We start from the raw sequence: 53074 nt of genomic DNA on the forward strand, positions 1-53074 counted from the left end.
CCTCTTGGCATGTTTCTCCTTCATCCTCCATTCATGCCTCTTCAAATTCTACAGCACTGCTGGTCACAGCTGACCTCCAGCTGGAGCACTCAAGGGCCAGGGCTTCCCAGTTCTCAGTGTCAATGCCACAGTTTCTAAGGTTGGCTTTGAACCCATCTTTAAATCTCTTTTCCTGTCCACCAACATTATGCTTCCTTTTCTTGAGTTGGGAGTAGATAGTCTGTACATAGTCCACGTCTCTCAGGCATATAGCAGGGTTGTGAGGACAATAGCTTCCGGTGGAGATGGTGACGGGAAAGCCTCGTTGAGAGGGAGCTCTCAGGGAGGACCTGTGTTGTGGTGGCGAGGTTGAGCTTTGGCTCCCCACCTTCTGCCGGATTGAAGGCGAAGGTGATCGCAAATCTCCTAGGCAACTCGAAGACCCCAAGAGGCCGCCTTCCCTCAAGAAGGGGAGTCCGAGTGGGTCCGAGCGCTGCCAAAAGGGGAGCGAGTTGCTCTGCAAGGATCGGGCTCGAAGAGCCCGTTTAACCGCTTCCACTCCATTTCACTTCAATAAATTAATAAGAAAAATGTTTCCTTTTCTTGAGTTGGGAGTAGATAGCCTGTACATAGTCAACGTCTCTCAGGCATATAGCAGGGTTGTGAGGACAATAGCTTTATAAACAAGCACCTTGGTCTCCCTACAGATGTCCTGGTCCTCAAACATTCTGTGCTTCATTCGGAAAAATGCTGCACTCACAGAGCTTAGGCGGTGTTGTATTTCAGTATCAATGTTGACTTTTGTGGAGAAGTGGCTGTCCAGGTAGCGGAAATGGTCAACATTTTCTAATGTTACACCATTAAGCTGTATTTCTGGCATTGGAGAGGCTGGTGACTGCTGGAAGAGCACGTTGGTTTTCTCAATGTTCAATGACAGGCCAAGCTTCTGGTATGCTTTTGCAAAAGTGTTTAGAGTGGCTTGTAGGTCTTCTTCTAAATGTGCACAATATGCGTTGTCATCAGCATATTGGAGTTCTATAACAGATGTTGTTGTAACCTTGGTTTTTAAATATATATATTTAAAAAGCACTCCCGATTCTATGACACACTCTATTTTCAGAGATATATTGAGAAAAAAGTGTCTTAGAACTGAAGAAGTGCCGTATTTCAATGAGTACGCACACGCTACTGCTTGCATGTGCACATTTCCCATCCCTGCCTCCATCCAGCGTTAAAGAAGAGCCTGGGAGACAACTGGCCATGAAAATGACTTTATTTTTACAATCCCTTTTTCCTTTGTACATGATATGAAGCAGCCAAATCCTACCCAACCCCAGGGAAAGGGGAGAAAAGCAGCAGCATGTGGGACAGAGGAGTGAAGGCAGATACAACGCTAGGCTTTTCTTTCTCCTCAAAGTGTTAAAGGGGGGCTTTGTGGATATATTCACAGGACCCCTTTTTCTAGGAAATACTGAAGAAGGGTGGATAAATGAACAAAAAGATTTCCCTTCTCACATGCACATGTGCACCCCCCCCCCAACATGAACAGTCAGAAAAGCATCACATGCAGGGCCCACAGTCCCCATCCGCACATGAATTTAGTGTTCACTGCACTAAAAGATGGCTCTGCAGGCTACGGCGTGCTGGGAGAGGGTTGCCTTCCTCTAAATATGGGAGCCCAAGAGCAACGCAAGCAGGCAGGATGCGGCAGGGCAGGGTCACCGATGTGCCCAGAAGCCAGTCTTCTTCTTGACCACCCTGGGCAAGGGAAGCGGAGAGGAGATGCCCTCCAGCGCTTCAGGCCTCCTGCTGCTCCTGGAGAGATAGGGAAGAGAACCATATGCAATCAGAAAGATGGGAGATTTAAATGCAAGGGGAACTGTGCAGGTTGCAAGGCTGTGGGCCCATCTCCACTGACCATTTAATGCAGTTTGCAGCTACCTTCAAATTGCAGCAGCTACAGAATGAATGGCCACAAAAGCATGCCCCAATGCAGGCATGGGCGAACTTCAGCCTTCCTGGTGTTTTGAACTTCAACTCCCACAATTCTTAACAGCCGGTAGGAATTGTCAGGATTAATTTAGTTATGTATGTGTTTTAAATGTGCTTCTATGTATTGCCAAGATGGATGCCGCTGTGAATTAGAAATGCTGTGCAGAATGTTTATGCTATGAGGCTGTGATTAAGTGAACTTGAGAGAAGTAAGATAAGGTTTGCTCTTGCTGGGAACAGAAGGGAGTAACCAGTCTCAGCAAGAAAAGATAAGCAGATGTGAAGAGGCTTTCGGTTTTGACTAGTTCCTGAATTGTAGCTCGCTATAGTAAGACGTGTCTGTTGAATGTGCTTAGTAAACTTAGTTTCTTTTTTTTTCTTTTATTAAATACATTTTCTCTTTACTTGTACATAAAATCAAGGGGTAGGGTGGTGATGGCCAACCTATACATAGCCGTTCAAAGGGGGAAAGGGTAGGGTGGGGGGAGGGAGGGGGAAGTGGGGAGGTAAACTTAGTTTCTTTTGTAACTCAAAGCCTGCAGCGTCCTTATTTTACAACTCAGTGTCTGCTGATCTAGCATTCCTTTTGCTGGGCATCATCTGACTCTGACAGGAATTTTGGCATCTCGTTCAGATGCATACTTAAAGATTTTGGATTATTGATTAAGAATGATGCCCTGTGTTCTCAACACAGAGAAACTACATCCTATCTATAACTGAACTTTAATAAGAAATGTGCCTGTATACTGAATTAATACAATATGAGTAAACAAGGTAGGTGAAGTAAAGATAAAGGTTTTCCCCTGTCATTAAGTCCAGTCATGTCCAACTCTGGGGGTTGGTGCTCATCTCCATTTCTAAGTCGAAGAGCCGGCATTGTCCGTAGACACCTCCAAGGTCATGTAGACTGGAACGTACTTAGTCCTAACCTTTTTTTATACTGGTTTTAAACCACTTCATTGGATGTGTTGCAATAGCAGATTCCCAGATTAGTTTAGTGTTTACACCTTATTTTATTTTTCTTGTTATTTAATATTTAATGTTTATTTTACTTAAGTGATATTTGTCTTTACTGTTCTAATGTAGCACAAATCCTATGTAAAATCATACTATGTATTTTTGACATTAATATTGAAATCTGAAGTATATACAGAAAATCTTTATTTTCTGTATATATTTACATTATATTTACATGACTGCATGGAGTGTCATTACCTTCCTGCCGGAGCAGTACCTATTGATCTACTCATATTTGCATGTTTTCAAACTGCTAGGTTGGCAGAAGCTGGGGAAGCTCATGCTGCTCCTCGAATTCGAACCTGTGACCTTTCAATCAACAAGCTCAGTGGTTTAACCCACTGCGCCACTGGGGGCTACAACAAGATATGTTCCTTTTTTAAAGAAGACTTTGTTTTTTGTTCTCTGAGTGCATATTTTCAAAACTAAAAGGTTTCAAGGGAAGATATATGTTTTGGGCAATTGCAATTTCAACTTCAAAGAAACATTTTTAAACTGTTAGCTCAGTATATGTATTTTTATGCCGTGGCATGTCTTTGTCCCTGGCAGTTCAAATACATGGTTTATCAGTTTAACAGCTGAGTTACCTGTGTGCCATTACATGAATGCTTGTGAACATCACTTGTTCAAAAGGCTGACTTCCAACAATGTCATGCCTTTCCTTGTTTAGTGGCTTTCAAAAAGTGATCTCCAGATGTTCATGGAGACTCACATTTGCCAAAAGGATATGACATCGTTTTTCTTTTCAAAAAGGTTGTGAATGCCGTTTTTCCAAAACTAACCACCGCCCCAAAACCTTTCAAGTCAAAGAATTTCTGTAGTGCAAAAGAACCACGAAAGCAACAGCCCTGGAGTTTCCCTATGTGCCAGCAGAGAGCAGCACTGCCCTTCTTTCAACCACAAGCATAGTTTGTTTTCTCTGTAAATATGAACATATAGTCGACATTCATAAATTACATGATGCACACATGATGCACACTGTGAGGCCTTCTCTCACAAACTAAGGCCTACCTCACAGTGTGAGGCCTTCTCTCACAGACTAATGCCTACCTCATACTGTGAGGCCTTCTCACAGACTAAGGCCTACCTCACACTGTGAGGCCTTTCTCCCACTGAGGTTTACCTCAGACTCACTGCTACTAAGCTACAGGCACACCTACTTATATAGAACTGCAGGTTTTGCTGCGTCATTGCATCCATTTAATCCTTTCAGTGCTTGGCTCACATTTTTGTAATAAAAATACCTACCATATATACTTGAGTATAAGCCATATTTTTCAGCCCTTTTTAAAGGCTGAGGAACCCACCCCCCCCCCCCTTGGCTTATACTCCAGTCAAAGTTATTTATTATTTTATTAGGTTATTATTATTATTATATTTATTATTTTACTCTATTTACTCTTACTATTATTACATTTACATTATTTTACTGTATTGTTATTATTTTATTACATTTATTATTTTAATCCTTTATTTATTTATTAATTATTTATTTATATATTTATATTCCGCCCTTCTCAGACTCAGAGCAGATTACAATGCAAGTATACATGGCAAATATTCAATGCCAATTAGACATACAACATATATAGATATACACAGAGGTGATTTAACATTCCAGCTATTACGGCTTCGTGCTCAATTCCGTCCACAGGAGGAATTGCCCTTCACCGTCTATTTGAGTCCTTTGAAAGAGTACTTCCTCATTCTTCTGCATGCCGCTGGAAGGTTTTATGGTGTCGTAAATTGGTTAAATTAGCCTCCCCACATAAAGCGGTACCTAAACTTTCAACTTGACAGATGCAACTTTCTTTCAGGCTGCAAAGGTCGACAGCAAGTTAGACTAATGGCTGGAAGTTTACTCCAATCCAGACTGGCTTTGAACTCATGACCTCTCGGTCAGTAGTGATTTAATGCAGCTAGCTATCAGCTAGTTGCATCACAGCCTGGTCTGGTATTATTATTACACTTATTGTTCTACTCTATTATTGTTATTATTACATTATTTTACTCCATTATTGTTATTATTACATTTATTATTTATGCTCTTTATTATTATTGAAAGGATATGTAGGCACATTTACATTGAAGAAGGATAGCATAATGGTTTAATCAGAGTTGGACGGTCTTATCTTAAATGAGTTTTATGTAAATATACAAAAACATTTAACCTACCGATGTCTCAATTTAATAGAATTTTATTGCTCTCTAATTTTATTTTGGAATTTACTGTAGCTGCTGCATTTCCCATCCTTGGCTTATATTCGAGTCAATACATTTTCCCAATTTTTGTGGTAAAATTAGGTGCCTTGGCTTACATTCGGGTCGGCTTATACTCAAGTATATAGGGCAGTTAATTTGAATGGACAAGCATATGAGGAATGGCTGTGAAACACAGAAAGAGAGGGAGAGAACCAGTTCTCTGAGCTGCAACAGATTTGCACAAATGTCCAAAGGGAGACAATAGCATCCAGGAGGAAGAGAGGAGGGCTGGCCAACAAGTGAGGTAATCTAGTTAGCATAAAGGGGTAGAAAAGAAGGAGTCATGCAAAGAGATGTGTCTGGTAATGTCACCATCATGATGGGAAGGTGACATCTTCGAGACGCTCACCTTCTGGATGTCAGCAATCTCTCCCTCAACGGGAACAGTAGCAAAGGTCCCTGTCGCAGCTCCTAGGAAGACAAGATGAATGTCAGAGTCAAGGAAGAATGGCCCATGAAGTGGAGGCCCAATAGTCCAGTCAAACTGCCTGCCAAACCTCTTGTCTCTTACCATTGTCATCTTGATTGTCTGGTTCCTTCTGCATGGAGTGTTTATTCAGATTGTCTACTTCTGGCTCCTTGCTCATCTCCGCCGCTGGGGCTCCGGGTGCAGGAGGTGTCTCTTTTTCCAACACCCCTGCAGTGGACTGTTGGGATCCTGATCCAGATGGAGAATCAGTGGAAGCTGGCCCTAAAGGAAGAGTAGGACAGCAGTAATACTTGAAGTCAGTCTTTACAAGAAGAATGGTCAGAGACATAAAGGACTGTCATAGGGAGAGCAACCAAATTTGGGGGAAACACTCTCATTATTATGTTTATTTATGTTGGAGCATGTAAGAAATCAGTTAATGTGTGTGTGTGTTAATGTGTGGAGCCCCCGATGACGCAGTGGGTTAAACCCCTGTGCCGGCAGGACTGAAGACTGACAGGTCACAGGTTCGAATCTGGGGAGAGGTGGATGAGCTCCCTCTATCAGCTCCAGCTCCTCATGTGGGGACACGAGAGAAGCCTCCCACAAGGATGATAAAAACATCAAATCATCCGGGCGTCCTTGCAGACGGCCAATTCTCTCACACCAGAAGCGACTTGCAGTTTCTCAAGTCGCTCCTGACATGACAAAAAAAACCCTGTAAAATAAGATGCAAGAAGCTGATTGGTCAGGCTATGTCCAGGGACCTGGCTGAGCCTGGGACCTTTGGTTACAGTTACATTTTTCAGGCTTTAGCTATGCAGATGCTTGCACAAAGAAGCAGAGAGAGACAGAGTTTGGAGTGTGCTCTTGCTTCATGACCTGCTGAAGGAGATTATCCACATGGACAAAGAAAGACCATATAAAAATCTCTCATAAAAGGAAATTATGTGAGTTGATACAACTGATCACGTGATTGTAAATATGTTATTCTAAATTACTAAGAGTAAATACTTGTTCTTTACTGTTCATCTGCGTGGCATGTTTTCTTTCTCTGGCAAGACAGTGTGTGGGCTGATCAAATGTGAACTACGCATGATTGTCATTTCATCACAATTTATATCCCGCTTTTTCTCTCCACAAGAGAGATTCAAAGCAGAGAAAGGCCCCTCCTACACTGCCATATGAAATCCAGATTATATGGTTTGAACCGGATTATATGAGTTTACCATATAATCCACTTCAAGGCAAGTAATCTGGATTTTGCATAGCAGTGTAGAAGGGGCCTAAGACACAAACAGAAGCCAAGACAAATGTTATAGCCTTGAAGGGATGTGAATCCACAAATAAACTGCCCCAATTTGGATCCACCAGCACACACAACCTTCCCAGGTGTCATTCTCAGGGGAAGTGATAAGAACCAAGGAAGAGATAGATAGATACCATCCAATGTTAGAAGACAACAAGATGTTTGGGCTGTGTGGGCTGGGCTGTAGCACAGCTGGTTAATCGCCAGCATCAATAAATCACTGCTGACCAGAAGGTGGCAAGTTCAAAGTCCGAGTTGGATTGAGCATCCGACTGTTAAGTCTAGCTTACTGTCCACCTAAGCAGTTCAAAACCAGCTGAGCTGTGAGTAGAGAAATGCTTAAAGCTGTGAGTAAAGAAATGCTACTGCTTAAAGTGGGATGGTATTTTATGACACGATAAAAATGTTGGCAATCAAAGGACAAGGAAGAAATACTATCAAAATAACTTGGGGTCATAGTGGATGAAGTGACCGCACCCCCTGTGGCCGGAAGTGAGCATAACCTCCAGGCGCCGAAGTTGGAAATGCCAAGAATACATCTATCTGTCTTGTATGTCCAAAAATAGCACTGAATGTTTGCCATGCATGTGTGCATTGTGATCCACCCTGAGTCCCCTTCGGGGTGAGTAGGGTGGAATATAAATACTGTAAATAAATAAATAATAAAATTTAAGTTTGGTGCCTACTCCAAATTTGAACTCAGAGCCCGCAGACACACCCACCCAGCATACTCTGCCCTCCCCTTTGCACTTTACCAGCACTGGCGGAAGGATCCTCTCCGGACGGAGCCAGAGGACTCTTGGTGAGGTTCGCCCGGGGTGAGCTCAGCTCCATCTCTTCGCCCCAGTCAGAAACAGGGTGATACCCCTCTGCCGGTGAAAATGGTGTCAAGGGCTTTCCTTCTGAGTTTGGAGTCTCCTCCTCTTCCGGAGGTGGAGGCATGGCTAGGGACAGTTGCCCATTCTTCCCAGGAGGTTGAGAAGAGCTGGTGGAAGGAGGCAGCGACGATGGCTGCTGTTCCTCTTTCTCCTCCTCTTCAGCATCCAAGCCCTGGCTGTTGTTGCTCCCGGCTTCACCCTCCTCTTCCTCCTCCTCTTCCTCCCCACCACTGACATCTTCCCACTGATCTTCCTCTTCCCCTTCCACCATTTCCTCTTCCAGAACTACCTGGGGAGAGGCAGGTTTCTCCACCTGCAGGATAAATCCAAAAATAAACAAGGGTAACAGAGAAAAGAACTGCCACCACGGCTTGACTTCTTCAGCTCAGAATGGCACGTACATCATCTTAAAAGCTAGGTATGTTTAGACTGCAGAAGAGAAGGTTGGGAGAAGACATGATAGCCATGTATAAATATGTGAAAGGCTGTCACAAGGAAGATGGAGCAGGCTTGTTTTCTACTCCCCCGGAAACTAGGACTGAGCAATCGGTTCAAATGACAGGAAAGGAGATTCCACCTGAACATTAGAAAGAACTTCCTGACTGAAAGAGCTGTTCAACTGTGGAACTCTCTGCCTCTGAGTGTGGTGGAAGCTCCTTCCTTGGAGGCATTTAAACAGAGGCTGGATGGCCATCTGTCAGGGGTGACTTTATTGTGCCTTCCCTGCATAACAGGGGGTTGGACTGGATGGCCCATGTAGTCTCTTCCAGCTCTATGATTCTATGTGGATGGCCTTTGTGGTCTCTATCAACTCTATGACTATGATTCTATAACCAAGAATCCCACAGACAGTCTGAAATTCTCGCAAAGTAATTATGGATAATCTCAGACTTTTGTAAGTCCCTCACCTTCTGCACAGTGTCAACGGCTGACTTTTCCTCCATCTGCTCTGGTGGCGTGGCTTGGTCCGGCTCTTCCTTCTCCCAGCGATTGTCATGCATGCTGCACGAAAAATAAAAGGTAAAGGTTTCCCCTTGACATTAAGTCTAGTCATGTCCAACTCTGGGCGAGTGGTGCTTAACTCCATTTCTAAGCCAAAGAACCGGCATTGTCCGTAGATGCCTCCAAGGTGGTCGGCATGACTGCATGGATTGACATTACCTTCTCACTGGAGTGGTACCTATTGATCTACTTGCATTTGCATGTTTTCGAACTGCTAGGTTGGCATAAGCTGGGGCTAACAGCGGGAGCCAGCATGACTGCATGGAGTGACGTTACCTTCTCACTGGAGTGGTACCTATTGATCTACTTGCATTTGCATGTTTTCAAACTGCTAGGTTGGCATAAGCTGGGGCTAACAGCGGGAGCTCACCCCGCTCCCTGGAGTCGAACCACTGACCTTTCGGTCAACAAGTTCAGCAGCTCAGTGGTTTGGTCCACAAGTTCAGTAGCTCAGTGCACAAGGGAAAGCCCAAACTGCCTCAGCAAGGACTATCCAACCTTAGAAGCAAGCAAGGAAGTGGGCCAGCCCATAGCCTCTTCCCCAAACAAGAGCTAAAATAAATTTAAAAAACAGTGCCCAATGCAGATCTAGAGCTAGTGCTATAATAAATTAATAATAAAACTTTATTTATATTCCGTCATCATCTCCCCGAAGGGAGCACATCTCGGAAGTACAACACACATAAAATACACAAGTACATAAACATATAAAAAGTACTGCCTACCAAGATCTGTCAGGGCCTCACCTGTAGGGTTTGGAGGGACCACTGCCCCGTGGGCGCCCACGGCCCCTTCCTCTGCCTCTCCTGCGCCGATCTGGTTGCTGCTCAGACAGGAACTCCCCAAATGTAGGCAGTTTTGGGGGTCTCTTGGACTCACCTAGAAGAGACAATGGGAAGGGGTTGGAGCCAGGGCTGTCAGACACTGCCTATAATCACATTTTGGCTTGCAAGCTCTTAGGGACCCCACTGAAGACGAACCAAATTCCGCATCAAGGTTCCTCAAAAGCCGTTGGGTGTCACCCTCAATTCAAGAACATAATCCACCATCTTGATGTCTACAAATCAATGTCTCATCCTCCATCCTTGCTCCTAATTCAAAGGAGTTGTTGTGATTTAGCCAGCTGATGACGATGAGGGGACTGTTATTCCATGGACTAGGAGAGTGGATGGGTTTTCCAGTGCGGGAAATGAGAGGAGTTTAGATCCTGTGTGCAAGAATGGGCTTAAAAGTGAAACTGCCTCTGAGTCCAGCAGTCAGGGAAATGCTTTTCGCCTAGTCGTCTCATAGCAACTCCAGATAAGGAGTTGGATGGGGAAGCAAGTTCGTTTGAAAACACATCTGCGGTCAGCAGAAATCTCAGGTTTCATTTTAAGGAAGAATCAAGCAAATTAAGAAAGTTTCAGAGACTCCGTGAGAAACAGCAACATGAGAAATCTCACAGGCAAGACAGTCAAAGTCACAGGCATGACTTCATGTCTTGTGGATCTCATATCATTGAAAATTCAGATCAGGCAACGCTGCAAAATAGTGAGGATCTCGAATCTTGTTTCCAGTTCATGTTTTAAGTCTCATTTCCTGGAAGTTTGGATTCATGCCTTGCTTTTGGATTCATGTTCATGTTTTGATTCTAGTTTTCCTGGATTTATGCTCAAGTTTGATTCTGGTTTTCCTGGACCTTATGTTACGGAACAGATTTGGATGGTTTGGATTCTTACCTTTGGAGTGTTTTTTCCCATTGCTAGTTTGATTTGACTTAGTAATTGTTGATTATTTTTCTCATTAACTATTGGATGTTTCCTTTTAATATGTACTTTTCTCAATAAATTGTTTTTGTACTACTTTTGCATTCCCTGCTGGTGTTGAGTGCAAGGTGAATCCTGGCATGAGTGCAACAGGAGTATTGTATCCTCTTACCATCCATATTGCAATAGAGACAAGTTGCCCTCTAAGAGGTGAGGGGACAGAGGGGTCCTTACCATGCTTACCACCTCCAGAGCCTCCAGAACCTCCAGAGCCTCCAGAGCTTCCAGGCTTGCTGCCCTCTTTAAACCTGGGAAGGGTGAAAGGAACAAAAATGAGGATATTGCAGAAAACCTCTTCCAGCAGCTCCTCTTCTTGCAAGATTTCAATAGATCAACTTCCATGATCAGTATACATACACACATACCTCTCCTACACTCCTCTAAATACACAAACTAAGTAAATACTTAAATCCCTCAGTAGACATGCATACATACCTCACCTACACTCTTCCAAATAAACAAACTCAGTAAATACTTAAAGCCATGACAGTACTGTGTGCAGCAATTCTTAGATCACTCTTTCTACCTCATTAAATGTGTTGCCCAAACTAGAAACTCTACAAAACTGGGCTTCTATTACTGATCAACCTTTTTGTTGTAGTTCAGCCCATGGTTGTGGCTGATACCGATGTAAATGTGAAAGTGGATCATGGGAACTCTGGGCCTGCGAGCCAACATGAGATTTTAAGTCCTGAAAATGATCAGTTCGTGTGTCCAGCAGTTAGTGAATGTCATATTCCAGAGAGGTGTTGAGATGTGCAGAAGAGTTGTTCTCTAGGGAAACGAGTTCAGAGGCTGAAATCTCAGGTGGAGAGAATGAGTTGCAAGATAATGAGATAGATTTTGTGCTGCCTAACAGAATCTCTGAAGGTTATGGTGCTTGTTAGAGAAGAGACCCGTGTCAGGAAATCATGGGAGAAGGCATGATGTCATGTGTGTATTAGAGAGGCCGGGGGGATTTTCCAGCCAGTCTCATCAACTTTGGTAATTGAAGCAACAGCTCTTGCCAAGTCCTAGTCAAGCCTTCTGAGGGAATTCTAGTCCCATGTCTTTGTAGTTTACATTCTTGATAAATCTGAATGTATCTAGTTTCCCTTCTTTTTTAGCTGTTTCAAAACTACTATTCTGGCTGTTATCTAGTAAACCCCATCAAATTAATGATTTGAGTTATTTGGTTTCCAGGCTCTATAACTATGTTCTAGCAGAACTTTCTCTTGATAAGGATCCTCTGAAGATGTCAGCCACAGATGCAGGTGAAACATCAGAAGAAGATGCTCCTAGAACATGGCCATACAGCCTGGAAACCACACAACGCTCCAATGATCCCAACTGTGATAGCTGTCAACAATACACTGAATTAATGATTAAATGGTGAACAAAACACATAGACAAACTTAACTAAAAATAGGGTTGAGCTACTTGTGTGCAATTGCACATGCACAAATCTATTCTGCATCTAAGAGAGCTGGTGGATCCTCCAGGGTTTTGGTCTGATTCATTAAGCAGTAGAAGCCTACCACTTCAGATAACTGCTTAATGCAGTGGTTCTCAACCTGTGGGTCCCCAGGTGTTTTGGCCTATAACTCCAGAAATCCCAGCCAGTTTACCAGTTGTCAGGATTTCTGAGAGTTGAAGGCCAAAACATCTGGGGACCCACAGGTTGAGAACCAATGGCTTAATGGAATGGACTAAAGCCTGGAGGGGATTCACCGTCCCACCGGCATGGGAACCACCACTTGCGCCACTGCTCGTATAACCCATGAACAGAGGTCTTCTGAGGTATCTACCTACAACACAATCACCTGATGCCACATCTCCCACATGCATATACTATGTTCCTGGCACTTACGCTGCATCTATCTTCTCTGCATCCCATTCTCGGCGCCACTCGCCCGTAGGTTGGCGATGTCGTGCCAAGCGCTCCTGGTCAATCTGTTCTCGCTCTTGCTTCCAGCGGATATATTCTGCACGCTCACGGCCCGTCATGGAGAGCGTCATATCCATAGATGCTGCAGGTGGTGGCCCTCCTCTGCGTCTGGAGCCGCCGCGACCCTAGTGGGAAAGAGAGGGTAGACCCAAAGGTGGGTATCTGTCAGCTTCAGTGGAAAGTGCAGACTCAAGAACCACAAGAGATGCATATGTGAGCATGCAAGGATACACCATAGCAGGTCCCTTTGGTGCAACCCAGAGCTATTTACTTCATGCTGCACAATTCAAGCACTATGGTCAGCATTCTGTTTGGAAGTTATTATTTATTTATTTATTTATTTATTTATTTAGAGTACTTCTACCACGCCCTTCTCAACCCCCTAGGGTTATAATTTACACCAGGGGTCCTCAAACTTTTTAAACAGAGGGCCAGGTCACAGTCCCTCAAACTGTTGGTGGGCCAGATTATAGTTCGGAAAAAACATCAATGAATTCCTATGCACACTGCACATAGCATATTTGTAGTGCAAAAACATTTAAAAACAATACAATAATTAAAATTAGGAACAATTTTAACAAATATAAATTTATTAGTATTTCAATGGAAAGTGTGGCCCTGCTTTTGGTTGATGAGATAGGATTGTTGTTATTATTGTGTGCTTTGAAGTAGTTTCATACTTAGGTTGACCCTGAGCAAGGGCTGGGTTAATGACCTTGGAGGGCCACATCCGGCCCCCGGGCCTTAGTTTGAGGACCCCTGATTTACACCATTGTAAATTATAAAATGTTGAAATGGTACTTTATAAAAGGGAGCAGATATATAACATCACTGAAACATACACAAGAAGAGCCAGAAATGTGACAACCAATGCGCAATATATCCCAATACACAATGAGAACCCTTATAAAGTAAACTGGATTGGGGTGAATTTTCCAGGCTGTATGGCCATGTTCTAGAAGCATTCTCTCCTGACATTTCACCCACATCTATGGCAGGCATCCTCAGAGGTTGTGAGGTCTGTTGGAAACTAGGCAAGTGAGGCTTATATATCTGTGGAATGTCCAGGGTGGGAGAAAGAACTCTTGTCTGCTTGACGTAAGTGTGAATGTTGCAACTGGCTACCTTGATTAGGATTGAAAAGCCTTGCAGTTTCAAAGCCTAGCTGCTTCCTGCCTGGGGAGAATTCTTTGTTGGGATGTATTAGCTGGCCTGTATTGTTTCTTGTCTTGAATTCCCTTGTTTTCTGAGTTTTGTTCTTTAATTACTGTCCTGATTTTAGAGTACTTAAATACTAGTAGCCAGATTTTGTTCATTTTCATGTTTTCCTCCTTTCTGTTGAAATTGTCCACATGCTTGTGGATTTCACTGGCTTCTCTGTAGTCTGACATGGTAATTGTTTGAGTAGTCCAGCATTTCTGTGTTCAATAATAATAATAATAATAATAATAATAATAATAATAATAATTGTAAACTGTGAGCAATGTAATTCCACCATTGCAAAGTTACACATCCCAGCTTCTGATGCAGAACTCTGTGATCCCATTTTAATTGCTATGGAATCTTGGGCTTTTGTAGCTTCCTAAGATGTTTACAATTCTCTCCGGACAGCTATAGGGCTTCCCTGAACTACAAATCCCAAGATTACATAGGAAGAAGCTCCAGCAGCTAAAGAGCTAGAATTGTATGATGCGAAAGAGAGAACAAATGCCTTCCCATATCAGCTGAAGTTTCCTATACTCATATACACATCACACAAATATATATACGTACAGGAGAGGGCCACTCCTTGCCCTGCTCTATGCCGGTCTTGACCTTGTCAAAATCGGGGCCTCCCCAATTGCGGATGTGGCGGCGGCTCCCTTCCCGTCTGTCTGTCTCAGCAAAGGAGCCACTGCGTCGTGGATCATCTAGGAAGTTGCGGACCGGATTCTTCTCTTGCGCCCCATCCTGCTGAGAAGGGAAGTCAATGATCACAGTCATACTCAGAGAAGGGCAGAAGGAGCAGGGAACTCGGGTATGGGGCACGGCAGGGCATAAGATGCTCCGGTACTCACGCGCTGGCTACGCTCATACTCTGCGATCTTCTCCATCTCTTCATTCATCTTCTCAATGTTCTGCCTCCGGCGCTCCTCCCACTCCTGAATGGAAGAGAGAGGGAAGGTACTTGTGTGTCCTGATTTGCCCCCCAAGAACAGCCTTAATACCACATTGAAAGTAAATGAAAAATGTTTTACTTCAGCCAAACATAAGAGAACAGCACATGCAGTTGTATAATGCAAAAAGAAAGCAAAAAAAGTCTTAATGCAGACACAATACTCAAGTCTCTGATAAAGTCCAAAATAAAACAGCAGTTTCACATCAGACAACGGGCAATGACCAATAAATTCTTAGAAGCAGTTTCTCAAATGCAGACTCGAAGCAAGTACATATGGGAGTGAAGGCACAAGCATCAGAGTCGTTTGTTACCAATGAAAGCTGACTACTCCTGGTTTTGATTTATAGCCCCGAATTCCCCACACAGGAGGTGCTAGGGCAGTTCCCAATTACTTCGGTGTTTCTGGCAGCTATTCCAGCTGAACGGTGTCTTTGCCCTGTTTCCTATCACTTTTCCAGAAACGTGGGCACTTGGAAGACCTCATCTTCTGATTCTAATTTCCCCTCTAACTCTTGAACACTTTGCTGCTCCCCTTCCTCTTCTGAAGATGAGGAATCCCTAATATTGTGATTGGTTGGTTGGTTGGTTGATTGATTGATTCCCAGGATGGGTGGCTGCAGTGGGTCCAGGGCTCAATTTTTAACTCCAAAGATCCTTCAAGTGCCATGCAGACTGCCAAATGTAAACAGAGGTAGACTCCCAGTTGTTAAAAAATAAGGGTGAGGATTGTTTCTTCAAGATTTGTTTTTTTGAGGTTCAATAGTACATGAGCAAAAGATGTGGAGAACATACATCTCATCTCAGTAATGAAACAAGGCTATCCCGGGTTAATATTTAGATGGGAAACCACCAAGGAAAGCCAGGTTCTATAGGCGATATTTCAGAGGAAGGAACGGGCAATCTCCCTGAATATTCCTTGCCTAAGAAAACCCTATGGAAGTATTGGGGTTTGCTATAGGTTGCTATAAGTACCGTATATACTCGAGTATAAGCTGACCCAAATATAATCCAAGGCACCTAATTTTACCACAAAGAACTGGGAAAGAATATTGCCTCGAGTATAAGTCAAGGGTGGGAAATGCAGCAGCTACTAGTAAATTTCAAAATAAAAATAAATACCAATAAAATTACATGAATTGAAGGCATCAGGAGGTTCAATGTTTTTGAATATTTACATAAAACTGTAATTCAAGATAAGACTGTCCAACTTTGATTAAGCCATCATTCTAACCTGCCTCAATGTAAATGTGCGAAGGTATCCTTCAAATAATAATAGAGTAAAAAATACATGTAATAACAATAATAAATAGAGAAAAATAATAAATGTAATAATAATAGAGTAAAATAATAAATGTAAAAAAAATAATTGCTAATATCAATATTCAAGAGGATGACTATGTGATGCCTTTTTATGTGTATATACAACAAAGGAACTCAACTGTAAATAATATGATTAGATGTATTGTCGAAGGCTTTCATGGCTTTCATGGCCTCACTACCTCTGAGGATGCTTGCCATAGATGCAGGCGAAACATCAGGAGAAATGCCTCTAGAACATGGCCCTATAGCCCGAAAAAAAACCCACAAGAACCTAATATGATTAGAAACATTATATATATATATACACACACACACATGCACACACACACACACATATATCATATATATACAAGGAGTCCCCAAATTATGAACAAGATTCTGTAGGTTTGTTCTTAAGTTGAATTTGTATATAAATTGGAAAAGTTGCATTTTTAAGTGTAACTCCGGCCTATATATATAGATAAGCTTTGGATAGCACAGGGAAGGGTTAATAATACCCCTGTGGTATTTCTTTTGCTGTCTGTGCCTCTGTTCAAAAGATCTCACCTCACTTTTTGTCCCTATGATCATTGTATTTTGAACAAGGAATGGTGAGAAAGCTTCAGTGGAAACACCTTTTCTCTATGATAATAACTCTTCCAGGAGTGAATTTCCCTTCCGAGGGAGAGATTTTTCTCACTTCCTGTTGTCTCACTCCCGTTCTTAACTAGGAGTCATTTGTAAGTCAGATGTTTGTGACTTGGGGACTGCCTGGATATATAAATATAAAGAATACTTTTTTTAAAGGACCACCTTTAGTTCATCAGTCAAGCCTTTGCAACCATGGGCTCCTCACCTTGGATCTTCTGTCCGGCCCAGCATCTCCCGCGGGACCCCCATGTCCCCCCCGGGGCCTCCGTCCACGTCCGCCGCCTCCTCCTCGACCTCGTTTGCCGCCCCCCGGCCCAGCTGTGCCCCCCTCTTCCCATTCTGGTTGTTCGGGGGGATATTCCCCTCGCGGGGAGCGGTTGCCCGAATAGAGCACCCCACGGAGGGAACCCTGGCCATGGGGGCTGCTGCGGGGAGGCTTGGCGGAGGCAGGGTGCTTCCTCTCATTGCTGACCACACGCTTGTCCTGCAAGAAGGACGGGGAAAGAAAAGGTGACAGGTTTTTAGATTAACCTTCCAAATGATAAGGCATCATCTCATTTTTTTTTCAGAGCCTTTTGTCAATATTGTCCATATCCGACGGAGGAAATGCAAGCCTGACACATAAAGATTTGTTGTCAGTTAGGACTGGAGCTGTTAGTGTCAACATAGCAAGACTTTGAAAATGCAAAGGATTATCTCTCCAATGCTGGCTGGACAGGTTTTGCTGGGCTGCTCTAGCTGACAAGCTGACAATGGAAGCTCAAATGACACGGGGAGAAAGAGCAAAAGACAACTTCGGGATCTGTTCATATCTCACGTTTGGAATTTAACCATGGGTGAAGAAGGCCTACCACTAATGTACAAGATAGTTTTTGTATAGTACTCCCAAGTATTTTTTTCATAGGCCTACGCAGTCAATTTTAAACCATAAAATTTAAATTCACATTATATTTTAACCTTTGTATCATGTATTTTAATATATGCATTTCATTATTTGTATATTATGCTGATGTGTTTTAACTGTGTTGTGTCCTGCCTTGAGCCAAGACGAGAGGCGGGTTATTTATCATATCAGGAGCAAACCAAACAGTTGTACTGTATTTTAAAAAAAATTAAAAACCATAAAGTTTGCAAACTTGGCATTCTATTAAATGACCTTTGACCAGTAGCTGGCCACTTGAAGTGTTAAAAAGGTCCTCCATTATGCATGTGGCAGGGCTCAGGTTGCATTGTAATAGGTGGCCTGTGGTTTGCTCTTCACCACACTCACATGTCATGGACTGCACTTTGTAACCCCATTTCTGCATCTTGTGGTGCCAGAGTGCAGTCTGTTCAGCGCCTTCCAAGTCGCCCAGTTTTCTGTGTGCCCAGGAGGGAGTCTCTCATTTGGTATCAGCCATTGATTGAGGTTCTGGGTTTTAGCCTGCCACTTTTGGACTCTCGCTTGCTGAGATATTCCAGAGAGTGTCTCTGTAGATCTTAGAAAACTATTTCTTGATTTAAGTCATTGGTGTCCTGGCTGATATCTAAACAGAGGATGGACCAGAGATGTCATTGCCTTGGTCCTTTCATTATTGGTTGCTACTTCCCAGTGGATGTCAGGTGGTGCAATACCACCTAAACAGTGTAATTTCTCCAGTGGTTTAGGGCGCAGCCACCCTGTAATAATGCGGCATGTCTCATTAAGAGCCACATCCACAGTTTTAGCATGGTAAGATGCGTTCCACACTAGGCATGCATATTCAGCAGCAAAGTAATGAAGTGCAAGGGCAGATGTCTTCACTGTGTCTGGTTGTGATCCCCAGGTTGTGCCAGTCAGCTTTCGTATGATATTGTTTCTAGCGTCCACTTTTTGCTTGATGTTCAATCAGTAACAAATTATATTATTATTGTATTGCTGAAGGCATTCATGGCTGGAATCACTGGGTTGTTGTAGGTTTTTTCAGGCTATATGGCCATGGCCTAGAGGCATTCTCTCCTGACGTTTCGCCTGCATCTATGGCAAGCATCCTCAGAGGTAGTGAGGTCTGTTGGAAACTAGGAAAATGAAGTTTATGTATCTGTGGAAAGTCCAGGGTGGGAGAAAGAACTATTGTCTGTTGGAGCTAGTTGTGAATGTTCAATTGGCCACCTTGATTAGCATTTTCCTAGTTCCAACAGAACAGCTCCAGCTCATCCCCTGTTTTGGTATCAGCCAGCACGTCAATGACTTAAATCAAGAAATAGTTTTCTGAGATCTACAGAGACACTCGCTGGAACACCTCAGCAAGCAAGAGTCCAAAAGTGGCAGGCTCAAACCCAGAAACTCAACCAATGGCTGATACCAAATGAGAGACTCCCCTCTGGGCACACAGAAAACTGGCCGATTTGGAAGGCGCTGAACAGACTGCACTCTAGCACCACCAGATGTAGAGACAATCTTAAGAAATGGGGCTACAAAGTTGAATCCACGACATGCGAGTGCGGAGAAGAGCAAATCACAGACCACCTGCTGCAATGCAACCTGAGGACCCCCTTGCGGCAACACCAGAGGCACTCCAAGTGGCCAGATACTACTCAAAGGACATTTAATCAACTACCAAGCTTACAAACTTTGTGTTTTGTCTGTTTGTCTGTTTGTTTGTTTTGTTAAAAATGTAACACAAATGTCTGGTTGCTCCTGACACAATAAATAAAAATGGGTAAACTTCGGCCCTCCAGGTGTTTTGGACTTCAACTCCCAATAGGCAGTTAGGAATTGTGGGGGTTTAAGTCCAAAACTCCTGGAGGGCCAAAATTTGCCCATGTCTGATCTAACTGAATATAGAGCATTTAAGGATTTATAATTCTCCTTCCAAATCCATGACTCCAACAACACCTGCCATGAATAACAACAACAGAATCATGCTCATCAAAATACAAACTGAACCAACTATACCATTAAAACAAGCATAGGCACATTAATAATAAATGAACAGGAAAGCATCAAAAGGTCCAGCACAGCCATTTTAAAATACTTTTCCACTGCAGACAGACTGTGACTAAAGGTTCTTTGCCAGCCAGAAGGAAAACAAGAAGATTGGTCAATACTCCTTTCAATTTGGAGTTTCGTCATCTGGGAGCAACCACCAAGAACCACTCTTTTGTATCTACACAAAACATACTTTTGGAAGTGGGGAGAATGACAGAAAAGCCCATCCCACAGATCTCAAAGGCCAGCAAGGCTTATATAAATAAACACAATCTTTGAAATAATCTGGACCAAGCCATGTCTGATTTTATAAAAGGAGCTGCCAGCATTCAAGACAGAACTGAAGCCCTGGTTCTTCCAGGAAACCTACCCACTAAGTTTTAAAAGCTGGGTTTTAAATGTACACTCTCTTTGTATATTAATATATGTTGATTTATTTTAATTCTTGTACTATGTATTTTAATATATGTATTTGTGATGATGTGTTCTAATGTATCTATTTAACGTTACTAATTGTATGGCAGTGTGTTTTAATTGTGCTGCACCCCGTCTAGAGCCGTGAGAAGAGGCAGGTAACTATTATTATTATTATTATTATTATTATTATTTGATACACAACAAGATTAATACCCAGCAAACAAGATCACTATGCTGGCTTTTGCAGTCGATCACATGTTTGACACTTCCCAAGACCTGTGTGATGAACTGGTGAATAATGCATGCAGATTCAAGTAGGGTGACCTTTTGCATCTGATAGATGGTCATTTTGTCAGCTCTGATTATTTTTAAGTGCAGGCTAAGGCACTGCAGCCAGTGTGTTGGTCACCACTGGGACAACCTTGACTGGCTTGTGTCAGAGTCTTCTCAGTTCTATCTTTAAATTTTCATATCGTGTATGCTTTTCCAGTTGCTTCTCTTCAATTTTGCTGGAATTGCAACATCGACAATCCATACTTTGCTTTTTCGCCCCCATGATTGTGAGGTCAGGAGTATTGTGCTCCAAAACTCTTGTCAGTCTGAATTCGGAAGTCCTACAGTAGTCTGACATGTTCATTTTGTGTAGGCTTGTGATCTCACCACGTTTTTGTTGCAGACAAATGGTATTTGTGACACAAGTTCCAATGGATCATCTGAGCAACGGTGTTATGCCTCTGCTTGTAGTCTGTCTGTGTGATCTTCTTGCAGCAGCTGAGGATGTGATCGATTGCTTCATCTGCTTCCTTGCAGAGTCTACACTTGGGATCTGTCATCAACTTTTTAGTTCTGACTTTGATGGCATCGGTTCTAATGGTTTGTTCTTGGGCTGCCAGAATCAAGCCCTCCATCTCCTTTTTCAAAGTCCCATTTGTGAGCCACATCCATGTTTTTTCTTTGTCAATTTTGCTCTCAATTTTTCCCAGGAACTGTCCACGAGGAGCCTTCTTTCGCCATTTTTCTCTTCTGCTCTGCACTGTATTTTTACGGTGTTCCCTCTTTGTCTTTTGCACTTTAAGCAGTTTTCTACTATTGACCTCCATTAATGTTGATTATTACTATTGCTGTTGCTATTGCTATCATCATCATCACTACTATTGCTACCAGGACTGAACTGCACCCAGAAAAGGATTGGAAGCAACTAAAACTTTTGCAACACAAGAATTATACACTGCAAATCAACATAATGTGGTGGCTTTGAATGCTGGGCTAAGATTTAGGAAGACCATGATTCAAACCCAGTTCAACCATGGATAAACAATGCATGGCTTCAAAAACTTATTGGTTAACATGTAAACACACTGAGCCATGGGCAAGTCACCCCCATTAAGCCTTAGAGCAATGATTCTCAACCTGTGGATCGCGACCCCTTCGGGGGTCGAATGACAATTCACAGGATTCACATAAGACCATTGGAAAACACACATTTTTGTTGGTCTTAGGAACCAAAACACCACTCACTTATTTGCTACCCCCTTCGCTTCCCAGAGGCTTCTTCTTCCTCGGAGGGAGGTAATGATGTCACTCAGCCCCATCCCCTCCATTTTAGGAGGAAGAGACAGGAGCAACAGAGATGAGGTTTGCTTTGGAACCAAGAGGGAAGAGGGAGGAGGAGGAGTTGGAGGTGAAAAGGGAGAAGGTGAGAGAGGGAGGGCCACTGTACACCAGACAGCCACTGTACACCAGACTCTACTGTGGCCAAAGAATAGTGTTGCACTGGCTTTGCCTCCTCTACAGACAGACATATCCTTCGACGGACTGCTCACCTCCTGTGATAGCAAAACCTGGACAGTCAGAGTTGGGGAATCCAGCTCCCCTCGCCTCCTCTCCGGCAAAATGGCATCCCCTTCGGCAGCCCGAGGTCGTCGCCCTCCGGTCACAGCAATGCCTTCCTGCTCTGCTTTCTTCCGGTCTTCTTCAATCTCCTATAAATGGGGAAAGGAATCAAGTGTATCATAACCAAGCTCCTCTCCCACGGAAAACCCTAAACTTTTCCCAAGAACATCCATATCCCCAGCCATAGTTCTTCGCCTGTCCTTCTTTTCCTTTTTGGAAACAGGGTGAATCCTTCCACCAAAAGCCCTCCTCTGCTGTGATTGGCCAGCTTCCTAGCCAAGGGGAGGGCTGTTTCTGAGACTCCAAGCAAGGAAGGGGAGAGCAGGTATGCTCGGTGCATGACAGCATGGTGCACATGTGCGGGTGAGGGAGACCGTGCAAATTTGGGAGGGAGGCTCGTACCAGCAAGTCCCTTTAAGGCATGGGGGCTCTGTGTGGGAGTTTGGTGGGGTTCAGAATGCTCTTTGATTGTAGGTGAACTATAAATCCTAGAAACTACAACTCCCAAATGTCAAGGTCTATTTTCTCCAAACTACACCAGTGTTCATATTTGGGCATATTGAGTATTCATGCCAAGTTTGGTCCAGATCCACCATTGTTTGGGTCCACAGTGCTCTCTGGATGTAGGTGAACTACAACTCCAAAACTCAAGGTCAGTGCCCACCAAACCCTTCCATTGTTTTCTGTTTGTCGTGGGAGTTCTGTGTTCCAAGATTGGTTCAATTCCATCATTGGTGGGAGTTCAGAATGCTCTTTGATTGTAGGTGAACTATAAATCCCAGCAACTACAACTCCCAAATCACAAAATCAATCCCTTAAATCCCACCAGTATTCAAATTTGGGTGTATCGGATATTTGTGCCAAATATGGTCCAGTGAATGAAAATCCATCCTCCATATCATATAATTGCAGGCGAGGGAGACTGCAATTATACATAGGGAAGCATAGGGAAAAGTTTATTAATCTGCCAAACTGAATAAAACATTGCTTTTTTAAAAAGTGTCATTCATGTATTCTATACCAGATACTCCTGAGTCAGTGCACACACCAGGAAGATTATATATAGTCAGCCTTTACAATTCCACAGAATTCAACCACAGTAGCAGTCTTAATATAACTTGGCACTGCGTCATTTCCTAAAACGTCTGCCTGGGAAACTCGACTATATAGAAGCCTGGGTGGCCCAACTTTGCCAGAGGCAAAGTAGCTGACCCAGTCTCAGGTTTTGGTAGATTTGGCTTTTCTTTTCCTCCCTGTAGAGGATCCAGGTCACAGGGTAGTCCAGCATCAGCTGACCCTTTGGCCACAGCACCTGCGGACGTGCCTGTCCATGTGCCACGCTAATTAGCTTAAGGAGTCTCATCTTCTTTGCCATGCACACACTCCCAACAGACACAGAGGCCAGCTAAGTGTATCCTGATTCATAGGGTCCAAAGAACAGCCAGGTGCCCCCATCACAGAACTCAAGAGAATTCTAGAGTTGGACGAGACCCCAAGGGCCATCCAGTCCAACCCTGTTCCGCCAAGCAGGAACACCCAATCAAAACACATCTGATAGATAGCCATCCAGCTGTTAGGGAGCCCTTTTTGTTGGGGAAAACTACCCTAAAATATAGCAGAGAATCCAAAAATACAAACAGGATACAAAAGTTGAGCATCAGCTCATTAGCGAGCAAAGTGCGAAGTGCAATGTGATGTGATTGCAAAGGACTCGGAGCTTAGGAGGCAAACATTCAGAGTCCAATCTTTTAAAAAATCACAAAAGGTTTATTTACAATGATAAGAAATGACTGCATTTCTTAATAATCAATACCTGGATCTGAGCTACTCTAACACCCATCTCTTCTAAGGTTTCAAGAGATGGAAAAACTCAATCACTCCATCTCTCTTGACAAACAAGCAGAGAGAGATCTCAAAGCACACAGCACATACTTTACATATCAAGTAACAACATCAGAAGGCAAAAGTCAGATCCAAAAAGCTTGTAGTAGAAAAGTATACATTTTAAATAACCAATCAGAATGAGAGAGCAAATAGATGCATTCCCAACTGTCATTCAGGAGACACGAGGGAAGAAAAACCCCTAGACTATACTAACTCTTCCTCATTGAGGACTTGAGACTTGGGCAGTGTGGGGTTGAATTCCAAGACCAGCCTCTACTCACCACTCCCTCGGCCAAATCAGGGCCCTTCTCCCTGAAGTAGTAGCATCAACCAAGTAACAACATCAGAAGGCATGGCATCAAAACAACTACAGTGTTCCTCCACTTATTGTGGGGGTTCCAGTCCAAGACCACCCACAATAAGTGAAAATCTGCAAAGTAGGGGCGCCATATTAATGTTAATATTTATACATTATTTTATATATTTTATATATTACTAGCTGTACCCGCCACGCGTTGCTCTGGTCAACCTTCCCTCCCTCTTTCTCTCTCTCTCTCTCTCTCTCTCTTTCTTTCTTTCTTTCTCTCCTTCCTCCTCTCCCTCTTTCCTTCCTTCCCTCTTTTTCTTTCCCTTCTTTCTCTACCTGTTTCTTGTCTCACTTCCTTTGCTCTTTGGTTCCATGCTTCCTTGTCTCTTTCCTTCCTTCCTTCCCTCCCTCTTTCTCTCTTTCATTCCTTCTCTCCTTTCTTCCCTCTTTCACTTTTTTATTTTCTTCTCTCCTTCCTTCCTTCTCTACCTTTCTTTCCTTCTCTCCTTCCCTCCTTCTTTGCTTCTTTCTCTCCCTCCTTCTCTCCATCCTTCCTTCTCTACCCTTCTTTCTTTCCTTCCTTCCCCCTTCCTTCTCCCTTTCTGTGTATGTGTTTTGTGTGTGCATATGCATATATGTATGTATAAATGTGTGTTTGTGTATATATATGTGGTTTTGTGCATGTGTTGTAATGTATTTTTGGTTTTCTGGCTTTTTAAGTCCCGTTCACTGTGTTTTTCAGTGTTTTTATGAGTGATCGTTGGCCTGAGAGGTGTCTTGTGTACAAATTTGGTGTCAATTCGTCCAGTGGTTTTTGAGTTATGTTAATCCCACAAATGAACATTACATTTTTATTTATATAGATTTTCTTACCCACACTTCCTTACCTGCCTCCCAGTCCATCCCAAGGGCACCTGCTTGCCTCCCTGACCTCCGCAGAGCGTCCAGAGCCACGCAGGCAGCAATGGGCCAGGGAGGCAGGCCTTTCCCACCATGCCTCAGGCCACCGCACTTCCAGAGTCCCTAGCCTCCCTGACCTCCACTGGACGTAAATATTTAATATTTTATATTTTAATTAATATTTTCAAATACCTGCGAAACAGTGAGTCCGCTAAAAGCGAACCGTGAAGTAGTGAGGGAACACTGTCTGCATTTTTGTGCAGCGTATCTGCATAAATTTATTATTTTTATACAAATATCCTGGCAGTTAGACATAGTTGCAAAGACATTTTTGTACACCCATTTTACATGTACTGCATCAATATATATGCTTGATTAATTCTATGCTAAATCACTTTTCGATCCTCCCAATGCTCACACGCTCTGTAGTCATTATTAGTCAATTCCAGTGACAGGTTGAAGGGTGTGGCTTCATCTGCACATTGTTTTGTCGACACTCTATTTTTGGATCAAGTTTTGTGGCATTATAAGAGGTAAAGATTTCCCCTTGACATTAAGTCTAGTCACGTCCAACTCTGGTGGGTGATACTCATCTCCATTTCTAAGCCAAAGAGCCAGCGTTGTCCGTAGCCACCTCCAAGGTCATGTGGCCAGCATGACTGCATGGACCACCATTACATTCCCGCTGGAGTGGTACCCATTGACTAGCATGTTTTCCAACTGCTAGTTTGAAACTGCTTTGAGTTCCCCCCAGGGGTGAGAAAGGCAGTAGATAAATACTGTAAATAAATAAATAAATTGTCAGAAGCTGAGGCTAACACCAGGAGCTCACCCCACTCCCCAGATTCGAACCACCGACTTTTATTTATTTATTTACAGTATTTCTATCACGTCTTTCTCAGCCCGAAGGCGACTCAATCAGCAAGTTCAGCAGCTCAGCAGTTTAACCCGCTGCGCCACCGGGGGACTCCCTATTTACATTATGTAAATGTTAAATTACTTCTTTGTTTACTTAGCCTTGAGCCAAGGCAGTTACAGCTGTATCAAACCGCATCGATTCTACAATGTAGCTGTACTTTTCAGACAGCAAACAAAAACTATAGTATGTAACAAAGTTTGAAAAACAGTTCCTGGTTTGAAAGTGTTATTCCCTGTTTAATTGGGTGATACTTAGTTTAAAAGCTCCAGAAACTTTGTTTATGTGGCTGCAACAAACTAGGTTGAATTGGTCGAGACTCTATGAGATAGTCACTGAAAAACTATAGCGAAAATGTGCTATAGAAGGATGTCCCACCCGCAAAAACAAAGTTTTGGGCAGTTTAATAAACTTTTTCCATGCTTTTATGACAGGACCAATTGGGAAATGGCATTTATAACCCAGGAGCAAAAACAGTGCTATTATAAAGTCATTCTCCCACTCCATGGCTTGAGTTCTTCCATGCTGTACTCTAGGCATGGGCCAACTTTGGTCTTCTGGGTGTTTTGGACTACAACTCCCACCATTCCTAACAGCCTCAGGCCCTTTCCTTTTCCCCCTCAGCCGCTTAAGCGGCTGAGGGGGAAAAGGAAGGGGCCTGAGGCTGTTAGGAATGGTGGGAGTTGTAGTCCAAAACACCCAGAAGACCAAAGTTGGCCCATGCCTGGAGTGCACAATGAGAAGGGTCTCTTTCCCACTTGTATCCTTATTTCAGGCATCTGTCACTCACCTGATACCGCTTGATCAGCGCCTGGTTCTTGCGCCGCAGCGCCTCGATGCGCTTGTCAAGCTCCGCATCCTTCTCCTCCTTCGACTTCAGGTCCAAAGAAGCCGACTGCAGGAAAAGGCGGAAAGAAAATAATGTGGCAACCCATGCAGACACCCAAGCTCAGCCTGATAAGCATCTACACTGAGGAATGAATGCAGTGTGACACCACTTTAGCTACCTTTTCTGAATGCAATGGAATCCTGGGTGTGGTAGCAAATCACTGCCATATGATGCATGCCGTTTCACAATGCAGGTGAATTGCCTTCAGTTCAATCTGCATTACTTGGCAGGATTTAGAATCCTTGAATTATTGACTTGGAAGAGACCTCATGGGCCATCCAGTCCAACCCCATGCCAAAAAGCAAGAAATCACATTCAAAGCACCCCGACAGATGGCCATCCATCCTTTGCTTAAAAGCCTCCAAAGGAGGAGCCTCCACCACACTCCGGAGCAGAGAGTTCCACTACTGAACAGCTCTCACAGTTAGGAAGTTTTTTCTCATGTTCAAGTGGAATCCCCTTTTCTGTAGTTTGAAGCCATTGTTCCGCATCCTAGTCTCCAGGGCAGCAGAAAACAAGCTTGCTCCCTCCTCCCTATGACTTCCTCTCACACATTTATACATGCCCCTCTTCATATCTCCTCTCAGCCTTCTCTTCTGCAGGTTGAACATGCCCAGCTCTTTAAGCCGCTCCTCATAGGGATTGTTCTGCAGAACCTTGACCATCTGAGTCGCCCTCCTCTGGACACATTCCAGTTTAGGGCCCTTCCACACAGCCCTATATCGCAGAATATCAAGGCAGAAAATCCCAAAATATCTGCTTTGAACAGATAAAGCAGTTCAAAGCAGATATTGTGGATATTCTGGGATACAAGACTGTGTGGAAGGGTCCTTAGAGTCAACATCTCCCTTCAATTGCGGTGCCCAGAATTGCACAGCCAAAGAGTCCCCAAATTCACCCATGAGCAAAATCTGGCGACCGGTACTGAAAAAAACCTCTATAATCATAACAGTATATAAAGAACAACACTCAAACACAGGGGAAATTCCAAACAAGATTCAACCAGGGCCAGCTAATCACCTCCCAACAAAGGATTCCCCAGGCAGGAGGCAGCCAGAACTTGAAACTGCTAGCCCATTAAATGTTAAGTATGGTGGCCAATTGAAACATTCACACTTGCCTTCAACAAGCGTCTTAATTTTAGAGGGTTTTTTTAATACTGGTAATTTTTAAAAAAATAATTAAAATTAATTTTCATGGTTTCCTCCTTTCTGTTGAAATTGTCCGCATGCTTGTGGAATTTAATGGCTTCTCCATGTAGTCTAACAACCAGCAACCTGCCAGGTTTTGAAGCTGCAAGGCCATTCAATGCTAATCAAGGTGGCCAATTGAAACATTCAAAGTTGCCTCCAACAGACAAGAGTTCTTTCTCCCACCCTGGACATCATTCCACAGATATATAAACCCCACTTGCCTAGTTTCCAACAGACCCCACAACGTCTGTGGATTCCTGCCATAGATGTGGGCGAAATGCCAGGAGGGAATGCTTCTGGAACATAGCCATACAGCCTAGAAAACCCACAGCAACCCGGTGGAAGCTGTGTTTATCAAACTGACATTCTTACTTCCAGATGTATGAAGACAACAATGCCACCTTTGAGGGATGCTGCTAAGTCAAAACAGTAAAAAAAGAGCAGCACTCAGAAAACTGGGGAATTCCAGACAGGAAACAATCATGTTCAGCTAACACATCCCAAAAAAAGTGGAGCCCCCAGTGGCACAGTGGGTTAAACCTCTGTGCCGGCAGGACTGAAGACCGACAGGTTGCAGGTTCGAATCCAGGGAGAGGCGGATGAGCTCCCTCTATCAGCTCCAGCTCCTCATGCGGGGACATGAGAGAAGCCTCCCACAAGGATGATAAAAACATCAAATCATCCAGGCGTCCCCTGGGCAACGTCCTTGTAGATGGCCAATTCTCTCATACCAGAAGCGACTTGCAGTTTCTCAAGTCACTCCTGACATGATAAAAAAAAATCCCAAAAAAGGATTCCCCCCAGGCAGGAAGCAGCCAGTCTTTGAAGCTGCAAGGCTATTTAATGCTAATCAAGGTAGCCAGAGTTCTTTCTCCCACCCTGGATATTATTCCACAGACATATAAACCCAATTTTCCTAGTTTCCAACAGACCTCACAACCTCTGAGGATGCCTGCCACAGATGCAGGCGAAACGTCAGGAGAGAATGCTTCTGGGACATAGACAAACTCATAACAACCCATGAAAGCCTCAGACAATACAGGAGTCGCCAAAGTACCAAACTCCAGGACGCCATTGCGTTGATTAAAGCGGTGTCAAAGTGCATTAAACCTGCAGCGTGGGTGCAATTGCCCAGGTCTTGGCTTGGCCTTGAGGGCAAAGCTCAGAGGGCTTGGAAAGCCTCCTCCTTCAACAAGGCCCTTTTGGAGGGCGAAGCTGAGCCAAGTCTGAACCAAAACAAAGTCAATTCCCCACCAAGATCCCGTTCCCTCCTTACCATCTTTTCCACCCGCGAAAGGGAGCATCCAGGTCTGCAATGCAAAGAGAAGCAGAGTCAGAAGCATGCATGGAAGGTTTTCTTAAAGGGGGGAGAGGGAGAAAAGGGGACTAATTTCCCCCAATTGCCCTCCAATCCTTGCTCTTTCTGCCCTTACCTGCCCCCGCCCTGCAAGAGAAACAGAAACCGGATTAACCCCCCCCCCTCCTTCTCTGGATCCTCCCTCCTTCTCCCCACGTGGCCTCCGTTTCCGCTTCCTTCCCCACCGAAGAGGAGGAGACTGGCACTGAGGTCACGGGTGCGTCTACACATGTCGAATTAACGCAGTTCCATAACGCTCCATCTTCGGGGGTTGTGTCTGCCCTCTTTGGCAGAAAAAGGCAACTATGTAACACGAGTTTGTGTTCCTGCTTCCATGTCATTTCCTAATTGGTTCTATCAACAAAAAACATTGGAAAAGTTCAAATGCTAATGAAGGTGGTCAGCTGAAACATTCACCCCTAGCTTCAGCAGAGAGCTCTTTGCCCCACCCTGGTCATTCCACAGATATAGAAAGAAACCCATTTTCCTAGTTCCAACAGACCTCACTACCTCTGAGGATGCTTGCCATAGCTGCAGGCGAAACATCAGGAGAAATGCCTCTAGAACATGGCCCTATAGCCCGAAAAAACCTACAAGAACCTAGTGATTCCAGCCATGAAAGCCTTCGACAATACATTGGAAAAGTTGAGTTTTTGTTGGTTTTTTGGCCTGCATGGACATGTTCTAGAAGCATTCTCTCCTGACGTTTCGCCTGCATCTGTGCCAAGCATCCTCAGAGATTGGGAGGTTTCCCCCAGGCAGCAACCAGCCAGGCTTTGAAACTGCAAGGATATTCAATGCAGTTAGGGGGAGAAGGTCTGGGTATAAATATAGGAAATAAATAAAATAAAAATGATCAAGGTGGCATGTTGCAACATTCACACTTAGAATCGGAGTTGGAAAAGATGTTGTGGGCCATCCAGTCCAACCCCCTGCCAAGAAGTAGGAAAATTGCATTCAAAGCACCCCCGACAGATGGCCATCCAGCCTCTGTTTCAAAGCCTCCAAAGAAGGAGCCTCTACCACACTCCGGGGCAGAGAGTTCCACCGCTGAACAAAGCACCCCCAACAGATGGCCATCCAGCCTGTTTAAAAGCCTCCAAAGAAGGAGCCTCTACCACATTCCGGGGCAGAGAGTTCCACTGCTGAACAACTCTCATCATTAGGAAATTCTTTCTCATATTCAGGTGGAATCTCCTTTCTTATAGTTTGAAGCCATTGTTCTATGTCGTAGTCTCCAGGGCAACAGAAAACAACCCTACTCCTTCCTCCCTATGACCTCCCCACACATATTTATCCATGGCCCTCATCATGTCTCCTCTCAGTCTTCTCTTCTTCAGGCTAAGCATCCCCAGCTCTTTAAACCGCTCCTCGTAGGGCTTGTTCTCCAGACCCTTGATCACTTTAGTCACCCTTCTCTGGATACATTCCAGCTTGTCAATATCTCTCAGATCAGGACTCAGGAAAACAGGGGAATTGCAGACAAGAAACAATTAGGGCCAGCTAACACCTCTCAACAAAGGATCCACCATGCAGCAACGAGCCAGGCTTTGAAGTTGCAAGGCTATTCTATGCTAATCAAGGTGGTCAATGGCAACATTATCCTCAGGCAGAGAAGAGTTCTTTCTCTCACCCTGGACATTATTCCACAGATATATTAACCCCTCACTTGCCTAGTTTTTAACAAACCTCACAATCTCTGAGGTTGCCTGCCACAGATGCAGGCAAAATGTCAGGAGAGAATGCTTCTAGAACATGGCCATACAGCCCAAAAAAGCTACAACAACCCAGTGATTCTGGCCATGAAAGCCTTTGATAGTACATTTGAAAAGTTTCTTAAACTGGGCTGTTGTAGGTTTTTCGGGCTATATGGCCATTTTCTAGAGGCATTCTCTCCTGACATTTCACCTGCATCGATGGCAAGCATCCTCAGAGGTAGCCTTCGACAATACATTTTCTTAAACTGCTTAGGCTTTGTTTCTTTGGGAGTATCTTGCAATAACACATTTTGCACATTTTCAATAACCTTGGGCCCTTCCGCACAGCCCTATATCCCCGAATATCAAGGCAGAAAGTCCCACGTTTACCTGTTTTTGAACTGGAATCTATGGCAGTGTTTACTCAATTAAAAAGCAGATATTGTGGGATTTTCTGCCTTGATATTCTGGGATATAGAACTTTGTGGAAGGGCCCTATCTCATCCAGTCATAACCAAATCAACATAGGGTTGTTGTGAGTTTTCCAGGCTGTATGGCCATGTTCCCGAAGCATTCTCTCCTGATGTTTCACCCACATCTATGGCAGGCATCCTCAGAGGTTGTGAGGTCTGTTCAAAAGTAGGCAAGTAAGGTTTATATATCTGTGGAATAATGTCCAGGGTGGGAGAAAGAACTGTCTGTCTGAGGCAAGTCTGAATTTTGCCAGTGACCACCTTGATTAGCATAGAATAGCCTTGTAGCTTCAAAGCCTGGCTGGTTGCTGCATGAGGGATTCTTTGTTGGGAGGTGTTAGCTGGCCCTGATTGTTTTGTGTCTGGGATTCGCCTGTTTTCTGAGTGCTGATCTTTATTTACTGTCCTGATTGTAGAGTAGCCAGATTTTTTTTTCATTTTCATGGTTTCCTCTTTTCTGTTGAAATTGTCCACATGCTTGTGGGTTTCAGTGCCTTCTCTGTGTAGTCTGACATGGTGATTGTGAGAGTGGTTCAGCATTTCTGTGCTCTCAGATAATATGCTGTGTCCAGGTTGGTTCATCAGGTGCTCTGCTATGGCTGACTTCTCTGGCTGAATCAGTCTGCGGTGCCTTTCATGTTCCTTGATCCATGTTTGGGCAGTGTTGCTGCGTTTGAGGGTCTCTATGTAGACGTGTCCACAGCTGCATGGTATACGGTAGACCTTAATGTGATCCTATGAGCTTGCTATGATTGAGTCGAGATTCAAAGCTTGGTCTCTGGAGTCTTGGACCCCCCTCACCTTTACACTGATCAGTTAGTCAGAGAAGCAGAGAGTGTTTGAGGACTGGGACATCCGTAGGGATACCGAGGTGCTTGTTTATAAAGCTATTGTCCTCCCAACCCTGAAACATGGACTGTCTACAGACGTCATATGCAACTCCTAGAATGATTCCATCAGTGTTGCCTCTTGCAAATCTCTTGGGAAAACTGGTGGATAAATGTCAGCGTGCTGGAAGAAGCAAAGACCACCAGCACTGAAGTGATGGTCCTCCATTATCAACTCCGCTGGACTGGCCATGTTGTTCGGATACCCGACCACCGTCTCCCAAAGCAGTTACTCTACTCCAAACTCAAGAATGGAAAATGGAATGTTGGTGGGCAGGAAACGAGATTTAAAGATGGGCTCAAAGCCAACCTTTAAAACTGTGGCATAGACACTGAGAACTAGGAAGCCCTGGCCCTTGAGTGCTCCAGCTGAAGGTCAGCTGTGACCAGCAGTGCTGTAGAATTTGAAGAGGCACGAATGGAGGGAGAAAGAGAGAAAGGTGCCAAGAGGAAGGTGTGTCAAGCCAGCCCTAACTGTGACAGCCTTCCACCTGGAAAGCGATACTCTCACTGGAGGAGAAAATGTGGGTCAAGAATAGGGCTCCACAGTCACTTACGTACCCAACCACCAAGACACTACACTTGGAAGACCATCATACTCAGACAAGGAGGGATAGCCTAAGTAAGTAAGTACTTACTTACTTAGAGGATCCTCGTTGTCCAAGTAGGATTGTCTTCCAAGATCAGTGTACTGGTGGGTCTGTAGGTGACTGTGGAGCCCTATTCTTGATCTGCATCTTCTCCCACATTGGTTTCCAGGTGGAAGGCGGTCTCCATCAGGGTTGGCTTGACACACCTTCCTCTTGGCACATTTCTCTCTTTCGGCCTCCATTCGTGCCTCTTCAAATTCAACAGCACTGCTGATCACAGCTGACCTCCAGCTGGGAACGCTCAAGGGCCAAGCCTTCCCAGTTCTCAGTGTCTATGCCAGAGTTTAAGTAAGTAAGTAAAGTAAAGTAAATAAGGTATACAGTAGACTCCTGCAGAAGTTAGAGGATCCTTATTGTCCTTTGCTGAACGGAGCATTTGTTGTATTTTCATGGTTTCCTCTTTTCTGTTGAAATTGTCCAAACACAAAACTTGAGAAGATTAAAGACCTTGCAAAATTGTAACTCCCGGGATTCTATAGCCTTAAGCTATGGCAGTTAAAGTGGTGTAAAAATGCATTAATTCTACAGTGTAGATGCAGCCTTGGCTCAGAGGAGCTTGTTGTGAGATCTATTCCAGACTATCTCAAGGTGTAGTTGCTCCCCTGTACCACTAGATGACAGCATCGGATGGTGAGGAGGAAGCCTGAACTTGCAAAAGCAAGAGACCAATTTGGGGAAATGGGTTTATAGGGGAATGGACTATCTGGAGAGCCTATTGTTTTTGTCCTGTTCAGCCAAGATCTCTCAAGATAGCTCCCACCTGATTCTGCAAAGGACCTTCTTTGGAAATGGAGTCAAGTCCTCTTCTCCAGTAGGGGCCCAAATTGCAGTGTCAAGACACAAATGGTGGATCATGGAAGTTGGCAGTTTATTGGAACTCTTTATTGGGGACTTTCCTGATTACACTTGCTTCTTTGAGATGTTATGATGCTGGAGTTGGAAGCATCCTTCAAGAGTAATAGGATTCCTTCCACATAAGAAGTGATTGACTGGGGCAGGGTTAAGCATTTAAGACACATGTATTTATCCTTTTTTTCAAGGAATGTGTGTCTGAGTGAGAAAAGCGGATATCCGTCCACATTGGCTGGATCTACACTGCCACATAAACCAGTTTTTTTAATATAGGTTCTTTTTGGACAATATGTGTCTACATTACCATATATTTATTATTTATTTCGAACATTTTTACCCCGCCTTTCTCAACCCCTGGGGGGACTCAGAGTGGCTTCTAATTGGCAATAATTCAATGGCGCATCATAAAATACAAAATAGCCAATATAACAATTAAAAACATGAACATTAATAAATAAAGATTAAACAATATACTTATGATCCATTTAGCTATTGCCAGTCTGGTGGCTATTTATCTATCCATATACTAATGATTACTCCGCTTAACTTATCCAAAGCAACCTCCAAGCCATAGTCAAACATTATCAATTGTCCTTTAACCTAATTGCCCAAAGGCCTGGTCCCACAACCATGTTTTTACCTTCTTTCTAAAGGTGAGGAGGGATGACGATGACCCAATTTCCCTGGGAAGTGAATTCCACAGGCAGGGAGCTACCACCGAGAAGGCCCTGACCCTCTTCCCCGCCAAACGTGTTCGAGACAAAGGCGGGGCCGAGAGCAGGGCCTCCCCAGAAGATCTTAAGCTCTGAGGTTGGACGTAGAAGGAGATACGTTCAGACAGGTATGCTGGACCGGAGCCGTATAGGGTTTTATAGGTCAAGACCAGCACTTTGAAGTGTGCTCAGAATTGGATCGGCAGCCAGTGGAGCTGACACAACAGGGGGGTGGTATGCTCCCTGTATGATGCCCCGGTGAGTAATCTAGCTGCCACCCATTGGACTAATTGCAGTTTCCGAACAGTCTTCAAAGGCAACCCCACGTAGACCACGTCACAGCAAATGAGATCTATGTGCTGGATTTTGTATCACAAAATCACAAATTGAACACTTCCCAAGCGTCTAGGACTGTGTGATGTATTTTCGAATGATGCGCGCAGATCCAAGTAAGGTGGCCTTTTGCAGTTGACATTTTGTCGATGTTTATTGTTTCCAAATGCCAGCTGAGATCTTTTGCCAATGACCACTGGGACCACCTGTACTGGTTTATGCTAGAGCCTTTGCAGTTCAATTTTGAGGTCCTGATAATGGCTGAGTTTTTCCTGTTGTTTTTCCTCAATGCGACTGTCACCTGGAATGCCAGAGTGAGCTTCCGACCAATTGTGTAGCTTGTTGTCGACCTTTGTAACCCGAAAGACAGTTGCCTCTGTCAAGTAGGAAAATTAGGTACCACCTATGTGTGGGGAGGCTAATTTAACAAAAATTTACGAGGCCATATAAAAGGCTCCAGGAAAGCACTCCAGCAAAACCATGCAGGGAATGCGGAAGTACTTCATCAGTGTCGTAGATGGACGATGAAAGCGACAGTTCCCCTGGCAGCCAGAAAAAGTTAAAATAGCCTCTGACTGTTTGTCTATATCTGTTGTGTGTCTTTGGCATTGAATGTTTGCCATATATGTGTACATTGTAATCTGCCCTGAGTCTCCTGTGGGGTGAAAAGGGCGGGATATAAATACTGTAAATAAATATATAAATAATCCAAACTTTTTTATTTTATTATTATGAATATTATTTATTATAATAATATGTTGTTGTTGTTGTTGTTGTTGTTATGTGTTGTCGAAGACTTTCATAGCGGCTGGAATCACTGGGTTGCTGTGAGTATTCCAAGCTGTATGGCCATGTTCCAGAAGCATTCTCTCCTGACGTTTCTCCCACATCTATGGCAGGCATCCTCAGAGGTTGTGAGGTCTGTTGGAAACTAGGCAAGTGAGGTTTATATATCTGTGGAATGTCCAGGGTGGAGAAAAAACTCTTCTCTCCCTGAGTGTGAATTTTGCAAATTTTGCAAATGACAAACTTGATTAGCATTGAATTGCCTTGCAGCTTCAAAGCCTGGTTGCTCCCTGCTTGGGGGAATCCTTTGTTGAAACCTGTCAGCTGTCCCTGATTAGTTTATGTCTGGAATACCCCTGTTCTCTGAGTGTTATTCTTTATTTACTGTCCTGATTTTGGAGTTTTTAAATACTAGTAGCCAAATTTTATTCATTTCCACGGTTTCTTCCTTTCTGTTGAAATTTTGCACATGCTTGTGGATTTCAATGGCTTCTCTGTGTAGTCTAACATAGTGGTTGTCAGAGTGGTCCAGCATTTCTGTGTTCTCAAATAATATGCTATGTCCAGGTTGATTCATCAGGTGCTCTGCTATGGCTGACTTCTCAGGTTGAATTAGTCTGCAGTAGCTTTCATGTTCCTTGATTCATGTCTGGGCAATGATGCTGCATTGGGAAGTCCCTCTGTAGACTTGTACATAGCTGCATGGTATACAGTAGACTCCTGAAGAGGTGAGAGGATTCCTCTTGTACTTTGCTGAATCTAGCATTTGTTGGATTTTCTTAGGGTTATTATTATATTATTATATTATTATTATATCATTTATCCATCACCAACAAGCCAGAGTAAGTTGCAGTGTTCTAGTCAAACTCCTCTTCCTAGGATCTCTCCTTAGTGCTGAACTGTCATCTTAAATTAATTATGTAATTTGGAGGGTGTCTCTGGGCCCTTTCACACATCCATAAAACTCAGAATATCAAGGCAGAAAATCCCACAATATCTGCTTTGAACTGGGTTATCTGAGTCCGCACTGCGATGCTCCTCCGCCATCAACTCCGCTCCCAAAGCAGTTACTCTACTCCAAATTCAAGAACAGAAAACGGAATGTTGGAGGACAGGAAAAGAGATTTAAAGATGAGCTCAAAGCCAACCTTAAAAACTGTGGCATAGACACCAAGAACCGGGAAGCCCGGGCCCTTGAGCACTCTAGCTGGAGGTCAGCTGTGACGAGCAGTGCTGTAGAATTTGAAGAGGCAAGAATGGAGGGCGAAAGAGAGAAACGTGCCAAGAGGAAGGCACACGTTTCCCACAATATCTGCTTTGAACTGGGTTATCTGAGTTCACACTGTGATGGTCCTCCACCATCAACTCCACTGAATCAGCCACGTTGTCCGAATGCCCGATCACTGTCTCCCAAAGCAGTTACTCTACTCCAAACTCAAGAACAGAAAACAGAATGTTGGAGGACAGGAAAAGAGATTTAAAGATGGCCTCAAAGCCAACCTTAAAAACTGTGGCATAGACACCAAGAACTGGGAAGCCCTGACCCTTGAGCGCTCTAGCTGGAGGTCAACTGTGACTAGCAGTGCTGTAAAATTTGAAGAGGCACGAATGGAGGGTGAAAGAGAGAAACATGCCAAGAGGAAGGTGCATCAAGCCTACCCCAACCAGGACTGCCTTCCACGTGGAAACACCCTCACTGCAGGAGAACATGCAGGTCAAGAGCTCCATAGTCACCTACGTACCCACCACCAGGACACCGCACTTGGAGGACAATCTTACTTGGACAACGAGGGATCGCCTAAAGTAAATAAGCCATATATTCCAGTTGAAAGCAGTTAATATGGGATTGTATTCAGCCATGTGGAAGGGGCCTCAAAAGACAGCCAAACCCTTGAATGAGAGCTATCATCCACCACTGCTTTCATGTCATCAGAAGAGGGAATTGAAGCCATTGTTTGATCAAAACTTTGAAGAAGTTTGACACATCTTACAGTTCAGATATTTTCTGCTACTTTGACCCCAAAATGTGGAGCAGATTTGGCACCCTGCTTACCTAAGAGCCATCAGCTGCCACTAAAGACACACAAACACACATGTACTGAGCTGCAGAAGATGTATTTATTTATTTGTTTATTTACAGTCTTTATATTCCACCCTTCTCACCCTGCAGGGAACTATGGGTGGATCACAATGCACATATACATGGCAAACATTCAATACCATAGACACACAACATATATAGACAGAGACACAGAGGCTATTTAATATTCCAGTTTCATGAGGGTATGCTTTCTGAATTCCAGCCACTGGGGGAGCTGTTGCTTCACTGTCCACTTGTGACACCGATGGAGTACTTCCTCATTCTCTGCACGCTGTTGGAGAGTTTTATGATGTTGTACATTAGCTAAATTAGCCTCCCCGCATAAGTGGTACCTAAATTTCCAACTTGACAGATTAAACTATCTTTTGGGCTCCAAAGGTCAACAGCAAGCTAGACAAATGTCCAGAAGCTCACTCCAACCAGGCTTCAAACTCATGACCTCTCAATCAGTTTTGATTTTAATACAGGTAACACCCAATGGGCTGCACCACAACTCAGTCAATTATATAAAGATGTCTAGTATATAAAGTATAGTAATAAATGTAAAGTATAGGAATGAAAATGCTCATAGTTCCACAGACACAATGGTCAGGAGTGCTTGTTATCAGCGTTGGAGGATCTAAAGATGCACACAGTGGACTTCTACTATGCACTGTCCATTAGGCTACTCCTGTGCCGAGTTAGAAACTTTAGTTACGTAATTCAAAATGTGGCAACCAGATGGGTTATACTACTACATCGAGGAACAACCATTGTGACCTCCTGGACCAGCCTGCACCAGAGCTCCCTGTTGGCCATCACCACCCCCAGCTACTTCAAGGTCAAGTCAGTAACTTCAAGGATACCATCCATCCATCTTGCCCTTGGTTGGCCCCTCTTCCTTTTTCCTTCAATTTTCCCCAGCATCATTGTCTTCTCCAAGCTTTCCTGTCTTATCTGGGCACCACAATTGAAGAGAGATATTGAAAAGCTGGAATGTGTTTAGAGGAGGGTGACTAAAATGATCAAGGATCTGGAGAACAAGCCCTATGAGGAGCGGCTTAAAGAGCTATGCATGTTTAGTTTGAAGAAGAGAACGCTGAGAGGAGACATGATAGCCATGTATAAATATGTGAGAGGAAGTCATAGGAAGGGAGGAGTGAACTTGTTTTATGCTGCCTTGAAGATGAATGCGGAACAAAGGATATTCCATCAGAACATTAGGAAGAACTTCCAGACTGTGAGAGCTGTTCAGCAGTGGAACTCTCTGCCCTGGAGTGTGGTAGAGGCTCCTTCTTTGGAAGCTTCTAAACAGTCGGTTGCACTCCCCGCCTCCCAGCTTTCTTCCGGGTCAATCCAGTCACTTCAAGGATACCATCCATCCGTCTTGCCCTTGGTCGGCCCCTCTTCCTTTTTCCTTCCATTTTCCCTAGCATCATTGTCTTCTCCAAACTTTCTTGTCTTATCATTATGTGACCAAAGTACTTCAGTAGAGACACCTTTTCCCCATGATAATAACTCTTCCATGAGTGAATTTCCCTTCCAAATGTGAATTTCCCTTCCCTATATGCCTGCGAGACGTGGACTGTCTACAGACGTCACATGCAACTCCTGGAACAATTCCATCAGTGCTGCAAATCTCTTGGGAAGACAAGCGGACAAATGTCAGCATGCTGGAAGAAGCAAACACCACCAGCATTGAAGCAACGGTCCTCCACCATCAACTCCGCTGGACCGGCCATGTTGTCTGGATCCCCGACCACTGTCTCCCAAAGCTCTACTTCGAATTCAAGAATGGAAAACAGAATGTTGGTGGGCAGGAAACGAGATTTAAAGATGGGCTCAAAGCCAACCTTAAAAACTCTGGCATAGACACTGAGAACTGGGAAGCCCTGACCCTTGAGCGCTCCCAGCTGGAGGTCATCTGTGACCAGCAGTGCTGTATAATTTGAAAAGGCATGAATGGAGGGCGAAAGAGAGAAAGGTGCAAAGAGGAAGGTGTGTCAAGCCAACCCTGACCAGGACCACCTTCCACCTGTAAACCAATGCCCTCACTGCGGGAGAAGATGCAGATCAAGAATAGGGCTCCACAGTTACCTACAGACCCACTAGTACACTAATCTTGGAAGACTATCCTACTTGGACAACAAGGGATCACCTAAGTTCCCTTCCAAGGGGTAGATTTCTCTCCCGTCCTGTTGTCTCACCCTTATTCTTAACTAGGAGTTGTTTGTAAGTTGAATGTTTGTAACTCAGGAATGTTTGTACTAGGTTGCTGGGAGACACTTCCATGTCTTATTTCGCAGCCTTCGTTTCCATTCACTCTTTAAGGTGAGTGGCTGAGCGGAAGCCTTGCCGGCTGTTGCTGAGCCCCTCATGTATTTCCTGGGCAGCAGTGGTCTCTCATGCCTCTTTCTCAGCCCCCCTCCCCTCCTCCTCCTCCTCCTCCTCCTCTTGACTGGTGCAGCTGCCAGGGACCCAGTGCCCCAGACGTGCCCCCGCCAGCCTTCTGGGCACTTGCTTGGCGCTGCTCAAAGAAGGCAACACAGGTTGCCGGCTACTGAGTCAGTGATGCTCTGTTTCCATGGCAGTTGCTTTTCCTGCTGGGATGGCGAGCGCCGATTGGCTGGGCCTGCTGGAGTGGAAGAGATGGTTGGAGGGGCTGGACCCAAACACTGCCTCCGCTTTTGCTGTTGCTGCTGCTGCAAAAGGGGGAGATGCTTCTGCTGCTGCTGCTGCTGCGGCTACGAAGGCAAGAGAAGAGCCTGGGTGGGGTGGGTGCCTTTCCTCTCACTCTCTTTAATAAAACGTTGGAATTTTTTTCCTCATTCCCGGGGCCTTTATTTATTTATTTGCTCGCTTGCTTGCTTGCAAGAAGAGAAAACTTAACTTTGGGGGTCCCAAGGAGAAACCAGCAGCAGGAGGGTGAAGTGGGTGGGTTTAAGGACGAAGGGGAAATCCCCAGGCTGAGGTCAGGGAATTTCCCTGAATCCACCAGAATCCCCTTATCCCATCCCCCAGCTCCTTACACTAGGCCCGTCTATGGGGCAAGACAAAAGGAGGGCAAGCTTTTGCACCATCAGCAACATCTGCCCACGATGCTGTCGAGCAATGGTCCTAGAGCAACCCCCAGCCCATAATCCTTTGCAGGTGGCCGTCTCCCTCAAATCCTGCTGACCTCAGATGGCATATGCTGGGCACACAACAGGGTCTGCCTTGGGCTCACCTCTTCATTGTCCCACTGCACACACACACCTCTCTCTATATATACACACACACCTGGCTTTGCACCTGCTCCCTTTTCTTCCATTTTGGGCAAGGGAGTGGGTGTGTCTTGGCACAGGTGGGCAGGGCTGGCCCAACCATTCGGCAGATCTGGGTGGCCACCTCGGATTTTGGGGAAAGCCAAGCACCTCCTCCTCCAATAAAAAAAGATAGCTCCATCCAGAGATGTTGGTGCACAGAATCATAACAAGCTCATTTGTGATCAGGAAGTGGCAATAAAGTTTCTCACAAGGCATGGTGGGCACCCAAGATGACATTGTTTCATCTTGATTTATTTTTACAGCACTATGCATTGCCATTGATTTGAAGGAGAGAACCAGACATTGGTTTATCTTTCTAAAATGCATTTGTTTTTGCCTTATTTAGTAAAGTAAAGGTAAAGATTTTCTCCTGATGTTAAGTCCAGTTGTGTCCAACTCTGGAGGTTGGTGCTTATCTCCATTTCTAAGTTGGCATTGTCCATAGACACCTCCAAGGTCATGTGGCCGTCATGACTGCATGGAGTGCCGTTGCCTTCCCACCATGGAGTGGTACCTATTAATCTACTCACATTTGCATGTTTTCGAACTGCTAGGTTGGCAGAAACTGGGGCTCATGTCACTCCCTGGATTTGAACCTGTGACCTTTCAATCAGCAAGCTCAGCAGTTTAACCCATTACACCAAATTCTGACCGAGGCTGCGGCGGGAGTAACTAGGTACAACAATAGAGTATTGCTTATCCAACCTTCACTCATCTAACGTTCTGTATTATCCAACATAGTCTGCCTCCCACCCGGATCCACAGCTGTTTCAATACATTTCAATGTTTTGGTGCTAAATTCGTAAATACAGTAATTACTACTTAACATTACCATGTACTGAACTGCGTTTTCTGGCGATTTGTTGTAAAACATGATGTTTTGGAGCTTAATTTGTAAAATCATAATGTAATTGGACGTTTAATAGGCTTGGCCTTAATTCTTATTATCCAACATTTTCACTTATCCAATGTTCTGACTGCTCATTTATGCTGGATAAGTGAGACTCTACTGTAACTGAATTGTACTTTTTGAAATACGCACTCAAAGATTTCAATAATTCAGTGGTTCTCAACCTTTTTTTGACCAGGGATCATTTTGACCAGGGACCACTCTCCAGCATTAGTCTCAAAAGGGTTACGAATCAGTTTTCGGTCAGCTTTAGATTCAGTTTGGTGATTTGGGATGCTTATTGAGAAAATTGCATCAGATAGACCTCATCAGCTCTAGTTTCTGACACAGAACATATGCCATCCAGTAGTTGCCATCTGCTTGCCCACTGAAAACCATATTTCAATGGCTTTCAACCTGTGGGCGCAACCTGGTGGCACAGTGGGTTAAACCCCTGTGCCGGCAGGACTGAAGACCAGCAGGTTGCAGGTTCAAATCTGGGGAAAGGCAGATAAGCTCCCTCTATCAGCTCCAGCTCCTCATACGGGGACATGAGAGAAGCCTCCCACAAGCATGATAAAAACATCAAATCATCCGGGCATCCCATGGGCAATGTCCTTGCAGACAGCCAATTCTCTCATACCAGAAGCAACTTAGTGTGTGCACCAACCACCCTTTATACTACACCAGCCAGGAATCAAATGGCCATTCACACTCCAGAATTCTACCACTATTGATCCGCATTCATTTCCATTGTGCTATTCAATGGATTTGCAGATTGGGTTATTCTTGGGTGCCTTTGTTTCCAATTAAGGGGGACCTTAATGTGATCCTATGGGCTTGCTATGATTGAGTGGAGATTCAAAGCTTGGTCTCTCGAGTTTTGGAGCCCCCTCCCTTTTACACTGATCAGTTAGTCAGAGAAGCGGAAAGTGTTTGAGGACCAGGACATCCATAGGATGACCAATATGCTTGTTTATAAAGCTATTGTCCTCCCAACCCTGTAATATACCTGCGAAATGTGGACTGTCTACAGACCTCAGACTCAACTCCTGAGATGATTCCATCAGTGTTGCCTCCAAAAAATCCTGCAAATCTCTTGGGAAGACAGGTGGACAAATGTCAGCATGCTGGAAGAAGCAAAGACTACAAGCACTGAAGCGGTGCTCCTAGGCCATCAACTCTGCTGGACTGGCCACATTGTCTGAATGCCCAATCACCATCTCCCAAACCAGTTACTATATTCTCAACTTAAGAAAAGAAGACATAATGTTGGTGGACAGGAAAAGAGATTTAAAGATGGGCTTAAAGCCAACTTTAAAAACTGTGGCATAGACCAGAGAGACTGGGAAGCCCTGGCCCTTGAGCACTCTAACTGGAAGTCAGCTGTGACCAGCAGTGCTGCAGAATTCAAAGAGGCACAAATGGAGGGCGAAAGGGAGAAACGTTCCAAAAGGAAGGTGTGTCAAGCCAACTCTGACCAGGACTGCCTTCCACCTGGAAACCGATGTCCTCACCGCGGCAGAATGTGGAGATCAAAAATAGGGCTCCACAGCCACCTACGGGCCCTCCGCCAGGACACTACACTTGGAGGACCATCATCCTTGGGCTACGAGAGATCACCTAAGTAAGTAAGTGACCAATTAATGCAATTTTGAAGATAGCTCCGAACTACAGTGGCTGGACAACAAAACTTCCACAAAAGAAAGCACTTCATGCACATCAGTGCTCTGTGGTTTGTGTCCTCACCATCTGGGAAACCAATTTGAGGATCTCCTTTGCAATTGTATGCAGTCTTTTTTCAAAGCTGACTTCAAACTGCATTAAATAATCAGTGTAGATGGGGGGGGGGTTGTTCAGCAGTCCAAGCAAGACACTAAGCTAGCTTTATTGGTGGTTTAGAGGGGCAATTGAGAGAGATCCAGTGTCCCATTACCCTACAAACCCCAATCCCATAGGACAGGACTGTAGCATATTATGACACTATGTAACAAAATTAGAAAAACATTCTGTTCCTGGTTTGCAAGTGTTTCATTTCTGTTTAATTGTGCTATACTTTGAAAGTAGTTGTTATATTGCAGAAACTTTGTTTTTGGGGCTGCCACAAACTAGGCTGAATTGGTTGAGACTCGAGGAGATATGCATTGAAAAACTATCGCAAAAGGTGCTGCCGGATGTCCTGCAAAAAACAAAGTTTCGGCAGTTTAATAAACTTTCCCCATATTCTAATGATAGAACCAATTACAAAATAACATGTATAACCCAGGAACAAAAATTCATGTTGCATAGTATTAGAACGTATTATAACTTTATGGATTAATAGTTCTATAATGCATGGCATGTTTAGGTCTGAATGACTCAAATGGGCATGGGCGGGACCCGATTCCTAGAAGTTGGGGGAGTCTTAAAGCCTGGGATGAATGAAAGGGTGAGCCTTGTGGCCTTGCAAAGGCCCATGCGTAGAGTAGGTGGGTGTGGGCTAAGGCTGGGCGGTGTGGCCTCGGTGGCCAGTGGCTGTGTTGCCGTGGCTCTCGGTGCCTCGGCGGGCGTTTCTTCCACTGGAAACAGGCACCTGCTTGCTGCTGAGTGGCTGCAATCTGAGGTCCTCCCGAGCCAATGGGAGCCTTGCTTTGCATGCAAGGAGGAGGGAGACAGAGGAAGAAGAGGTGGGGAGGGGGACATCCAGGGAGGAGGAGGAAAAGAGGAGGGGGTCCAAGCAGTTGAGCAGAACCTGTAAAGGAGGAGGGGAGCTGTTTTCCACGCTTGGCTGGCCCTGCTGCAAAACAAACTGTGTGGAGGGGGGCTTCAGAGAAGAAAGGACAAAGTTGCATCCCAGAATCACTCCACCCCTGAAAAAATTGGATCATCCTGATTTCAGATGATATTACTAATACTATCCAAACACCATCAGATCTCACGTCTCCTTAAGGCTCAGCGACATGGTACAATTTGCCACCGTTCAAAAACAAAAATATGAATTGCATAGCTACAGAACCCATGCCATGTGCATGGTGTTTTGTTTTTTTGCACACCATCCAATCTGAAATTACTCACAAATCGTGTTATTTCTTGTTGTTGTTGCTGTGCATCTACAAGTCATTCTGAACTCAAAGCGACCCTATCAAAGAGCTCACCTTTGCTTTCTTCTGAGACTGAGAGGTTGTGACTTAACCAATGTGACCCAAAAGGCTTCCATGGTCTACTGCAGATTCAGAACCCCTGAGCATTGAAGTCCAATGCTAAAACCATTGCTTTACACCACACCACACGAGACCACTGTTTCTATCTGCAGAATGAAGCAAATAATAGAAACATAGATCTGACACAGGGATCCTTGTGGACCCAATCCTAATAGACCAGACACAAGGATCCTCATGGATGTAACACAGAGATTCTCATAGAACCAATTGTAGGATCCTCATGGAGTCAACATTGGATCCTTATGAGGCCAATGCTTGGATCCTCATGGAGACCCTGCTCAAATCCTCATGGAACCAATGCTGGGATCCTCGTGGAGCTCATGCTAGGATCCTCATGGAACCAATGCAAGGATCCTCATGGAGCCAACACTCGGATTCTCATGAGGCCAATGCTAGGAGCCTTGTGGAGTCAGTGCTCAGATTCTCATGGATCCAACACAGAAATCTTTATAGACTCAACACAGCGATCCTCATAGAGCCAATGCTCGGATCCTCATGGAACCAAAGCAGGGATGCTCATGGACCCGACATAGGGATCCTCAGGGGTTCTCATAGAGCCAACGCTGTGATCCTCAGAACCGATGTTAGAATCCTCATGGAATCAATGCAAGGATCCTCACTGACCTAAAATAGGGATCCTTGTGGATGAAATGCAGGGATTCTCATGGACTCATCACAGGGATTCCAATTTTGAAAATTCACTGTGAGCACAAACATGGTACATTGAAAGCATATTACAATAATTTGCTCCTCTTCTTATCTCATTCGAGTTTTTTAACATTTTATCCTGCACATGTGGCCCACCCACTGTCACTGTGATTGTGTTATTGTAATGTTACAGTAACAATATTGTAATTGTTACTGTATTCATATGTTTTTTAATGTAATTTTGATGCTTGTTGCTTATGTTTTGGTTTTATTTTGCTGTAATATGTTGTCTGGGCTTGGCCTCATGTAAGCCACCCCAAGTCCCTGTTGGGGAGATGGTGGCAGGGTATAAATAAATTATTATTATTATTATTATTATTATTATTATTTAGGATCAATATATCAGATATAGGCTTTTGGGTGATGGTGGATCCATGATTTTTCCAGGGTCGGTATTTGAACACAAGTGCGATACATGAATTGGCAGTGGTGTCAAGTGGATCTAGCTGCAGTGTCTTCTCATCCCATGAGGATCCAGAGATGGTGTCAAATGCATTGAAGAGAGTAATCCCCTAACTTTGGCTTTGGATCTGTTCAGTAGTGGTATTCGCTGCCTCAGAGTGTGGTGGAATTGCCTTCTCCAGAGGTTTTAAAGATCTAGACTTGGCACTTTATATGGTTTTTAATCTGTTTTATTGTGTATGTGTTTTAATTGTTCATGTTTTAACTATTTGTATAATGACCAAGTAGCAACAGTAAGAACAGGCCATGGAAGAACAGACTGGTTCAAGATTGGGAAAGGAGTGTGGCAGGGCTGTATACTTTCCTCCAACCTATTCAACTTGTATGCAGAACACATCATGCAACATGCAGGGCTTGAGGAATCCAAGGCTGGAGTTAAAATTGCTGGACAAAACACTAACAACCTTAGATATGCAGATGATACCACTTTGATGGCTGAAAGCGAAGAGGAGCTGAGGAGCCTTCTAACCAAGGTGAAAGAAGAAAGGGCAAAAACTGGGTTGCAGCTAAACATTTTAAAAAACCAAGATGATGGCAACCAAACTGATTGATAACTGGCAAACAGAGGGAGAAAACATGGAGGCAGTGACAGATTAGGTGCGAAGATGACTGCAGACTGCAGCCAGGAAATCAGAAGACATTTACTTCTCTGAAGGAGAGCAATGACCAATATCAATAATATAGTGAAGAGTACAGACATCACATGGCAACAAAGATCCACATAGTTAAAGCAATAGTATTCCCTGAAGTAACCTATGGATGTGAGAGCTGGACCATAGGGAAGGCTGAGTGAAGGAAGATAGATGCTTTTGAACTGTGGTGTTGGAGGAAAATTCTGAGAGTGCCTTGGACTGCGAGGAGATCCAACCTGTCCATCCTCCAGGAAATAAAGCCTGACTGCTCATTGGAGGGAAGGACAGTCGAGGCAATCTTGAAGTACTTTGGCCATATCATGAGAAGAAAGGAAAGCTTGGAGAAGACAATGATGCTGGGGAAAATGGAAGGAAAAAGGAAGAGGGGCCAACCAAGGGCAAGATGGATGGATGGCATCCTTGAAGGGACTGGCTTGACTTAGAAGGAGCTGGGGGTGGCCACAGCCAACAGGGAGCTCTGGCATGGGCTGATCCAGGAGGTAACAAAGAGTCGGAAGCAACTGAACGAATAAACAACAGAATTTATTGGGGTGTGGTTTATTGTTATGTCCATGTGGCATTGAATTTTGCTGGAGTTTGTAAGCTGTGGGGTTTTTTTTTTTGTCGTGTCAGGAGAGACATGAGAAACTGCAAGTCGCTTCTGGTGTGAGAGAATTGGCCGTCTGCAAGGACGTTACCCAGGGGACGCCCAGATGTTTTGATGTTTTATCATCCTTGTGGGAGGCTTCTCTCATGTCCCCGCTGGAGGAACTGGAGCTGGTAGAGGGAGCTCATCCGCGCTGCTCTCCCCGGATTCGAACCTGCGACCTGTCGGTCTTCAGTCCTGCCGGCACAGGGGTTTAACCCACTGCGCCACCAGGGGCTCCAGGTGTGGGGTGAGAAAGGGGGAGTAAAAATGAAGTAAATAAATAATAAAGCAGAAGCTGTATGGCCATCTGTTGGGAGTGTTTGATTGTGTATTCCCGCATGGACTGGCATCCTCCGATTCTATAATTCAGTAGTTTTGCTGATGTTTTGGATGACATCCAATTCTATAATTCAATTGTTTTGCTGATGGTTTGAGTGGCATCCTTTGCAAAGAATACCATAATGATAATAATCCATATGAGATCATATGCCATATGTGTCCAATGGAAGCCTAAGCTGCTGGTGGGCGGCGATTCCGTCCTGACATCTGTCATGTTTTGTCAGTGGGATCACCTTTCTTTGAGGTCAGGGGGAAATCAGGCCAGATGAGGCCACATTGCCATCCCATTTGGAGATGGTTGGGATGCATCTATACTGCAGACTTAATGCAGTTCGACACCACTTTAACCGCATAGCTCAATTGCTAGAGAAATCTGGAGTTTGTAGTTCCAAGATCTATTTAGCCTTCTCTTTTAAAGAGATCAGGGGCCACAACAAACTACAAATCCCAGAGCCAAGGCAGTTAAAACAATGCAGATCGACACCACTTTAATTGCATAGCTCAATTGCTAGAGAAATCTGGGTTTTGTAGTTCCAAGATCAATTTACTTTGTCTTTCAGAGATCTGGGGCCACAACAAACCACAAATCCCAAGGCAGGTAAGACTTAATGCGGTTCGACACCACTTTAATTGCATAGCTTAATTGCAAGAGAAATCTGAGGTTTGTAGTTCCAAGATCTATTTAGCCTTCTCTTTCAAAGAGAACCGGGGTCACAACAAACTATAAATCCCAGAGCCAAGACCGTTAAGACTTAATGCAGTTTGACACCACTTTAATTGCATAGCTCAATTGCTAGAGAAACCTGGGGTTTGTAGTTCCAAGATCTATTTGCTTTGTCTTTCACAGATTTGGGGCCACAACAAACTACAAATCCCAAAGCCAAGGCAGTTAAGACTTAATGCAGATCGACACCACTTTAATTGCATAGCTCAATTGCTAGAGAAACCTGAGGTTTGTAGTTCCAAGATCTATTTAGTCTTTCAGAGATCTGGGGCCACAACAAACTACAAATCCCAAGGCAGTTAAGACTTAATGCGGTTCAACACCACTTTAATTGCATAGCTCAATTGCTAGAGAAATCTGGGTTTTGTAGTTCCAAGATCTATTTACTTTGTCTTTCAGAGATCTGGGGCCACAACAAACTACAAATCCCAGAGCCAAGGTTGTTAAGACTTAACACACTTTGAGACAGCTTTAATTGCATAGCTCAGTTGCTAGAGAAATCTGGAGTTTGTAGTTCCAAGATCTATTTAGCCTTCTCTTTCAAAGCGATCTGGTACCACAACAAACTACAAATCCCAAGGCAGTTAAGACTTAATGCAATTCGACACCACTTTAATTGCATAGCTCAATTGATAGAGAAATCTGGGTTTTGTAGTTCCAAGACCTATTTAGTCTTTCAGAGATCTGGGGCCACAACAAACTACAAATCCCAAAGCCAATGCAGTTCGACACCACTTGAATTGCATAGCTCAGTTGCTAGAGAAACCTGGAGTTTGTAGTTCCAAGATCTATTTAGCTTTGTCTTTCAAAGAGATCAGGGGCCACAAAAAACTACAAATCCCAGAGCCAAGGCAGTTAAGACTTAATGCAGTTCGACACCACTTTAACTGCTAAAAAAATCTGGGGTTTGTAGTTCCAAGATGTACTTAGCTTTGTCTTTCAAAGAGATCTGGGGCCAAAATCTATTTAGCCTTCTCTTTCCAAGAGACCTGGGGCCACAACAAACTACAAATCCCAGAGCCAAGGCAGTTAGAAGTGGTCCCAAACTGCTACAGCTCTGCAGTGTGGATCCACTCCATGAGAACTTGGAGGAAGGAAGGAGGGAGGGAGGGCGACGAGAGATGACATCACCGCGAAGGAGAGGAAGCGGCCCAAGCTGCGGCTCGTGGCTGCTGTCACTGGGCAAACTCGCCCTTCTGCAGCGGCGGCAACCCAAGCAAGGAAGCCTGACTCATGCCCCTGGCACTGCGCATGCGCGGGGCCCAGGGAGAAATAAACAGCCAGTGATGTCAGCGTGAGGAGAGGGGCGGGGCGAGGGAGGAGGAGGGAAGCAGCGCGCATTGGAGACAGCGCGCTCGGCGCCCCGCCTCCTCCGGCCACCCCACGCCGTCCCGCGTCCTCATTGGCGGAGGCGCGCCTGCTTGTCCCGGCGACGGAGCGCTCATTGGTTCCGAGGAGCAAGGGCACGACCAATCATCGCGCGAGCCGGGTTGCCTGGGTCCTCCCCCCGGATGGAAGGAAGGAAGGAAGAGGGGAAGGCGAGGAGGGAGGAGGAGGGCGCTCCTGGAGTGCGGCGAAGGCCGGGAGGAGGGCAGCAACACGGCGGAGCTCGCCTATCAGCGCGGCCCAGCCCCCGCCTCCCCCTCTCAGGGCCCTATTGACATGCTCAGAGGCCCTCTTGTGCTCAGGATGTAAACAAAGCTCAGGGAGGGAAGGAACTGGGGGAAAGTCCTGCTAGTAAAGCCTTCTGCTCAATCTCATTGTCCTCCCCTGCCAGGAGGAACTTTGGCTTCATCTATATCAGGCCTGGGCCAACTTGGGCCTTCCCTCCAGGTGTTTTGGACTTCCAACTCCCATCATTCCTGGCCTGAGGCCCCCTGGGGCCTCAGGCCAGGAATGATGGGAGTTGGAAGTCCAAAACACCTGGAGGGAAGGCCCAAGTTGGCCCAGGCCTGATCTATACTGTCAAGTTGATGCTGTTTGAGACCACCTTAACTGCCGTGGCTCAATGCTATGGAGTCATGGAAGTTGTAGTTTCACAAGGTCTTTGGACACCTCCGCCAGAGAGCAAAATAACTCCCCTGATTGAGTAGCAAGTCAAAGTGGTGCCAAACTGCCTTAATTCGACAGTGTAGATGCACCCTAGCCTCTAAAGCCCTAAATATAAATAAAATGTAATGTTAGTTTGTGGGATTAACATAACTCAAAAACCACTGGGCGAATCGACACCAAATTTGGACACAATACGCGTATCAGGCCAATGAGTGACCATCACTCATAAAAACACAGCTGAAGGAACTTAAAAAGCAAAAAGACGCTACAGCGCATGTGCAAAAATGACTCCCCTAGCAAACAAAACCCACAATAGCATATCCACACTCTCTTCTGGACTACAGCGCCCAGCATCGCCTACACCAGGCCCTTTAGGGGAGGACGATAATTCAAATGGGTTGTTGTAGGTTTTTCTGGGCTATATGGCCATGTTCTGGAGGCAATTTTTCTCCTGACGTTTCGCCTGCATCTATGGCAAGCATCCTCACCTGCTTGCCATAGATGCAGGCGAAATGTCAGGAGAAAAATTGCTTCCAGAACATGGCCATATAGCCTGGAAAAACCTACAACAACCCAGTGATTCTGGCCATGAAAGCCTTCGACGATAATTCAAATGCTTTGCTTCCAAGCTGCAAGTTTTCTTCTCCTTGGATTTCTTTGAGAGCATCCCAATCCCTGCATATTTTTAATTTCCTATTTCTGGACTGCAACTCCCAGCAATCCACCGGATACATAAGACAGATAGAGATAGGTAGGTAGATAGATAGATTGATCAAGAGGACTGCTGGGAGTTGCAGTCCAAGTACAGGCAGAAAATCATAGAATCAGAGTTGGAAGAGACCTCTTGGGCCATCCAGTCCAACCCCCTGCCAAGAAGCAGGAATATTGCATTCAAATCACCCCTCACAGATGGCCAGAAGGAACAAAGGATAGAAAGAGGAAGGGGGAAAAAAACGGGAGAAGGAAGGGAAGAGGAAGAGAAGGAAGGAAGGAGAGAGGGAAAGAACAAAAGAGAAGGAAGGAAGGAGAGAAAGAGGGAGGGAAGGTTGGCCACAGCAATGCGTGCCGGGTACAGCTAGTCTATATAAATAAAAATGTAATGTTCATCTGTGGGATTAACATAACTCAAAAACCACTGGGCGAATTGACACCAAATTTGGACACAATACACACAATGCACTAAACCACATATATAGATGCAGACACACATTTATACACAAATATATATACATACAAAACATATACACACTGGCCCACAGCAATGTGTGGCAGAGGCCAGCTAATAGAATCATATAGTTGGAAGACACCACACGTGCCATCCAGTCCAACTCCATTCTGCCATACAAGAAAAACACAATCAAAGCTCCCCCTGACAGATGCTCATCCAAGCCTCCAAAGAAGGAGCTTCCATTACACTCTAGGCAGAGAGTTCCACTGTTGAACAGCTCTTCTAACAGTCAGAAAGTTCTTCCTAACGTTCAGGACACACAACAGCAAACCCGTATCCTGAGACCAAGCCCTCTGCCCCCAAACCACAACTTCCTGCCATATAACTTCATTCAAAGTCCTCCGTCTTAACCCCAGGCCTAATGTTAGCAACAGCCATTGCAGTGTTCAGCTATAGTCAAGGAAAGCCCCTGGGCATGGAGGTACTGAGATGCCCATCTGAAAGGCAACATCTCTACCAAAGGTGGAACTTTCTACCATTCCCCCCCCCCCCCACCTTTCCCTCTCCTGCTTTAACTGCAGAGATGACCCCCTGACCCACAGAGCCCAGGGCAGGGGCCCAGCAATGGGGAAGAGGTCCCGCTGCCCTGAAACACCCCCTCCCCATACATACACACAGCAGAGAGGCTCAGCTGCTGCTGGGAATTCCCCGGCAGAGGTCCTGGCCTCTCTCAACAAAGGCTGCCCAGCTGAGCTTGCCAGCAAAACTGGCTTTTCACTCTCCCTCCTCCCTGGGCCCCTTGGTTAAATGAAGTTGGAAATGAAGGAAAGATCCACACACCTGTCTCTTGTAGGTGGGTGAGTGGAACGACACAGGATCCTACAAGAAGCAGGTTGTGAAATATGGCATTGGCAACACATCTTCCAAGTATGCTGGACAGTCCAACAGATCGTTGGAGAGATGACCTTCCCACGTCCAGCCTAATTTAGCTAGCCAGTTGGGCAGCTTTCCTGAGAGAGGCTCAGCTTGGTTGCTTCCCTGTCTGGACTACCATAATGCACTTTGTATAGTGCTGCCCTTA

General features: G+C 44.6%; 1 protein-coding gene across 3 annotated transcripts; it reads right to left on the reverse strand.

Annotated features, from left to right (window-relative positions):
• Positions 1 to 1234: 1234 nt before the first annotated feature.
• LOC132780584 (coiled-coil domain-containing protein 9) lies at positions 1235 to 29530 on the reverse strand. 3 transcript variants are annotated; one of them, XM_067461742.1, is made up of 15 exons: positions 29471 to 29530; positions 29314 to 29347; positions 26746 to 26850; positions 21879 to 22037; positions 16894 to 17172; positions 14638 to 14721; positions 14354 to 14530; positions 12503 to 12705; positions 10828 to 10901; positions 9595 to 9727; positions 8755 to 8848; positions 7724 to 8159; positions 5762 to 5941; positions 5600 to 5661; positions 1235 to 1794 (listed from the first exon to the last, which is right to left on the reverse strand). In XM_067461742.1, the coding sequence occupies exons 2-15, from the start codon at positions 29314 to 29316 to the stop codon at positions 1777 to 1779; spliced, it is 2007 nt and encodes a 668-aa protein (XP_067317843.1). In that variant the 5' UTR covers positions 29317 to 29347; positions 29471 to 29530; the 3' UTR covers positions 1235 to 1776. The 3 variants fall into 3 exon arrangements, with proteins under 3 accessions (XP_067317843.1, XP_067317841.1, XP_067317842.1); XM_067461740.1 differs by having other exon boundaries at positions 14354 to 14533; XM_067461741.1 differs by having other exon boundaries at positions 14354 to 14533; positions 29314 to 29351; positions 29474 to 29515.
• Between the last annotated feature and the right edge of the window lie 23544 nt (positions 29531 to 53074).

Source organism: Anolis sagrei, chromosome Y (genome assembly GCF_037176765.1).
Source record: "Anolis sagrei isolate rAnoSag1 chromosome Y, rAnoSag1.mat, whole genome shotgun sequence".
Classification (NCBI taxonomy): domain Eukaryota; kingdom Metazoa; phylum Chordata; class Lepidosauria; order Squamata; family Dactyloidae; genus Anolis; species Anolis sagrei.

Bases quoted from the DNA above. Each gene is read 5' to 3' on its own strand.
- LOC132780584 (XM_067461740.1), bottom strand. The intron at 17,173-21,878 runs GTGAGCAGTCCG...TCCTTCTTGCAG, and splicing joins AGGTTTTGCTATCACAGGAG to GACAAGCGTGTGGTCAGCAA. The intron at 5,662-5,761 runs GTAAGAGACAAG...TTGTCTTCCTAG, and splicing joins AGACAATCAAGATGACAATG to GAGCTGCGACAGGGACCTTT.